General features: G+C 50.6%; 7 protein-coding genes across 11 annotated transcripts; 4 read left to right on the top strand and 3 right to left on the bottom strand.

The window, feature by feature from the left end:
- The first annotated feature begins 11,212 nt into the window (after positions 1–11,212).
- Ripk3 (receptor interacting serine/threonine kinase 3) lies at positions 11,213–14,891 on the top strand. Its single transcript, XM_052191396.1, has 10 exons — positions 11,213–11,437; positions 11,660–11,803; positions 11,910–12,219; positions 12,604–12,758; positions 12,865–12,911; positions 13,121–13,288; positions 13,395–13,462; positions 13,687–14,028; positions 14,121–14,181; positions 14,662–14,891. Exons 1-10 carry the CDS (start codon positions 11,418–11,420, stop codon positions 14,805–14,807), a joined length of 1,461 nt encoding a protein of 486 aa, XP_052047356.1. The 5' UTR covers positions 11,213–11,417; the 3' UTR covers positions 14,808–14,891.
- A 960-nt stretch (positions 14,892–15,851) lies between these two features.
- Adcy4 (adenylate cyclase 4) lies at positions 15,852–30,859 on the top strand. The gene is made up of 26 exons (XM_052191393.1): positions 15,852–15,986; positions 16,231–16,421; positions 17,868–18,065; positions 18,165–18,326; positions 18,900–19,049; positions 19,854–20,002; positions 20,080–20,191; positions 20,834–20,961; positions 21,096–21,254; positions 21,484–21,616; positions 21,801–21,974; positions 24,506–24,540; positions 24,653–24,739; positions 24,915–24,984; positions 25,448–25,545; positions 26,341–26,425; positions 26,539–26,676; positions 27,361–27,471; positions 27,702–27,886; positions 28,090–28,174; positions 28,529–28,687; positions 29,495–29,641; positions 29,850–29,957; positions 30,076–30,190; positions 30,445–30,569; positions 30,658–30,859. The coding sequence occupies exons 2-26, from the start codon at positions 16,263–16,265 to the stop codon at positions 30,802–30,804; spliced, it is 3,219 nt and encodes a 1,072-aa protein (XP_052047353.1). The 5' UTR covers positions 15,852–15,986; positions 16,231–16,262; the 3' UTR covers positions 30,805–30,859.
- Positions 30,860–31,389: 530 nt separating this feature from the next.
- Ltb4r (leukotriene B4 receptor) lies at positions 31,390–39,976 on the bottom strand. Of its 2 annotated transcripts, none has more exons than XM_052191402.1 (2): positions 39,909–39,976; positions 31,390–32,649 (listed from the first exon to the last, which is right to left on the bottom strand). In XM_052191402.1, exons 1-2 carry the CDS (start codon positions 39,927–39,929, stop codon positions 31,585–31,587), a joined length of 1,086 nt encoding a protein of 361 aa, XP_052047362.1. In that variant the 5' UTR covers positions 39,930–39,976; the 3' UTR covers positions 31,390–31,584. The 2 variants fall into 2 exon arrangements, with proteins under 2 accessions (XP_052047362.1, XP_052047361.1); XM_052191401.1 differs by lacking the exon at positions 39,909–39,976 and adding an exon at positions 33,334–35,478.
- Positions 34,035–39,976, bottom strand: Ltb4r2 (leukotriene B4 receptor 2). Of its 4 annotated transcripts, none has more exons than XM_052191398.1 (3): positions 39,909–39,974; positions 37,722–37,823; positions 34,035–37,368 (listed from the first exon to the last, which is right to left on the bottom strand). In XM_052191398.1, exon 3 carries the CDS (start codon positions 37,351–37,353, stop codon positions 36,277–36,279), a length of 1,077 nt encoding a protein of 358 aa, XP_052047358.1. In that variant the 5' UTR covers positions 37,354–37,368; positions 37,722–37,823; positions 39,909–39,974; the 3' UTR covers positions 34,035–36,276. The 4 variants fall into 4 exon arrangements, with proteins under 4 accessions (XP_052047358.1, XP_052047359.1, XP_052047360.1 ...); XM_052191399.1 differs by having other exon boundaries at positions 37,722–37,973; positions 39,909–39,962; XM_052191400.1 differs by lacking the exon at positions 39,909–39,974 and adding an exon at positions 39,161–39,255.
- Cideb (cell death inducing DFFA like effector b) lies at positions 39,340–43,845 on the top strand. Its single transcript, XM_052191405.1, has 5 exons — positions 39,340–39,700; positions 39,933–40,077; positions 42,636–42,782; positions 43,003–43,193; positions 43,347–43,845. The coding sequence occupies exons 1-5, from the start codon at positions 39,660–39,662 to the stop codon at positions 43,480–43,482; spliced, it is 660 nt and encodes a 219-aa protein (XP_052047365.1). The 5' UTR covers positions 39,340–39,659; the 3' UTR covers positions 43,483–43,845.
- Nop9 (NOP9 nucleolar protein) lies at positions 43,846–51,146 on the bottom strand. Its single transcript, XM_052191394.1, has 10 exons — positions 50,831–51,146; positions 50,235–50,678; positions 48,317–48,427; positions 47,635–47,776; positions 46,596–46,788; positions 45,696–45,836; positions 45,220–45,345; positions 44,834–45,070; positions 44,545–44,650; positions 43,846–44,250 (listed from the first exon to the last, which is right to left on the bottom strand). Exons 1-10 carry the CDS (start codon positions 51,075–51,077, stop codon positions 44,093–44,095), a joined length of 1,905 nt encoding a protein of 634 aa, XP_052047354.1. The 5' UTR covers positions 51,078–51,146; the 3' UTR covers positions 43,846–44,092.
- Positions 51,147–51,207: 61 nt separating this feature from the next.
- Dhrs1 (dehydrogenase/reductase 1) lies at positions 51,208–58,346 on the top strand. The gene is made up of 9 exons (XM_052191403.1): positions 51,208–51,399; positions 51,752–51,922; positions 53,565–53,708; positions 53,876–53,955; positions 56,117–56,249; positions 56,540–56,686; positions 57,388–57,457; positions 57,756–57,836; positions 57,953–58,346. The coding sequence occupies exons 2-9, from the start codon at positions 51,773–51,775 to the stop codon at positions 58,087–58,089; spliced, it is 942 nt and encodes a 313-aa protein (XP_052047363.1). The 5' UTR covers positions 51,208–51,399; positions 51,752–51,772; the 3' UTR covers positions 58,090–58,346.
- Positions 58,347–60,932: the final 2,586 nt, after the last annotated feature.

A 60,932-nucleotide genomic window follows, 5' to 3' on the forward strand; every position in this document is an offset into this window, starting at 1 on the left:
GCAAATGTGTGTTTATTTAAAGTTCACCAATTTAGATATTAATCTCATCAACAAAAAAATCTTTCCATGTCGATGTGTAAAGTTAGCCATCACAAGGGCCATAGCGCCATTGGTAGAACTTAGTTGCCCAGAAAGCTTGAAACACCAAGGTTGATCCCCAGGCTGCATTAACTGGTGACAGGGGCCTACGCTCCCAGCAGATCAGAAAGTTGAGCTCATCCTCGGGCGATGCAGTGAGTTTGAAGCCAGCCTGGGATAAAAGAGCACTGCCTCAGAATGAAACAGGGTTGTGTGCCCACAGGAACAGCTTGCCCACCTACTGCTGGGACACCCAGAAAATACAGGGAAGTCGTTGCCCACCATAGGTGTGATCACCAACCAATAAAATTCGAGGACCGGTCAGCTTCCCATTCTTTGTGTGTGCATTTCCGGGGCACTATCTAAACCTGATGTGGCAGGCAATATTTAAAAGTGCAATCCACGCGTAGCTGGCAGGCCCCACACTGGCGGGCATGGCCGGCCTGTTCTTGTCTCATGGAGACTCTTTGACTCAGAGCTCGGAAATCTCTCCACCCAGATTCTAAGTTCCCACTGCGGGTCACTGCCGTGCAAGCCCCACACTTCCAATCTCCTGTGGCTGGCTGGGGTGCCAAATGGATCCACCACCTAAAATGGGGTCTCTGCTATCTACATCTTCGCCTCCATCTCCCACCCAATTTCCTCTCCTCCCTCTCCTTCTACCTGTCCCACCTGGAAGTCCCGCCTACTCACCCAGTGATTGGTTTCTTTATTCATTAGAAGCTGAATTAGCATCAAAATATAAACAGCACCAGGGCTATCCTTGGCAACTTGAGCCGAAAGCTGCTACTAGAATAGCACAAGGCAGGCAGTCTTGGCAATCTCAACAAAACACCTAGCACGGGGCTTTTCCTCCTTCCTGGGTTGCAATCTCTGCTCCCTCGCTCTCTTTTTCTGAAACACTGCATGGGTTCATGTCCTGGCTCAGTTTCTCCTTTTTCAAAATCCAAGTAAGGCAGCTGCCCTCTCAGTAGCTGCGACTCCACAACTCCTTCCCGCTTCAGTACCAACGTTCTGGTTCTCTGACCTCAGTCTACTAGTCTGTAGGTATGAGGGAGGGAGGATGGGTGTTTGCTTGCTTTAGACTTGGTTTGGTTTTGCTTGTTTTCTTTAGTTCTGACACTGCTGGAGATAGAACCTGGAGCATCCTGAGTTCTAATCCATACTCTACCTCTAAACTCTGTCTCCCACCATGCCCTTTTAAATGTTCTTGGGATACATTGCCGAGTATTTACAATCCTTGCCCTGGCCCCCTCAGTAGCTGGGATTACATCTGCGCACCACCATGCCTGGCTCACCGTGTTCATTTCAAGTAGGCTTCCATCAGTCCCCGCGTCCTGGTCCCATGCTTCCTCCTGCCCGCTCAGCTCAGATCCCTTGAGGCTGCGGCATGTAGTTTGCCACATCCATAAATGATGTTTCCACAATTGTGTCCCTTCTACATCCCATATCTGACTTTATGGGACCGTTATGTCAATGTCACAATATAGAAGCTTAAAGATTCTGACTTTCTCATGCCCCAGATCTTTCTATTAACACCCCAGAAATAACTCTAGGCTGGGGTTCTTCTTCTCCAGTCCTACTGCGCTAATTCCATTCTCAACACACCTTGACTTTGCTTTAACTACAGACTTTGGCTTCCCTTGTCTTCCGTTTCAATACACATTCCACACAGCTACCACCTTGGTCTTTATAAATCATAGATCGATCTGACCCTGTAACAACATAGTCTTTCCAGTTTCCAATATTCAAGAAAATAACAAACCCTGCATGCCTTTGGCAGAGAATTCTGGAAGGGGCGTCTTCAGCCAAAGCAGCGGGTGTGCGGCATCCTCCGTGCACATTTGAGGCATTTCCCCACTGTCCTCCAGGGAGGCAGCTATGGTTCCGGGCAGGGTATCTTATTCCACTACAGCTGACTCGAGGTATATACATTTCCTGTTCATAGCTCTCCCATGAAAACAACAACAAAGTCACTCAACTTGTCACTTTCCAAAGGGACTTCCTTAAAAACTAAAGGAAATTTTTAAAGAAAATCCATGATGTACACACCAAAGTATGGTCCATAAAAAAGAAACAAATAAATAGAAAGATGAGTTGGGTTGGATTTTATCAAAAGTAGAACTTTTGCCCCTCACATTGGGTAGGTATAATCTTGGGAGGGAGGCAGAGGCAGGGGATCTCTATGAGTTCAAGGCTAGCCTGGCCTACTTAGAGAGATCCAGGAAAGCCAAGCCTACATAGCGAGAGCCTGTCTAGAAAATAAAAACAAGGGCTGGAGAGATGGCTCAGTGGTTAAGAGCACTGGCTGTTCTTCCAGAGGATCTGAATTCAATTCTCAGTAGTTACATGGTGGCTTACAACCATCTGTAAAGGGATCTGATGCCCTCTTCTGGCATGCAGGTATACATACAGACACAACACTCTTTTAAAAATAATGAATAAATAACAAAATAAAAAAATAGTTTTTGCCCTTCAAAAACTACCTGAAGAGAAGACATATTGGTGTGTATAATAATCACAGCAATGAAGTGGCTGAGAGGAGAGTACTGTTCATTTTAGGCTAGCCTGGGGTGCCTAATGAAAGAAAGGAAGAAAGAAAGAAAGAAAGAAAGAAAGAAAGAAAGAAAGAAAGAAAGAAAGAAAGAAAAGCAAAGAAAGAAAGAGAAGCAAAGAAAGAAAGAAACAAACAAACAAAAAAACAAAAAAACAAAGAAAGGAGCAAAGAAAAGAAAGGAAGAAGGAGGGAAGGAGGAGGGTAAGTCAGAAAGAGTTTTAACTGACATCTATAAAAGGCTTGTATCCAGAGTATATAAATGACTTTTAAAACTTAAATATGAAATGTCCTTAAAAAGTGGGGGTTGGGGGGCTGGAGAGATGGTTCAGCGGTTAAAAGCACTGACTGCTCTTCCAAAGGTCCTGAGTTCAAATCCCAGAAACCACATGGTGGCTCACAACCATCTTTAATGAGATCTGATGCCCTCTTCTGGTGTGTCTGAAGACATACAGTGTACTCATGCATTAAATAAATAAATCTTAAAAAAAAAAAAAAAAGAGCAGGGTTGAGGGTGCAGTTCAGTGCTGAGTGCTGAGTGCTGAGTGCTTGCCTATCATGCTCAGTCCCTGGGCTCATTCACAGAACTGAAAACAGCAAACCCACCAAACAGCGAAACCTCAGCAATAAGACAGCAAACAATCCAGTAAAGCACAAGCAGGCCGCAGGGACGGGGTGGGCCTTTAGTCCCAGCACTCAGGAGGCAGTGGATCTTTACGAGTTGGGATCAGCCTGGACTATGTAGTGAGCTCCAGGCCAGCTGAGGCTACATAACAAAACCCAGTCTCAAAACAATCTTTGAAAAGTAAGATGTGAGCACATTTTCTCAAAAGGATAGGTTGTAAGCGCTACTGCTGTCCTCATCGTCGTTGTTGTTGTTTGCCTCTTTTGTTTTTTGAGACGAGGTCTCTTTCCATGTGGTGTGCCCCCCCCCCCAAGCTCATAAGCAGATCAGACTGTCCTTAAACTCAGAGATCCTTTTTCTCTGCCTCCTGAGGTCTAGGCACCATTACGCCCCAAGTATCTTTCATGTCTGCTATGTAATCCAGGCTGGTCTCCAACACAATCCTTCTGACACTTGACAATTTCCCAAAAAGTTGAATATTACCTATCTACCAGATGGCTGCGCCATTCCATTCCCAGATAATTATTCACAACTGAAAGTCTATGCCACATTGGGAGTGGGGCTCAGTGGTAAAAACCCACCTGGTCTGCATGAGGCCCCAAGTCTCATTCCTCAGCGCCACAGGGGAAATGATATCCGTAAAATAAACAGAGGCATGTGCCACCTGTACAGTGGAATGCCACCAGCCAACAAAGGTGTGATCTGCCGGCACACACAACAGCACGGAGGCATGTGATCTTGCCAGTCAGATGTACGACCTGCCGGCACACATAACACGGAGGAATAATAACCACACGCCACGAAAGAGGTCAAGACAAAAGAGAACACACACTGTATGATTCCGTTTATATAAAACAAAAGCTGCCAGCCAATCTAAGGGCAGCAGGCTGTGGCCATCGGGGCAGAACAGGGGACTGAGAGGGACAGAGCAGGGGCTGAGAGGGACAGAGGGGTGGGAAACTGAGAGGAACTTGAGAAAACTCTGGGGGGGTGAATATGCTCTCCCGCTGTGGTGCTGGTCTTAGTACAAACATAACTCTGATCAAATGCTGAACATTTTAGTTCAATGAAGCTGAGCTGTCTCAAAAGAAACTAATAGCTCTGCTTAAAGAACATCCCTCTTCAGGTTTCCCGATTAAAATTCACCCCCAAGACACAGAGAACAAATCTGGGTTCAAACCTTCATCTGACTGTCTCTGTATGGATTTGACCTGGTTGCTTAACCCCATGTCCTCTCTCTCAGTCCACCGCTCTGACATCCTTGCTCTGCAGACCAGGCTAGCCTGGAATTCGCTGTGCGGCTCAAGCTGACACACTCACAGTGATCCTCTAGTTCCCACCTGCCAAGCACCACAATGACAGCATACAGTGCCTTGTTCAGCTTCCTTAAAATAATGTTAATATAGGTTTGAGAGGTGACTCAGCATAAAGAGCTCTGGCTACTCTTCTAGAGAGCCTGGGTTCAATCCTAGCACACACAGGGTAGCTAACTGTCTGTCCCTGGGAATCCAATGCTCTCTCTGGTCTCTGTGGGCACTGCACACATGTGGTGCACAGACAGACGTGTAGACAAAACACCCATGTACATAAACATTTTAAATAGGGCTGATTCTATGGACAAGAGTCTCTAACGTGTCCCCCCAGGTGCCAGTGCACACTAGGCCTCAGCTCTGAGGTGGTTGGATTTGGCTCTGTTTATTTTTTTCTGTCTTTCCTTGAAGACAGCAGCTCTGGTCACGGAGACCATCCTGAGGAAACAGTGAGGACAAAACGGAGAAGACAGATCCTGGATTGTGCTCCTCTGAGAACAGGGCCTAAGACCTAGAATGAAGCCTTCATAAAGGTGGGTGGGGCTTCCAGAAGGAAGAGAGGAGAAACCAAACACACACACACACACACACACACACACGTGTTGCTTGCCTCTCTCTGGTCAGGATTCAGTCCCTCCAGAGACCATCTTAGTGGTATATCTAATAAGACTATATCACAAACCTGGGGAGGAGCCGAGAGCCGGAAGCCACCTCAGAGCATCCAGTCTCCTGTCTTCTCCCCACACTTCTATCAGCTGCTGGAGAGATGGGCCTCTTACCCTAGGCCCTGTCAAGATCAGCGAAAGACCCACCACAGCTACAGCTCGAACCAGAGGCCACCCGAGAGCTTGCTTACAAAGCACCCTGACTGCTGCCCCAGGCACAGAGCCCATCCCCAGTCAGACCTTGTAAAGGCAGGCAAAGCGAAAGGGACTTTCTGCTTTGACTCTGCCCTTGTCCTGATTAGGATGGCAAGCCAGAGTTACTAACTTCCTTAGTAACTCCCTCAGGACAGGTGTCTGGGGGTGAGAGACTGTGGGAAGAGTGAGTCACTAAAGGGGCGCTGAGAGGAAAGGGTGGAGCTGGACGCTTATCAGAAGGAAGTGCTAGCCATTCGGAGCAGTCCTTAAATCAGCTCTCTCTGTTCCACAAGGAAAGTTGAGTCTAAACACATCTCGTACTGGAAATTCAGGAATGCTTGTTGCAGTGGTGATTAGGGCCTACCAAGCACCTGTTATGTGCCTTATTTCATTCCAACTTTATCATAACCTAGCCTAGCCTAGCCTAGCCTAGCAGGTACTATAATTAATCAAAAGACAGAGAGATTAATCAAACAGTTGCTAATTAACAGAGCAGAATTTTATTACTGGCACCAGAGCTTATCCCTTGACCACTAGACAATACTCTATTTCCTCTGTGTGTGGGGGGGGGGGGGGTGCATTTTAAAATGTGTTTATCACCAGGCTGATCTACATAGTAAGTTACAGGACAGCCAGTGCTACAAGACCCTGTCCAGAAATAAATAAATGCAGGCCTAGCTTTATGCCTTGGCATTAGCTGGGCACAGCTGGCAAACAGAAGGGCTCTAAACTACTGGGTATATTGTAAGTACCCATACAGCCGCACCAGTTACAACTGCCCAACTGTAAGATTTTATTGTCTTTACTTTAGATGTATGAGTGTTTGGCTGTATGCATACAAGTACACCCCATGCACTGTGTCCACAGGACGCAAGAGGAAGGTGTTGGATACCAGAACTGGAATTCTAGGCAGTTGTAAGCTTCTATGTGGGTGCTGGGAATCAAACTCAGGTCCTCTGAAAGAGCAGTCAGTGCTCTGAACCACTGAGCCATCTCTCCAGCCCCTCTAAAATCCTTTTAGTCTATCCACAATAATAAAGAATTGAGGTAAGTCCCCTTGCCTTAAGGGTTCAGAAAAGGAACTTAGGTTCTGTGAGTAGAATTTGCTAGAACACACTCTACATCCTTTCTGTGAGGGAAGGGGGTGGGGTTACTTTCCTGAGCAGGAAGCATGCGTGGCTTTGTGAAGGCATCTCAGCTTTGATGCAGAAAAGCAAGAGGGGTTCTGCCTTGCCTGGAATCCTGCAGGAGAAGACCTTCAGCACTGGAGGGGCTTCCAAAAGAAAGCTGCCAGGAGAAGGGCACAGTGGGGCCTAGCAGCCACCAAGGGCCCTCCTTTTAGGCAGAAACTTACTCGGTAGCTCTTTTCTGCCCAAATCCTGGGACTTGTTTTGTGACTTCTCCAAGCATAGCAGGTCCCTGAAGTGGCAGATTGTTGTTGCTGCTGTCGTTGTTTTGTTTTGTTTTGTTTTTTGTTTGTTTTAGTTTGGTTTGGTTTGATTTTTGGTTTTGGTTTTTGTGGTGTTTTGTTTTCCCCCTGGGATATTTCTCCCTTTCTGGTGAGGTCTGTTTCCCAGCAGTTAAGGCAGAGACAAGGGACCTGCACTGCCACCTTAAAAAAAAAGTCTGTGACGTGTCCAACCTCAGTCTGTGGCGACTTGCTGACAGTGCTTTATGAATATTATCTAGGAGAAAGGCCAGCTCTTGTTACCATTGGCCCTGATGACACTATGATGTCTAGGCAGAAAAGAAAACAGAAAGTAAGCTTGTCCTGAGAACTTCCTTGTTGGATCACAACAGCCCTCCTGAACTGGACACACACACACACACACACATCTCCAAGTTTGTCCCTGTCAGAATCTTACCCTAAGCAAACTCCATGGCCTAGTAGTTTCAGTTAGGAACAAAAGTTGGACAGCAAGGAGAGACAGGAGGCTGTAATTCAGTGCATACCTCACAAATTCACCTCGGAAAAATTAAAATATCAAGTTTTAAATAAGGATATAGAGGGCTGGGGAGATGACTTTTCTGTAGGATCCAAGTTAAGTTCTCAGTGACCGAGGCAAGTGGCCCCCAACAGCTTCTAACTCCGATTCCCGGGGATCTGACACCCTCTTCTGCCCTCGGCTAAATAAGTAACATAAAATACAAGAAAATAAAAACCCATGAACCCCCTATCTGGGAACAACTCCTTGGAACATATTCCTACTTGATCACTCAGTTTTGTTTGAGACAGAATCTTACTATGTAGACCAGGCTAGCTTCAAATTCACCATTCTCCTGCCTCAGCCTCCCCTGTGCTGGGCCAATATATCTATCTCTTATTCAGATATTTTTCTTAAAAGGTTTGTACACACTTCTTCTTTTCCTTTATTGTTTCTTTTCATTTCTGTTGTTAGGGATGGGCCCTCTCTGACCCTGTAGCTCAGGCTGGCCTCGAATTTGGGAATTATCAGATGACCTTGAATTTCTCATCTTCTTGCCTAGACCTGCAAAGTGTTGTGATTACAGGCACACGTTATTATTCCAAGTTGTATATGTTTCTTTTATTCACCAATAATATTTAATGTCTACACCCAGCTAAAATGCTTATTAATACAAATCGTTAAATATCCATTCATTTATTAAATATTCATTAATCTATCTTCATATACCACATACATCCCTTTTTTGAGGCAAGGTCTCATGTAGCCCAGGTTGGCCTTAAACTCACTATGTAACTAATAATAACCTTAAACTTCTGGTCCCCCTGCCACCACCCGCAGAGGACTGGGGATATAGGATTCCAGCCTGCAGCATGCTCCAGATTTACACACACCTGGATCCGACTCAGGGCTTCTAGAAAGAGAGAAAGCACTGCACCAAATGGGTCACATTCCCCAGTCCCTGGATCTTTTTTCTGATACATGAAATCTTACCTTTAGCAGATCCTTTTTACTTGTAAAGTATGTGTAACTTAAAATGCATCATTTTACATATTTGAAATATACAATTTGGTGGCATTTGGTACGTCCACACTGTTGTTGTTGTTACCGTCCCATTACTAGAACATATTAAAAATTTTAAAAAAAACAAGAAAATAATTTTTAAAGTCCCAGATAGTTTGGGGGGGGAGGACCATCAGCCAAAAATTCCTGTCACTACTAAAATGGCAAAACTGGAGTCACAGGTGAGCATATTGGTCCCCTGAAAAAGAGCCCCCTTTAAATTTGGCAAAGACGGCAAGACTACTGTAAAGCTTAGAGTAAGGATTGAGGAGGTTTAGCCCACCTAAGCTTGGAATCGCACAGAAGAGGGGAAAATGTAAGCACAGATCATACGTCCTGCTGACGTAATTTTTTCAAGGAGTAAAAAGACAACAGTTCTAAAATAATGAACATGTATTTCCCCTCCACGGACGACATTCCTAATGATGGACACTGAGAGTTCATGAACTCTGAGGTGCAGTAAGGAGAGGAAGGTTTCCAACACATTCAGCCCAAACCGCTGAGCATCCTTCCAAACCCACGCTGCCGAGAGGGGCGACTCCTTCCAAACAGCATCTGCCCTGAGAGCTTCCACCGCCAAAAAGAACTAGAAGCTGGGATTCAGATAGCTTCTCTACGATAATGTTCACAACACTGTCATCACAACGTTCGAAAGGAGAAAGCCTTTCTGTGTCTGAATGAAGTAGACCAGTCACAGAGGATGGCATATGGTTTTGGTTTGGTTTTGAGACAGGGTTTCTCTGTGTAGCCCTGGCTGTAGACCAGGCTGGCCTAACTCTGCCTCTGGAGTATTGGGACTAATGGCATGTCTCTTTTATAAGGCATCTGAAGTGTTCTTCAGTGGAGAGTGGGGGAACTGGGGCTTACTGAGCCTGGGAGGAAGGAACAGGGAGCAGTGAAATTGCTCCAGCGTGTGAGCTTGAGGCTGGATCTTCCTATTAAGGACTGAACGCTACGGCTGAATCCAGTTACGTCTACCTCCAGCCTCCGTGCCACGGAGCGATAAAGTATCTGTGGTCTACTTTTAAATTCTTTTCAGATTTAATTTGATTTTTTTGTTTTATCTGCATGTAGTCTGTGACCACATGTATGCCTAGTACCCACAGAGGACGCAAGAAGGTGGCAGATCCCCCTGGAATTGTAGTTATATGCAATTGTGCACCACCATGTATGTAGTGGGAATCAAGCCTGGGTCCTCTGGAAGACCAACCACTGCTCTCCACTGGTGAGCCATCTCTCCAGCCCCTACCTTAAATTTGTTTTTACTTATTTATTTTGAGACAAGGTTTTGCTATGCAGCCTTAGCTGACCTTGAACTCCTTTCGACCAGGCTGGTCCTAGAGGTCTGCTTGCCTCTGCTTCCCGAGGCCTGGGATGATGGGATTAGAGGTGTACACCACCAGTGCTGTTACCCAACACTCTGACACTCCGGAGTCTTGAAAAGCCTTCATCAAGAGCACCTGCTACGCTTGCCCGAAGCACAAATCAGACTATTTACTTGCCAAAGGTGCCACACAAGGGAAAGGGTAGAAGCCCGGAGTCGGAGTTGCTAAGGTAGACATCACAAAGGCAGGAGCTCTATTGTAGGGCCAGCACGCCTACCCAGATTACAATGCCCTGGGATCGATCCTGGAACTTCCCTACTTAGCAGCTGCTCGTGCTGCGTGCTGGGCAGGAATTCAGAGACAGGCCCTTTAATGCACTGCTGCATGTCTCATGCCTGGGGCTGCCGCCTACACTACTGGTATACTTATATAGCCCAGAGGCATTTGCAAAAATAAGCTAACTTGAGCTGGAGGGGATAAAGGGGGGAACAGCTTAGTAGGCAAAGCTCTTGTCGTGCAAGCATGAAGACCTGAACTCATATCCCCATAACTCAAGTGACACGGGGGACAGTAGCCCACGTCTGCCCTCCCAGTGTTTCCACAATAAGATAAGAGACAGGAGAATACTGGGACATTCACAGGCTAGATAGCATTATGCACACAGCAGAGAACCTATCTCAAACAAGGGAGGAAGATTAGGTCCAACACTTGAGGTTGTTTTCTGACGCGCACGTACACACACACCTGTGTGTGCTATGATATCCACCCCTCCCCACATACATGGACGTGCACACACATAAATAAATTTAAAGATAAATAAGCCAAGCATGGTAGCGTACACCTTTAATCCCAGCATTTAGTCCACTTAGTCCGGAGGCAGAGGCAAATGACTCTCTGGGAGTGTGAGTCAATCTGGTCTGTATAATCGAGTTCCAAACCAACTAGGGCCACATAGAGAGACTCTGTCTCAAAAATAAATAAATAAATAAATAAATAAATAAATAAATAAATAAATAAGGGCTAGCTTGGTGGAGCAGAACTCAGTTCTAAACTATTCCCATACTTACTTGGCCAAGCTATTTAAACTATAAGTACTTGGGTTTCCTATAGAAAAGAAAATACGGTTGAGCTAAGATTTAAAAAGCCAGGCCCAAGACAAACCTTACTAGGAGCACCTTGCTCCGTGATCTCAGGAAAGCTGAGCCTAAGACCATAAACTCCTCCTGATCTCCATCCTCCCTTCAGCAAAATGTGGTTGGCAAGCGGTGGAGCTCAAGGGTCCAAGAGAAACTGGTTGCCCTGGGGAGTCTATGGTTCCTGGATGGTGAGGACTCCTTTTGTGGCACGCCCAGTGCCCAGTTACTCCCCAGGTGGAAGCCGTTTCGAGGCAAGTGCACAGGAAACAGCCCCAAGGTTTTGCCTGCCCCACCCCAGGGGGGCGGGATCGCACCCTCCGGCTTTAAAAAGGAAGTTGTTCAGTCACTCATTCAAAGTCCGGGGGAGCGACCTGGGAAGCGGAATCGGGGCCTGAACCTCTGTGACTTGACCAACTGGTTGTTCCCCTTTGCAGACCCTGCCTTCCTCTCAGTCCAAACTCTCTCAGCCGTAGACGTCGTGGTTCCAGCTCCATCTGTGCACACTTAACACACTTAACTGTGCAGGAAGCCGCTAGCTCCCGATGTCTTCTGCCAAGTTATGGTGAGTGGGGAGTGAGCTGTGCCTCTGGCACACCCACACAAGTTGCCCGGGGACGCGCTCAAAGGACGCCTTTGCTGAGGCAGGGGACAAAGCTGGGGGTGAGGCGGGCAGCAGTGGGGAGGCTAGACACAGCAGTCACGGAATCAGAATCGCGGAGCTTGGGAGACAGAGGATGAGCTGACTTGGAGATGGGCCCCCTACTGGACGAGAACCTTCTCTCAGGCCTATTGGGGCGTCATTGGTCCCTCCGGTGAGCTGCGAAGAACTGAAGAACCCGGAGTTTGTGGGCAAAGGCGGGTTCGGAGTCGTGTTCCGGGCACACCACAGCACATGGAACTATGATGTAGCAGTCAAGATCGTGAACTCGTGAGTGACCCCAGCTGTAGGCAGAGTGTGGTCAAGAAGCCCGAATGGGGCAAGGCTGGGATCTTCCAGAGCGCAATCCAACGTCGGCCCCCTTTTTGACGCGTAGGAAGAAGATATCCAGGGAGGTGAAGGCGATGGTGAATCTCCGGCATGATAACATTCTGCTCTTGCTGGGGGTCACTGAGGACCTCCAGTGGGACTACGTGTGCGGACAGGCTCTGGTGACAAGATACATGGAGAACGGCTCTCTTTCAGGGCTGTTGCAGCCCGCATGCCCTCGGCCCTGGCCTCTCCTCTGTCGCCTGCTTGAGGAAGTCGTGCTGGGGATGTGCTATCTACACAGCCTGAACCCTTTGCTCCTGCACCGGGACCTCAAGCCCTCCAATGTTCTGCTGGACCCAGAACTCCACGCCAAGGTTAGTCTATCTACAACCCACTGCAGACTTGGGGCTGTGTTAAGTACCCTTAGCCTGTTCCTCTGAATACAAGACTACACACCAGGAGTTTTATCTCTAGTCATACCAGGTGACCCTCCCCCCACCCAGGTCAGTTCCACAGGCCTAACATCCCCCACCCAGCCACTCATGGACCCAGGCTGAATTATCTCAGGCCTGCCCATCGTAACTCAGATCTCCCGCTATGGTCTCAATGACTCTATACTTCCTCTTGTCCTCCATACCACCTTCCAAAAAGCTGAGGTTGCATCTTCTGGGGGGGAGGGGGGTGGAGCAAGAGAGGGAAAATCTCTGGCTCCCTTCATCTAATACCTTTCCTTCCCTTTCCTTCCCTTTCCTTTCCAGCTAGCAGATTTTGGCCTGTCTACATTTCAGGGAGGGTCACAGTCGGGGTCAGGATCAGGAGAATCCAGGGACTCGGGGGGTACCCTAGCTTACTTGGCCCCAGAGCTGTTGGAAAATGTCAACACGAAGGCTTCTGAAGCAAGTGATGTGTACAGGTAAACACACTTGAAACTTCTATACCTGTTTGGGCCCTTCTAGAGGGTATGATATGGGAAAGAAGTCTCACCAGAGACCATCTAAGCCTCCACTTTGTCTGCACAGCTTTGGGATCCTCATGTGGTCAGTGCTGGCTGGAAGAGAAGCTGAGTGTAAGACTCCAAATGGATTCTCTTAGCTCAGGTGCCCAAAGCTCCCCGAGCACCTAAGCCCCCCGCCCCGGGCCCTCCCGTTTACGCCGACCTCCTAAGACTACCCTCTTCCCACCTCACCTCCTTCGTTGATGACTCCCTGCCCCTGTCCGTGTTAGAATGGGGTGTCTCCTCATTTCATGAATTCCTTTTGTTATCCTTAACTCCAGTGGTAGACAAGACTTCACTAGTCCGTGGAGCAGTGTGTGACAGGCAGATTCGTCCTCTGCTGACAGAGCTGCCTCCAGACAGCCCAGAGACTCCTGGCTTGGAAAGACTGAAGGAGTTAATGACGCACTGCTGGAGTTCCAAGGCCAAAGACAGGCCATCCTTCCAGGGTGAGTTAGCCATGTCCCTGGCCGCTAGGATAGGCTGGGGTCTTCAGCAGGGAGCTTTTCCAAGGAAAGAAGTTCGACTCAAATGCAGCTCGCTGTTGTCTTTCAGACTGCGAACCAAAAACCAATGAAGTTTACACCCTGGTAAAGGACAAGGTAGATGCTGCTGTCTCTGAGGTGAGTCTAACACTGCCTTCCACCCAGGAACTGTTCGGGGATGGCACAAGTGCTCCCTTAGCCAGCCAGTCTCTCTCCACTGGCCATCATTATTTAATCCTTGACCGACCGTCATCCCCATCCAGCCCAACCTACTCCTTAGTCTCCAGAGACCAAGGAACTATCCCCTGGGGCTTACTCTGGCTGCCCCAGCTCCTGACAACAAGGCCTTCCTGTCCATGCAGGTAAAGCAGTATCTGTCTCAGCATAGAAACAGTGACAGAAAGTTGTCTGCCAGAGAGTCAAGCCAAAGAGGTGCAGAAATGGATTGCCCAAGGAAAGCCTCAGTCTCTGAGATGCTGGACCACCTGCACTTGGAGGAGCCCTCCGGACCAGCTTCCGAAAACTGCAGAAGCCTCTCTGAGAGGAGAACACAGGGAGCACCAACTGAGCATGCTCCACCAGCAAGGGCATCTTCTGACACGGTGGCCGGTACTCCCCAAATTCCACAGACTGTACCCTCCAGAGGCACAACATCTAGGCCGGTCTTTACTGAGACTCCAGATCCCGACCCCCAAAGGAATCAGGTAAGACTGGCAAGACTAGAGCATCCTCTCTTACCATGGTGATGAGATTAGCCTCTTGAACAGAAAGCCTGAGAACACTGTGTTGTTTGCAGGGAGATGGAAGACATGACACTCCTTGGTACCCCCGGACCCCAGAGCCAAATCCAATGACAGGTACCCAGTCTCCATCCTCTGTCACTCTCCCGGCTCTCCCATCACCTGCTTCCTCAGCACCTGTCTATAGACTCGAGCTACTCTGGAGGTGGGAAGGAAGGCTTAGAGATCAATCTGCCTCGTTTAATATACGAGGATCCCACTGAGGTCACCCAACAAGAGTCGGGGTCGGCTGACTTTTCCCGGCGCCAAGCCTGTGATCCCCCACAGTTCCTTTCTTGCTAAGGCAGTCTAGACAGTCTCCCATCAAAGACACCCACACAGCAGGCACTATGTATGCCCTTGAGCTTCTACAAGACTAATTCTGAAGAAGCACAGCTCATACAGGGACACTGTGGCTGGCAGGTGAAGACCCTGCGTCTGCATTTCCCAGGGTGAACACAAGGTGTCGCTGCCCCTCGCCCCAAAGTGCTTGTTCACCTCGCCGCCGATCTAACCTCTGAACCCTCTCACCGCCTCCACCTCCTTTTCCTCTTAAAGGGACACAGTCTGTCATCTTCAACAACTGTTCTGGAGTGCAGTTTGGAAACTACAACTACTTGGCAGTACAACCAAGAACTGCCTTTCCCAAGAGGGACCCAGAACAGTTCGGCAGGGGCAGGGGCTGGCAGCCCTTCCACAAGTAGACTTCAGAGAATACCTGCAAGAGCCTGAAGCAAGAAATGTACCATTCTGGTTAACGTGGGAATAAAAGCACTTTCTAAGCAAAACCTGGACTGGCTAAGACAATCTTTGTCACTTTCTGCAGCTCACAACATTCTTGGAGGAAAAGTCAGTAAACATAAAGTGCTAACTACGTGTGAGTCTAAGGTGTCAACCCAGGGCATCAGGGATAAACAGCCAGGAGCTGCCCGCCCTGGGGGTGCGGGGAGAAGGAGATGGTGCTACAGGAAAAGGGATCTGGGGACTAGACGTGGGCAACCTCCAGGCTCATAAGGCCCAGCTGGTGGCAGAAAGGAATCAAAGGCTCGACTCTCTGATGCTCCCTCCAGGGTGGGGCTCTTCCTTCAGAGCTCAGGGCTGATACCACCTTAAGCCTAGCCTGACAGGATAGAAGTTGGAGCCACGCCACTGCCCCTTTTCTCCTTGATTTTGAGCGCTGGGCTTTGGGCCCTGGTGAAGGAATGTGTCTCAGGAAATTCGAAGGCTCTCTAGAACGCCATAGTCCTGCTGCACAGACTTCACGCACATTGCATTCTGGGGGGTGTTGTTTGTTTTGACTTGATTCTCCATATCCAAGAATTGATAAGTAGATCCAGCAAAGAGGAGCACCAACCCAAGAAGCTGGAAATGGCTGGGTAGTTCACACTTGGCCACACCAGAAGGACCAAGAGTGAACGGGAAATAACATTCCTGCCCTCCCTCGCCCCACCCCAGCCCAGCTGGTACCAGAACCCCCCCGCTCCCCGCACCTTTCACCCAGTCTTTCCTTGGCCTCTCCAGTTCCAAATGTCGTGTCCTTATCTGGACACAACCCTTTGTCCCCCCCACCCCACCCCCATTACCTCGTGTTTCTCCCACGGTCCACATGCTCTTCATTAAAGAAAGAGGGAAGGTGATGATTAAGGGAACGCAATCTAGGCATGGGAAGCAGCCAGGGGAGTCAGACTCCAGAACGGGAAGGGGCTGGACTGTATCTCGGGGAAGTGGGAGGGGGCCTTGGCGCCAAGAGGGAAGTGCCAGTCGCCCTGCAGGCCCTGAGCCACTTAGCAAAGGGCGGGCGAGGGTGAACGGTAACTAGCCCACCCAGGTTCCCTCCTGGAGCCTAGCTTTGCTGCGAGAGCTTCAGGAGCTTAGGACAAAGCGTGAGTTGATGGTAGAGGGGAAGTCTGGGGCCTCTTCAGCTCCAGCCAGGACACTAGCACGGGATGGCTTGTGGGAAGGATAAAGAGGTCCTGCCTGTCACAGCTGGGAGCTATGAGAGAGCACCTAGCAGGGAGCCCAGCTGCTGTTGAAAGCTTAGAGGCATGGGTGAGAGTGACTTCGGGACGGGTGGGAAAGCGCAGTGGGATGGGACGGGTGATTAACTCAGCGCCCTGTGATCCCCAGGGTAGGGGCTCCGGGCTGGGGCGGGGGAGACCATGGCCCGCCTCTTCAGTCCCCGGCCTCCTCCCAGTGAAGATCTCTTCTACGAGACTTACTACAGCCTGAGTCAACAGTACCCACTGCTGATACTGCTTCTGGTCATTGTGCTCTGCGCGCTCGTGGCACTGCCCGCCGTCGCCTGGGCCAGCGGCAGGGTAAGATGGGCTAGGCGGGAGAGCCCGCCCTACCTAGGCAGGGGGCTGCCTCGGGCTGGGGACATTTGAAGATCTGAGATTTGCGAGGTCTTTTAGTTAATATGTCTTTGCTGGGAACCGAAAAGGAAGAGCTGAACCCGGTCATGAACTAGGATTCTGGGGACATGTGGTGGGGCTCCCCACCTTCTAAGCTCAGTCTCTGGGTCTGTACTAGGAGGTGAGTGAGTCCCGAATGCTTCTTGCTGCGTTCTATTGGTTCTAGAGTAAATCCAACACCGGATTTTCCATTTTTCCAGAGAGGAAACTCTACTCATGCCCCTGGGGAGATTCATTTCCTGACTTTTTCTCTCCAGATTTGGGGCTGTGGGGCTGCTAGCTGTGCCCATAGGCTTCCAAAAGATAATTTTTTGCCTTCCTCCACCATTTTTTTTTCATTTTGGGTAAGAACGGGGAAATATTCTCCTCTGGGTTTCCCTTTCAGTCCTTGGAGGCAAGGTGGGGCAAATAACTGGGCACAGCTACCCCTCTACCCCAAGTCCCGAAAGAGGAGGGACGAACGGTAGGTAGGGTAGTACTGGGACTTAAGGCTAGAGGAAAGGCAGCTGCTTGGAACTCAATGTTGCGTTGGCGAGGGGCTGCAGAAACTCGGGCTCTCCTGGGAGACATTTGTGAAGTTTAGCGGCTTGGCTTCAGGAGAAAGGTTTGTTGCTGTTGTTGTTGTTGTTGTTGTTGTTGTTTCTCCCAAGCTAATCAGCCATTTGGATGACATTCAATCTTAAAGCCAAGCAGATGCTACCATTCTTCTTTAACTGTGGGAATAGCCAGAGAAGTCTAGAATCCCAGCATGTCAGAGATAGAGACGGGAGGGCCAGGAGTTCAAATCCCTCAGCTGCAGTGAGTTGGAGGCCAACCCAAGTTACATGAGCCCTTGCCTCAAAACTAAACAAAAACAAACAAACAACAAACAAAGACACCTGAGATGCAGAAGAGCGGGTCTTCTGGGTAGCTCTCCCTGGTCCCACTGCAAATGTTTGAGATATATTAGGTGGAGCCAAGTGAGACTGCTGACCTCTGTGGGGTTCTAGAAATTTCCTTTGGTTCAATCTAATGTGAAAAGCACGTGTCAGTGGTCCCTGTTTTCTTGTGTGTGTTTTTTCCCATTCATTTATCTAGTTTTGTGTGTGCGTGTGTGTGTGTGAAAAGACAACTCAAAGTCGTGAGTTCTCATCTTTCACTACGTGGGCTCTGGGCGTTAAACCAGAGCATCAGGTTGGAGCAAGCACCCTTACCCGCTGGACCATCTCACCAGCCCTATAGTCTTTGTGCACGTGTGTTTCAGACACTTTGCCGAGCTGCTTTGAAAGACACCTAACTTGATCCTTCTCATCTTGAGAGAACTTCAAAGTATCTCCTGCCAGCCTGGCTTCAGACATCTTTTCTCCACAGGAGCTGACCTCAGACCCGAGCTTCCTGACAGCTGTGCTCTGTGCCTTGGGTGGCTTCTCTCTGCTGCTGGGGCTCGCTTCCCGGGAGCAGCAACTGCAGCGATGGACGCGACCTCTTTCTGTCCTCATATGGGCTGCATTGCTGGCTCTGGGCTATGGCTTCCTGTTCACTGGGGGTGTGGTGAGCGCCTGGGACCAGGTAAGGAGAATCACAGCCCAGGGCTTGGGGGAAGGTGGATCTCAAACTTAGACCCTGGGCTGCACAACCCGGGCCTTCAGCTCCCCACACCCTCTGCAGGTGTCTTTTTTCCTCTTCATCATCTTCACCGTGTACGCCATGCTGCCCTTGGGCATGCGGGACGCCACTGCTGCGGGGGCCATCTCATCCCTCTCCCACCTGCTGGTCCTTGGACTGTACCTTGGGTGGCAGCCTGAGTCACAGAGGGCTCTGCTACCACAGGTAAAATGCAAGCGGTGCAGGTAGTGTGCCCAGAGCTGGCCTAGCTGCTTGATGATGCTGTGAGCTGAGAATCCAAGGCCCCTATAGCGACCTCTAGTGTCACTGCGACATCAGTGCACCATGCCTGCCTTTGCCAGAAGAGGGCACTATAGCCCTGGGGAAATCAATCAAGATTCTCTCGCAGGTACAGAAGTAAAACGTGGAGCATTCACGGAAACCATGAATCAGAACTGGAGTAGTTTCTTGCAGCTGGAATGGGTGCGGGAGATGAATATAGTGGAATATCATTCTAGGCAGAGGAAATATACATGCAAGATAGCGAGGCCTCCGCGGCCAGGTTGACCCCACAGCCAAGTCTACAGCAGAGAGCAGAGGAGGAAAGCGACTAACTCTCCCGGATGGATGTCATAGAGAGGCTCCGATTGTTCTGAGATACCTCGGCCCTTGACCCCTTGACCTTAGAGCCAGGCTCTACGCATCCTGTTTTTGGAACCAACTCCAACTACACAGATAGACTACAACCCTAGTGGGTTGGGGAACGGTACACTTTCTAAGCCTGGCCTTTGCCCCCAGTTGGCAGCAAACGCGGTGTTGTTCCTGTGTGGGAACGTGGTGGGAGCATACCACAAGGCCCTGATGGAGCGAGCATTGCGAGCCACGTTCCGGGAGGCTCTCAGCTCTCTGCACTCACGCCGGAGGCTGGACACTGAGAAAAAGCACCAGGTCAGTGGGACCTAAGAGGCAGGGAGGGACAGCAGCTCGGAAAGAACAGCTTTTAGCACCTTCATTCTGGGTGGCTCTGGGTAGCTCATTTGCATTCCTCGAGTATTTTCCTCTTTTTTACAAACTGTGACTGTGACTGTTGCCCGCCCATGGAAAATTGTTGCTAGGTACAGATTGAAACCCAGTGGAATAGCACGGGGGGGGGGGGGGGGGTGCTGCACAAGCCCACGAGGTGAGTTCAGTTCCTAGAGCCTAGGTAAAGGTAGACGGAGACAAGGGACTCCGCAAAGCTGACCTCTGATCTCTACCCATACACTGTGACACATGTGCCCACATATACATATACCATTCAATAATGATAAAATTAAATCTTAGCCAGATGTAATGGTGCGCACCTTTGTTATCAGCTCTTGGGAGGCAAAGGCAGACATATCTCTGTGAGTCTGAGGCCACCCTGGTTTAGATAGTGAATTCTAGGCCATCCAGAGATACATAGTAAGATATGTCTCAAAATGATGATGATGATGATGATGACGATGAAAGTTATTATATTAAAGGAAGATTTCAAATTTAGGTGTTGGTTTTAGTCCCTAAAAGTGACCAGGACAGATTGGGGTTGCTGGAGTCCTGCTGAGTGGACTGGAAGGGTCGGGAAGCTACTAGTAGATAGCATATAATATGTGGGAACCTGGGTGATTGATGGGCTAAGGTTCTTGGTTATAGGGCACAGCAGGGGAGGAGGGGTGTCATGCGCAGGGGTGGGGGGGAAGGGACTTCTCCAGGAGCACCTCCTCCATTCTCCAGGAGCACCTCCTCTTGTCCATCCTTCCTGCCTATCTGGCCCGAGAGATGAAAGCAGAGATCATGGCACGACTGCAGGCTGGAAAGAGCTCACGGCCAGAGAACACAAACAACTTCCACAGCCTGTATGTTAAGAGGCACCAAGGAGTGAGGTACGAGGAAAACCGGCTGGAGGGGAGGGGCCCTGGGCTGCCGCCCTGGCCCCATTAACTGAGCTCACCCTGTCCAGTGTGCTGTATGCGGACATCGTGGGCTTCACACGGCTGGCCAGCGAGTGCTCCCCCAAGGAACTGGTCCTCATGCTTAATGAGCTCTTCGGCAAGTTCGACCAAATTGCCAAGGTCAGGGGGTTTCCCTCTCTACCCAGGGGCCCTCAAATACCATGTGCTGGGGAGCCTCATGCAAGGAAAGCACACATCTTCTAAGAAGTCTTACCCTGGAACCAGGCCAAACTCCCAAATAATGCAGTAGAAGTAGGGACCACTCACAAACAGTCCCACTCAGGAAACTGTCACCATCCCCGAGAGACCTCTCCACATCTGGCATCCTAAGCTCAACACCTCCACATCTGTGCAGAGATTTCCAGACATTCTTACCTTGGGAGACCTTTCTAGGAGAAATTTCTGATCCCAACACCACAGCTTAGCACCTAATCAGACATGGTGGATGGATACATCCTAGCTTGGGGTTTGCCTCTAGGCCCCTCATCCTGATACCATGTGCTGACCTAAATGTACCGTACATATACCCAAACTGGGGAGGACCCCAGAGACTCCAGCCTTTGCTTATTCCTTCTGAAGAAGAGATTGCCTGAGAGACCTCAGTCAGTCCCATATCGAGGAACGCCACAGATCTGACCTTTGACATTCCAAACCTCAGAAGTTCTTCAGGAATGCCACAGTTGCTCCCCAATTTCCCCAACTCCCTCCTACCCCTCTGGCCTCTAACCAGGTTCCTCTACACACCCACACACATACTCCCAGGAGCACGAATGCATGCGGATCAAGATTCTGGGAGACTGTTACTACTGTGTCTCCGGGCTGCCCCTCTCGCTGCCTGACCACGCTATCAACTGCGTGCGCATGGGACTGGACATGTGCCAGGCCATCAGGTGAGCTCGGGTGTGTGAGCAGGAGAGGCTGAGAGCAGTGGGTGCTGTCGGGCAGGTGTGGGAGGCAGGGCAGTAGTCCTCCCTGAGAAGAGGAGAATCCTGGGAACACTCAGCTTGGCCCACACTCTGCTCAGGAAACTTCGGGTAGCCACCGGCGTGGATATCAACATGCGAGTGGGCGTGCACTCCGGCAGCGTTCTCTGTGGAGTCATTGGGCTACAGAAGTGGCAGTATGATGTCTGGTCCCATGATGTCACATTGGCCAACCATATGGAAGCAGGCGGTGTCCCGGGGTAAGTCTTGGAGCCCAGAACAGCTACAGCAAATGGCCAGTTGAGTCTCTCACAGCTGCTGTCCTGTTCACAGCCTCTTAAGACAAGTGCAGGGAAATTCTGAGAGGCTGGCAAGCATGTCCTGTAACATGGGTCCCTGCTTGAGGACACAGCTCTGGGAATGGTCTTTGAAAGAGACTAAAGGTTTAGGAGGCCTTTCCTCCTGACTCTCACTGTTCCTTCCTTCCAGACGAGTGCACATCACTGGGGCCACGCTGGCCCTGCTGGCAGGAGCTTATGCCGTGGAGAGGGCGGACACGGAACACCGAGACCCATACCTTCGGGAGCTAGGCGAACCTACCTACCTGGTCATTGATCCTCGGGTAAAAGCCCAGCTTGGACCTCACAGATCAGAGCAAGAAAACCACCTAGTCAACAAAACCAGTCTTTTCTTTGGTGGATGCCAGAGACTGAATTGCTATGTTGTGATATGGGTGGAGCCAGCCTATAAGGATGTGGGAGACTGGGGAATATCTCCTTCTGACTCAGACTTCTCATGTCCGCCAGGCTGAAGAGGAAGACGAGAAGGGCACCGCAAAAGGGTTGCTGTCTTCTCTGGAGGGGCACACCATGCGTCCATCACTACTGATGACTCGTTATCTGGAGTCTTGGGGTGCAGCCAAGCCTTTCGCCCACCTAAGCCACGTTGACAGTCCTGTCTCCACCTCCACTCCACTTCCGGTGTGTATGGCTCCATTCTAAGCCCCACACTTAGGGGAAGACAACCTCCACTGTCCAGAGGCTCCATTCCCAGCCTCCCCTCACCCACAGCGAATCACTTGGTAATGTGTGGCATTCCTGAACTGCCTGGTTGCCCCCAGCCAGTGGTTCAGGCTTTCCCCTGCCTTCTCTTCCAGTTCACCTCAGAGAAATGCAAGCTCCCGTAGACACCATGCCCACGGCACCTCAACCTCCCCTCCCCTGTCACGAAAGGAAGTAGTTACCTATGCCCCACTTCCTTCTGATTCAACGTTCCCATCCCACCAGCAAACGCCTCTGTCAAGGGCCACAGCTACACTTTCCTATTCTCTTTAATCCTTCCCAAAGTTAAGTCTGTGGGCCACCTGGGTTGTGCCTCTACTCCTTGTCACTTACACATGAGGCAAAGGAGGTGACAGAAAAGAATTGCTCCTGGCCTTGAAGAAGAAAGGCACCGTGAGCACAGGATGCAGTGGCTGAGAAAAGGAGCCGGCTTCAGCTTATCTGGATGAAGCCAGGCCCGGGCCTCTTGCTGCGGGGCCTGTTTATAGGACTTGGAGGTAACCCGTGACCCGCCCACAGTGGAAGCTGTTGAATCTCTCCCAGCTACAACTTCTGGGACTTGGTGCTCAGTACAGGGCCAGGTCATGTTTTTAAAAGCATATCACTAGGCATACTCTCCCCTGTTCTTTCTCCTCCCAAACCTGCTCCATACTCCAGCCACCTTCTGAAGCTCTTGCAGAGCATTCTCTCCCAGAACAGCCTGGTTGGGTTTTTGAGGCACCTTGAGAGACTTCAGCACTGCACCCCCTCTCCTTCCTCTCCCACCCAGCAGAAACAATTCTCAGTATCAGTAGAGAGCGGATTCGGGGGGCACCGGCAGCAGTCGCTCTGGGAAGCACTTACTCTAAACATCAGCCTAGTGAAAGAAGAGGTCACAGGGGTTAAACAAGCAGGAGGAAGAGGAAGGAAGACTCCAGGAGCCCACACCCTGTTGCAGAATGAGGCCTCCGAGGTGCAAAGGGAGTCGTGTGTGGAGTTAGTCACAAGCCCATGGTCCACGAGACAACCTTGCATGCAATCCCAGCAATAAAAGGCTCATCAGAGTGGTGCTGTGGATGCTAAGAAGTGGCAGAGGTGTGGGACAAGCACAGCTTGTTTGAGCACATCTCTTGATTGAACCAGGGCCTCATCAACCCAGAAATTAGCCTCTGAAGATTCAGGAAGTCAGTCAAATATTAGCAGTTCCAAAAATGACCCTTCTGTCTCGTTCCCTCCCCATCTCATGTCTCCTAAGCTGGCTTTGAACTCACTATGTAGCCAAGGGTATCCTTGGAGTTTCTGATCTTCCTACCTCTGCCTCTCAAGTGCAGCGATTGCAGGTGTGGTCCACTACACCTGGTTTTATGTGCTGCTGAGGATCAAATGCGGGGCCACATGTACTCTAGGCAAACACCTGCTTACTGCTAGCAGCATGTGTCTTTGGAGGTAGAGTGGCATTTGTGCTGAAATGTTCCTTCTAAACACTGTTCCTGTTGCTGGTTGTTTGAGACAAGACCTCCCTGTGTAGCCCAAATGAAAGCGACTGTCCTGCCTCGGGCCTCCTGGTGCTGGAATTACAGGACACCGCACCAGCCTGTTCCTCACATTTTTTGAATGCTTGAATGTCAGACACTAGTATACTTCTTTCGAAGACAGAAATGAATAGATGTTTTTCCTACTTTCATATAACTTATAGGCATAAAGGAATGGGTTCACAAAAGCTAAGCCTGGGTGGATATGCATACCTAGGCCCCATATTGATCATCCACCATCCTTCCTCGGTGGAGGGTAGGAAAGGATAGTTAGCATCTTCTTGTACTAGTCTGAGGCACACAGACCATCCCTTTCTCCCTCAGTGGATGCTCTTTTATGCCTGGCTATTTTTAATATCTTTGCGTGTATTGTATGTTCCTTTTGGCAAAGAAAAGAATGGCTATCTGTCCATAATCAAGCTGTTTTCCTTTCATGTCCTTCTCTATACAACGCCATCTACCTTGACCAGATGTCAGCTCAACATAGCTGACCTCATGAAAGGTCAGAGAGGAGTCGATATTTTCTGTATAGTCATTTCAATTCAAGCCGATGAATGTTTTAGCATTCAAGGATAATGGGAAAGTCCCTGCCTTTAGAATCTGCCTTTAGTCTTCAAGGAGACACAGAACTAACAGCCCCCCCCCCACCAAATCTAGAGAAGAGATAAAGGGTTTTCTCATTAAGTGTTGTTCTCCAAGAGGAAACAAAGGCTTTAAAGATGCTGGAAGTCTATAGAGTTATGAAGAAATCAAGTTTGAAATGCTCCTTGCTGGATACAGTGGGATTTAATACAGGATGGGATGGAGGCCATTAGGAGCAGGACAGACATTCAGATCAAATGCATGCCGTCAAACACATGTAGAAATGGGATCAGGTTCACAATCTGTCTTGAGGAAGAGGGAATGCTCACCATACCCCATCATGTGTTCTTTCCACAGGAGAAAGCCTTCAGCCCCCAGTGGAGCCTGGACCGGTGAGGAGCCCTCATCTTTGACAGCGGGGCACACTGAGTGAGTCCTCCCTAGAGGACTATTTTGCTCTGTCTGGGCACTTTTGAGGTAACAGGCTTGGCTGTCACTGTACAGGAGCCGCACCCCCCGTGGGCTAGATGATGAGCTGGACACTGGTGACGCCAAGTTCTTCCAGGTCATCGAACAACTCAACTCCCAAAAGTATGAAAGACAGAGGGCTGGAAGCCCAACGGTGGTGCGGTGGAGGAGGGTGGGTGCTCCCCTGAGGATTTATAGGGAGGCAAGGAGCTGTGCTAGAGAAAGACCTTCTCAGGGACCTCCACCTGCCCTGCCCTGCTCCGTCTGCCTGATGCTCACACACCCTTCCTCACACCAGACAGTGGAAGCAATCGAAGGACTTCAACCTCCTGACGCTGTACTTCAGAGAGAAGGAGATGGAGAAACAGGTGGGCTGGAGAGAGGAGCACCAAAAGACTTCCCAGCCTTGGCCTTGCCCCCTGGGAAGGTGTAGGACTTCTATCCCTACCTGCCTTCCCCAGGTCTGCATAGTTTTTGACCCTAGGATGAGGGGATCGTGCCTCTCGTAGGAAAGTCATGCCAGCTGTGGTGGTACAGACCCGTACTTAGATGGCAAGGGTAGAAAGATCAGGAGTTCAGGGTCATCCTGAACAACACAAGGTGTCTCAGGCCAACCCAGGATACATGACCAAAAAAAAAAAAAAAAAAAAAAAAAGTCATCTGTAGAATGAGTTATTTGGGTAGGTAGTAAAGGGAGTGGGGACATCTTGAAAATTGGCGGGGGCTACATAGATGAAATGGAAGGGCAGGGAGTGGAGCTGGAGACCCACCCTTTGCCTGAGGTGAAAACCTTCCCAGCCATGCTCAACACCAATACCCCTTTGCCTCCAGTATCGGCTCTCTGCACTTCCTGCCTTCAAATACTATGCAGCCTGCACCTTCCTGGTTTTTCTGTCCAACTTCACTATCCAAATGCTGGTGACAACCAGGTGAGACAACTTCAGGCAGCGGTGGCGCTGCCTCTTCTGTATAGAACCCTTCACCCTTCCTGACCCATGACCCACACTTTCTTCCTTTGGTACCTTCCCCTGCACTTCAGACACTCACCCACATCCTCTGGAGAATAGGTAACAATCACAGTCCTCATCTTAAAGCACACCCTGGGGCTGGGGCTGGGGCTGGGGCTGGGGCTGGGGCTGGGGCTGGGGCTGGGGCTGGGGCTGGGGCTGGGGCTGGGGTTGGGGCTGGGGCTGGGGCTGAGTGTCAGAGAGTCTGCATCCATTTCATGAGGCCTTGGGTTCAGTCCTTGAACAACAACAAGCACATCCTTACTGCTTTCAGTCCCTTATATCTTTATAACAGTAACAGCATCTCCGTGACATTGCGTTCTTATCGAGAAGCCCAAATCTCACAGCAAATAACTGAGATCTAAGATAAGGCCGCAAGCCTAAGCCACTACTTTCAAGAATGAGGTCTTGTTCAACATTCAGAGGGTTAAAGGGCTTCAGCCCAGAAGCTGATCTGATTCAGTAATGGCTGCTCGTGTGAACCCTCTGCCTCCTTCAATGTTGCCCAGACTTTATTAGTTCCTATTCCACTGAAATACTGCTCTAGACTGTTCAGTTCCCAGAACATTACAGCCTATCTTGGACCTCACCAGTGGCTACTCTGGACACCTGAGACTACTTCCTCCCCTGAACCCTATCTCCCAGCCAGATGGCGGCAGAGCCCCTCACAGCAGAGCTCACTCCAGCACTTCAAAGCCTTCCTCTGTCTTCTCTTAGGCCCCCAGCTCTGGGCATCACCTACAGCATCACCTTCCTTCTCTTCCTCCTCCTCCTCTTCATCTGCTTCTCAGAGCACCTGACGGTAAAGAGGTCTGGGGGGAAGGGGTGGCAAGCTGGAGCCCTAGCCTTAACCTGGCCTGAAGAAGGAACCCAGGCCCTGGCCCAGCAGCCATGACACCTCTTCTCCTTCCACAGAAGTGTGTCCAGAAAGGTCCCAAGATGTTGCACTGGCTGCCCACACTGTCTGTCCTGGTGGCCACGCGGCCAGGATTGCGAGTGGCCCTGGGCACGGCCACCATCCTCCTGGTGTTCACTATGGCCATTGCCAGCCTGGTGAGGGCAACAGGGGTTCATTCTATCCATCGGGACAAACTGGACCTGCTGGGGTTGGAAGGGAATCCCTAGATATGGAATGGCAGCTGATCTAAGACCAAAGGATGCTGGGAAGTGTGTGTGTATGTGTGTGTGTGTGTGTGTGTGTGTGTGTGTGTGTGTGTGTTCTGCCCTCCAGGGATAATTACTGTTACCGCTTAGTTAAATGTCCTTTCTATCTTTCCTGCCTCTGTAGGCATATACCATTCTTAACTTACTTAGCTAAATTTACAGAATTTATAACTGTTCCTAGAATTTAATAAGAATCATCCCCCAGCCAAATCAAAGAAAGAAAGAAAGAAAGAAAGAAAGAAAGAAAGAAAGAAAGAAAGAAAGAAAGAAAGAAAGAAAGAAAGAAAGAAAGGAAGGAAGGAAGGAAGGAAGGAAGGAAGGAAGGAAGGAAGAAGGAAGGTGTCCCAGAGTGATTAAATAGCTGGCAAGAGCAGACAGTGGTTTGATGACTAGTAGTCATGACGATTCTCACAATACCTCCTGCCAGTAAGGACCCATCTGAAGTTCTCTTTACCGGTCAGGAGCAGCAGACTATGTCCCCCTTTTAGGAGGCTTGCTCTAACCTATCCCTCGCCCAGGTGCATCCCAGCTGAAGCCTTCTCTGTGCCCAAGTTCATCCCCTTCCTTCCATAGATCTTCTTACCAGTGTCATCAGACTGCCCTTTCCTGGCTTCCAATGTGTCGAGCGCGGCGTTCAATGCTTCCTGGGAGCTGCCTGGACCCACACCTCTCATCAGCATCCCAGTGAGTACAGCCCCAGGTCCCCTTCACCACGCCCTTCCTCATCGGTCCCAAACTCATAAGCTAAAGAACTCCATCCAAGAGACATTAGTCATATCTAGTGTCTGTTTCTGTGACTGACAGCCCTGTGTGCCCATAAGCCCTGTGCCCTGAGAACGGGGACCCTAGGCATTCTCCCAGCTCGTCAAAGGACTGTGCCTACTCCTGACCCCCTTCCCCTCCTGGCCCCACAGTACTCCATGCACTGCTGCGTGCTGGGTTCCCTCTCCTGCTCCCTCTTTCTGCACATGAGCTTTGAACTGAAGCTGCTTCTGCTTCTGCTGTGGCTGGTGGCATCTTGTTCCCTATTTCTGCATTCCCACGCCTGGCTGTCCGACTGCCTCATCGCCCACCTCTATCAAAGCCCTTTGGACCCCAGGTATGTACAGCCTCAGGACACACATGCTCTAGCCCTCGGGAGTGGGGCTAAGATGGGACAGCAGACGGTCCTTACCCCACAGACCTGAACCACCCACAAGCTGAAGGGGAGGGGGGTGCTGAGGGCTCTGTGGACCCTGGGAACAGGAAGGAGGCCATCAGGAAGGGACAGAGCAAGTGACAAACCCGACTCCGATCTCTCAGGCCAGGGGTCCTGAAGGAACCCAAACTGATGGGAGCTATCTACTTCTTCACCTTCTTCTTCACGCTCCTTGTCCTGGCTCGGCAGGTACATCTTTCAACTCAGTCTTCCAGGATCTCTCTGTGAATGGCTGGGGCTGGGGCCCCATTTTGGTAATTTGTCTTCCTCAGCTCAAGGTTGAGCCCAAGTAATATATCCAATGAAAACGTCCAAGAGAGTTCCAACTCCATTTCTTACCTCTCCACTCTAAATACCTCAAGTTCTTACCATCATTCCCTCCTCTCTCCTCCCCCCAGATCTAAGAAAAACCATAGTTATCCCCCCAAAATCTGCTGCCTGTTCTGTCTCTCTCAGGACAGTTGTGCCTTGAGCCTTATTTCTAAGTGTGTGTGTGGCGGCGGTGGTGGTGGGGTTACTGGGGCCACTTCTCCATCGCCCTAGAATGAGTATTACTGCCGCCTGGACTTCCTGTGGAAGAAGAAGCTGAGGCAGGAGCGTGAGGAGACTGAGACGATGGAGAACCTGACCAGGCTCCTCCTGGAGAACGTCCTCCCTGCACACGTGGCCCCCCAGTTCATCGGCCAGAACCGGCGCAATGAGGTCACTCCCAGCCCCAGACGCCACTGGCACTGAGCTCGGATGAAACTCTTGGGTCTTACTCATCTTCCCGGGGACCCCAAAGGGTGGGTCAGGTAGTCCCCAAGGCCCTGTCTTGTCGGAGCATAGTCTTGGACTTCGTCTTTGGTGACCACAAAATCTGTGCTTCAAGTTTGTGTTTAGAAGGAACTTCTTTTGGACTAATATCTCAGTGGTAGAGCTTGCCTACTGCGCAGGAGGCCCATGGCGGGGAAAGGGGGCGGGGCGCGGGGAGAGGAAGAGGAGGAGGAGGAGGAGGAAGAGGAGAAGGAGGAGGAGGAAAGCAAACTCGCACCTTTCCAGGTCACCACCATGGCAGAAGCCTAGTCAGTCAGTGATGGGATTGTCTGAAGAACAGTTCACCCAGCCCTCCAGCTCTGCGCTACTCAATGTGGTAGCTGTTAGCAGTATGTGGCCATTTGGACTTAAATTTTAATTAAAATAAAAATTCAGTTCTCTAGGCTTAATGGGTAAACCCGGCAATGTGGAACGCACGTAAAGGTGGGAGGGGAGAATTAACTCCTGAAAGTTGTCCTCTGAGCTCTACACACAAGCTGTGGCATTCAGACAGACAGACAGACACACACACACAATTAACTTAATTAATTTAAAAAATCATTCCAAAATAAGTGAGGCTGTTTCGCTACCTCCTCTTCCCAGCCTGAGTCCTGCCCTAGCTCCTCTCCGGCTCAGCCCCCTTCACACAGACCCGCTGGGTGCGGCATGAGGCTGCGGCCCAGGAGCTGAGTCTCCCCCTCCTCCTGGCTGTAGGACCTCTACCACCAGTCGTACGAATGTGTTTGTGTCCTCTTCGCATCGGTCCCAGACTTTAAGGAATTCTACTCTGAATCCAACATCAACCACGAGGGGCTGGAGTGTCTGCGACTGCTCAATGAAATCATTGCTGACTTTGATGAGGTCTGCCCTCCCCTCCCCTCTTCATCTCACTCCCTCTCCTGACATGAGGCCTAGCCCACTCCCCGACATCTCTGATGCCCTGTCCCCTGGGACAGACTCTATCCCCCCATTGCTCATTACCAGCCATCTCCTTCCCACCACCATCTCCAGCCCTTTAGCCTGGCACTTTAGCAAGAGAGACCGGAAACTCAGCCTCTTTTCTCTACAGCTGCTCTCCAAACCAAAGTTCAGTGGAGTAGAGAAGATCAAAACTATTGGCAGCACCTACATGGCGGCCACAGGCTTAAATGCCACGTCTGGACAGGATACGCAGCAGGTACAGTAACCCTTTCCAATTAACTCTATCATGGGCCTCCATTGGCGGGCTTATTCATAAGTTGGCCCTTTTTCTGCGCCTCCATTGGCCCATCATGGTGGGTGGACCCAATGACCAGGATGCTGAGAAAAGCTGCAGCCATCTGGGCACCATGGTGGAATTTGCGGTGGCCCTGGGGTCTAAGCTAGGCGTCATCAACAAGCACTCGTTCAACGACTTCCGCCTGCGCGTGGGTAAGGGACCTCCTCTGCCTCCTCCCCCTCTCCCTGCCCTTCATTACCTGTTCTCCAGCTCATCCCTGGACACCCCCTCTTCAGACTTAGTCCCCTGACTGAAGCATAAAGCTGCTAGTCCAAGAGAGAAGAGAGTCACCCTTCCCTTCCCTAATCCACTCTCGTCCAACCCCAGAGTCTCTCTCTTATAAAACCAGTTCCCCTAATCTTCTTCCCCAGTGTGCCTCCCCATCAAAGCTCACATTTCTTATCAGGGTTGAACCACGGGCCAGTGGTAGCAGGGGTGATTGGGGCACAGAAGCCACAATACGACATCTGGGGAAACACGGTGAATGTGGCCAGTCGCATGGAGAGCACGGGAGTTCTCGGCAAGATCCAAGTGAGCACCATGTTGGAGTGGGGTGGGGGGGGGGGGGGGGACAAGGGTAAGGCCATTCCACACTCCCCTGCCTCCCTTCCAACTGCAGGTGACTGAGGAGACGGCGAGGGCCCTGCAGTCCTTGGGTTACACATGCTACAGCAGAGGCATCATCAAGGTCAAAGGCAAGGGACAACTCTGTACCTACTTCCTGAACACAGACCTGACGCGAACCGGCTCTCCCTCAGCATCCTAGACACCCGGGCTGCCCTCTCCTCAGAGCCTCAATAAAATGTCTCTGAGCCTCGGAAGCCTGTGGATACGGCGCCGTTTCTTCCCAAGCTGTCGTCCTAGGCCTCTCTTTCTGGGGCATCTTATTTTACTGGGATTTGCTTCCGAGAGATGGCAAATACGGATGTCCAGGGTTCTGATGACCAGTCCCTGTTGAGTCTTGCTTGGGAGGTCTCCCAGGACTCTGCTGAGAGGAAGGAGATCACTGGCAGGAAGTTAGGTTTGAACAATCAAGGATACCATGAACGTCAGCAAAGACATTTCGCAAGAGCTGGTTCTCAGAAGGTCCCTGAGTCATGGCTCTGGAGTGATGATCTCACACAGCGAGTTCTTGGAACAAACTCCTTTAGGAGTCGGCATTGTGTGGGATGTAGGTAACCTATTTCAGAATTAGGAACATAAGGCTAAATCTGCCCATGTGCCCCTTCCAAAATTGTAAGTCACGGGGAACTAAGGAACTGTTGAGAGGGACTCCACCAGAGTGGTCTCTCTCTGTGGAAACAATACCCCTCCACCCAGTACTCCCACAATACACACCTCACTCACAGGCTTAACCGATTTCAGACTTTAGTTTTAATCGTAAAGCTGCCTGCAAAAGCCAGGCCAGAGCACGCTAGCTCTCTGCCCTGGCTTGCCCCGCCCCTCCCTCTTTTCCGCTTAAGCCCAGTCCCCAACGTTCTCCTCCAGGTACAGAAGTGGGTCAGGCCAGAGTTAGGAGCTGTGTCACAACCCAGCCTAGTGCAGTTCACTTCGAAGACTCAGGAAGGGTGGAGGAAGTCATGAAGCTGTCGGTGGGGCCGGGGCCGGGCTCAGGACAGGCAGGTGTGTCCTTCGGGGCCTGGACCAGAGTGCCCCCGCGGCGGGTGCTGGACATCTCGGAGCCAGTGCCCTCCAACAGCTTGACGACGAAGCCCACGCCCGCCGACCGCAGCAGGCCGCCGCCCGCGCACGCGTACAGCACCGGGTTCACGCTGCTGCTCAGGAAAGCCAGCGCGATGAGCACGTGGCGGGCCTGTTTCAGACGCCTCCCGGCAGCGTTGTCCTTGCCCCCGCCGGCCAGCGTGCGGCCGGCCTCCACCAGGTTCACCAGGTGGTAAGGCAGCCAGAAGGCGGCGAAGGCCAGGATGATGAGCACCACCAGGCGACCGGTGCGGCGACTGCGGCGGAAGCGCCGAGCCTGCAGCCTGCGCCCGATGTCAGAGTAGCTGGCCACCACCGCCAGGAAGGGCAGCAGGAAGCCCGTGATGGCTTCGAAGAGCAGATGGAAGGCCTTATGCCCATCGCTGGAATAACTCGAGTCGCAGATCAGAGTCCTGTTGTTCCATATTACTGTACGGTACACAAGGACCGGTATGGCCAGCAGGAAAGACGCCACCCAGATGCCTGCCAACACCCATCGGGCAAAGGCCTTAGTACGAACCTTCTGGGACACAAAGGGGCGGGCCACTGCCAGTGAGCGGTCCAGACTCATGATGGTGATAAGCAGGACGCTGGCGTACATGCTTACACCACAGACATAGTGGCACAGGCGACAACCGGTCACTTTAAAACTCCAGGTGCCTCGAGCCAGGAAGTGTAGGAAAAAGGGAGCGGTGAGCAGCACGGCCAGGTCGGCCAGGGCCAAGTTCAGCACCAGCAGGGCGGTGACAGAACGTTTCTGCATCCTTTTCAGGATGCTCCACACCACGAAGCTATTGCCAGGAAGGCCCACAGCCAGGGCCACAGACAGCAGGACAATGGGCAAGGGAGGCGGGGACATGCCACCAGGGGAAGAAGGTGCTGCAGGAGATGTAGTGTTTGCAGCCATTGCCTAGAGAGTGAAAGCGGACACACCCATGAGGGGGAAAATGAGTACCCCGGTCTCCAAAGTCAGAAGTTTCCAAGGCACCTTCAAAATATATCACCCCATCACTGCCAACCTCATTGTCTTAAAGGCACCTGGTTGACTAGAAAGGCTAATTTCCTAACCAGGCTGTGGGGCCCCTTTTTAGCCACAGGCCCAGTTGTAAAATGTGTGGCAACAGCAGTATTTCCAAAACCCTTCACACTCGCTCCCTTAAGAGACCCCGGAACCCAACACCAGGCTGTGCACACCTTGAAAGGCTAACTCCTCTGTCTCCCAAGAAGCCACCATCCACTTTCCCCAGTCACCTACCCACTCTCTCTAGAGCTGACCACAGGGCACCAGGAAGAACAGGGCAGGGAAGAGTTAATGGGTGAGCCCTGAAAACCGCACGTTCACAGTGGTCAGGCTTTCTTTGGGGATTCTGTCTCACCATCTCTCCGAGTATTACTTCACACACACATGTGCACACACACACACACCGTACTGACATATACTCATGCATACACTCACATACATACATGCACGCATAAAACACACTGACATACTCACATATACAATCAAAGACATATACAAACACCATACTCACATACACTCACACACACTCATACACACACACACACACACCATTCCCATTCCTAGGATACTTACAGGGTTTTCCAGATGCTGATCAGAAGGTAATGCCATGTCTAATTGCTGGATATACAATCCTTGAATCCTTGAATCTGTCTTAGTACTAGGGTCTTGGTCCCACTTCTAGGTCTATCGGCTAAGTCAGCCGGAGAGGAAGTACCACAGAGCAGAGCAAAGGGGGGGGAGGCATCTTCCTGAGGGTGAGGCTGAGAACCCCCACACCTCCTGCACTGTTGGGGAGGGACAGTCTGTTTCTGAGCAGTCCAGAAGGGAGGAAGACTCCTTGGGCGGGGCTAAGTGAGTGGTACCCAGGAAGAGGCAGTGAGGTAGGAAAGAGGGCTGCCAGGAGTGACTTGGCTTGGGGTGTGGTCTAAAAGTGCAGGTCTAGACTGGAGGAGTAAACAAAATTATGGATTGTATCCTAGGAGAAGGAAGCAAGGGAGAAGGCTCAGATTGAGACTTCTGATTTAAAAATATTATCTTTGTCCTCCACATTAACAACGTGCACGTGGTGTGGTTTTTCGATTAATGGGTTTTTAGATTACGCAGACCGCCTATGTTCTATGTTTTGTCGTGAGTTAGGGTAATATCACGATAAAAAAAACAGCATATGGGGGGGTCAAGGCTACCCTAGGCTATTGAGATTGAGAGACAGACAGACACGTAGACACGGGAGGGGAGGACGTACAAAGAGAAAAAATATCAATGAGAATGTGAAAAAAAAAAAAAAATGAACAGCGGGAACCACAACGTAATCTTGACTTCGGGTCAGACCATGACCGTGATGTGACAACAGGAGACAAGCCACATCCAGCCCTGCCCATTACAAGTTAACAGCCTCTCTATTCTTTCTGAGAGACACCAACGTCTGAGTGATCTCCTTCATGACACAAGATACCAATGTCTTCCCCTTACCCTACCCACTTGACCATTTAGCAGCCCCGGTGGACTTTCTTACTGGGATCTAGGCACGACTCCACACTTCTCTCCTACACCCCTACAGCCCTGTACCCTCTGCTCTCAACTCCGATAGAGAGAATGTGGGCTGAGCTAGGAGACGCCGCCAAGAAGCCGAGAACGAAGAAGAGACAGGATGGCCCAGGGCCAGCAGCACCTCCCTCCAGCCCTGCCACAGGAGCATCTGGGACTTTGGAAAGCCACCGCAGCCTTCTACTCCCCTCAGCAAAAGAAAGGATGCTGGCTTTCTTTGAAGTGTCCTGTAGCACCAAGAGCACGCTCCTTCAGTCTGCCATGGGCCTTTCTGTCTGTGTTTCACTCTGTCACTTCTTGGGAGAGGTAAGAAGCAGCGTAATGGTGACCACTGATGTCCCTTATGTCTCCGGGGCCCTCACTTGTTGAATGTTGAGAAAAGCCAGATCAGCGTTGGCCCAGTAACTGTCGAGCAGAGGATATGATGAAAAGGGAGGCTGAAACCACAGCCAGAACAGAGGGCAGAGTTGAGGAAGGATCTCTCTGACCACATGGGGTGTGTAAGGTGAAGAACATACAGCAGGGGAAGTTCAGGAACCTCTGCTCCAGAGCACCAGGACAGGAAGGATTCTGTGTTTCAGAACGAAGCTTCAGGCCAGAGCTCCAGGGTCATCCACAGCCCTCCATGGCAGACGGGGTTGTCTTTGCACTTTCTCCTGGGTTACTCCTCACTCCATCTTCCTCGGGATGCAGTCTTTCCCCCTCCTCCAGAGCCCAGGCATGCTAAGCACACTTCCTCCCTGGTTCAGAAGTCACGTCAAGCCTGGTGTTGGTGTTTGTAGCATGACCCCGCAGACTGGGTTTCCTTTTGTGTGTGTGTTGGCCTCTGCCTGAAGGGTGAGAGACCTCATTGAGGTAGAGTCCAGAGTAGCTGCTTGGGAGGTCAGCTGTCTCAGTTTGCTGGGGACTGATGGGTGTGGGAACAAGGAATTCTGAGGGCTAGTAAGAATGCTCTGAGCCAACTAGGCTGGACTGGTCATGTGCCCATGATGCTCCCTAAAGGAAACCCCTTGCATTCTACTGACACCCCCTCCCCCTCAAATCAAAAGGGTCATTCAGGTTTTAGAGCTGATAATAAGGAGATTCCAAAAGATGGAGGCTGGAAGTAATGGAGAAGGGTTAGGAACATCTCACACACACCTTGGGCACAGGGAAGGCAACAAGGAGAGGAGACAGGGAAAGGAAAGGTGCCCCCCCCCCCAGCATGTCTTTCCAGATACCCCTGCCATTCCCCACACCTCCTCATCAATCTTCACACTCCCTCTTGTAAAGCAAGCACTGGCTCTGGGCTTCTTCCTGGGCCTGGTGGCTTTTAGGGGGCATGCAGGGGTGAGCCCAGGGTCAGAGGAAAAGGTTAAGTCTTGGGATGCCAGGTTCCTGCCCCCCCATGCCCCCCATCCAGCCATTTGTATTTGTCTCACTGCCAACCACCAGTCAAGCAGGAGCCCTTTCCCTTCACAGATGTCCTTCCCAGCTCTTAGGCCAGTTTCTTCCTCCTAAATGCTAAGAATTTATCCACCCCCAACCAAATTCTAGAGGGGTTCTCCAGGTAAGCCTGGGGAAGCAGGTAACCTGGATGGGGAGGCAGGACAGAGAGTCGCTGAAGGCTGACACCATCCAGTCCTGACCTGTCTCGGCAGAGAATGAGGTGGCTTCAGTACAATCCAGGAGCACACTCGAGCTACCAGCGAATGGCTTCCCAGTGTATTTCACAAGAAGAGCTACTGGCAACGTGTAAGCAGTGTTGGCACACCGATCCAGGCTCTAACTGCAAGCTCAAATTTTGGACTTAGGCCACAGTCACCCTCACAATCTCATGGTTTGGAGGAATCAGGTCCAGACAGAGAAATCCTTAGTCAGTCAAACCCAAACTGCAATCAGAGAAGGATCCCCAAGTACTCCAGAGCTCTGGGAACAATGAAAAGTAGTAGTCCCCCCACCCCCACCCCGAGGTGGGGTTTAGGGTCTTGTCTACCATTCCTGACTGTCTTTCTCCATCCTGCTCCCACCTCCGGGGTCTCCATTGCTCCTACCCAGCCCCACTACTTTCAGCCTAGGAGTAGTTTGGAGCTCCATGGTACCCTCTCTGGAGCGGCTGCCCCCTCGGGCCTCCCCAGAGCCATCGAAAAGTCGAGTAAGGAACCGAGGCCCCGCCCGCGGCAGCAAATCCCCGGCAGTGAAGACGTAGAGCACCGGGTTAACGCTGGAACTGAAGAAAGCCAAGGCTGTAGTTCCAGCGCGCGCCGCCTGCCCCGCCCCGCCGAGCCTGGCCAGGGTTCCTTCGGGGGGAGCGAGCGCGGCCACTGCCTGTAGGAGATTGACCACGTGGTAGGGAGCCCAGAGCAGGCCAAAGGCCAGCACGATGGCGCTCACCAGACGACCCACCCGCGTGCCTTGTCGCCCCGAGCCCCAGCGCGCTCCCCGCAACCGCGCCAGCGTCACGCCGTAGCAGATGAGCACGGTCCCAAAAGGCAGGACGAAGGCAGTCAAGGTCTCCAGGCTCAGATGAGCAGCGGCGTGCACCGCCGATGGGTGGCACAGCTGACACACGCGATCGCCCCAGAGGTGGCGGTAGACCGCGGCCGGGACGGCGAGCACCAGGGCGGCCAGCCAGACCCCCAGCAGCAAGCGACGGGCCAGGACCGGGCTGCGCAGTCGAGGAGCCAGGAAGGGCCGAGTGACGGCCAGGCAGCGCTGCAGGCTGAGCAGGCCAGTGAGCAGCACGCTGGCGTACATGCTGAGCGCGCACACGTAGTACACCACCTTGCAGCCCACCTGGCCCAGGGGCCATGACTGTCGGCTCAGGAAGGCCACAAAGAGTGGCGTGAGCAGCAGCACCGCGCCGTCGGCCAGCGCCAGGTGCAGCACAAGTGTGGCCGCCAGTGGCCGCCCGGCGGTGGGCCGCCAGCCCGCCAAGCTCCACACTACGAAGCCATTGCCTGGCAGTCCCAGCAGCGCCGCCAGCAGTAGAAAGGCAGTGCCCGTGGCCCGCGAGCCCTTCCAGCTCAGCAGCGTCTCATTCCCAGGCGGACGGTAGCAGACAGACATCCTTCTAGAGGGGAGCTGTAAGAATCCACGGAATGGGACATTCAGGACTAGGGCAAAGGCCCACGCTACCTCTGATGCTAGATGAGAAGGCACCGTGCTCCCCCCCGCCCCCCAAGCCTGCCTCTCCTCTCCAACAAACCAATTCAATCCGCTCCTTAGAATTTGTGGCTTCTGTTCTCAGACAGCTAATCTTCCCTGCTCTTGATGTGTTCCCAGAGGCCGCTGGGACCAAGGCACTGGTGTTCCCCAGTTCTACTGTCGACAGTCACTGTCTCCACTTCTGGCCTTCTGCATACCTTCCTTTGTATCCACTCTGTCTTTATATCTGTGCTGGTAGGAAGTACAGGAGAAAGGGCAGATCTACTTACCCAGCTGGGAAAGAACAGCGTTGGGAGGTGCAGAGAGATTTAGGAAGGTGACAGGTGAAGCCGGCCGGCTGCGGGGGATGAAGTACCTAATCCTGCCCGTGCCTGTCACATTTGCGGAGAGAACGAGTGAAGAATGGAGAGGGACAAGATGGTGCTCACCCTGGGCCCTCCTTCATCCTCCTCCTACCCATCACTGACAGGCCCAGGCACGCGGAGGCCAGCCTTCCCAGGAAGCAGGATAAAGCTGAAGAGCTGCAGAGAAGGTGCTCGCTCAGCCAGCCGAGAAGAGCAGGAGTACCTGCCTACGGCTGAGCCCACTACGGCTGCGCCCCCCACTACTGCCCCGTCTCCCTCACCTCTGCCCCAGTCCTTCCAGCCCACCTTCTGCAATGTTTACGTTCTCTAGAGTCCAGGGCTTGCAGGCAACAGAGAAGCAACCCAAACAAGGCGCTCTCCTGGCTGCTCTCCCTTTGCTTGTTTCAACCTTCTGCTCCTGAGGACCGCCCTCCTCTGCTTCAGTCTCTTTGGGGGCCTGTCAGAGTCCCTCCACCCTGCAGCTATCACTCAGTTGCTGGTGACAACTTTTCAGTGTAAGATGTGACGACGTGATGCTCAGTCCTGAGGCTGTGCGTGTAGGCAGAAAGAGCTTACGACCTGGTTTGGGGGTGGATATCGTAACACTCAGGAGGGAAGGAGCATATTAAGATCAGGAAGAGGGGGACTGGTGAGATGGCTCAGTGGTTAAGAGTACTCAGTGGTTAAGAGGCGACTCAGCTTCAGTTCTTCTGAAGATCCTGAGTTCAATTCCCAGCAACCACCACCACATGGTGGCTCACAACCATCTGTAATGAGATCTGGTGTGTCTAAAGACAGCTGCAGTGTATTTACATATAGTAAATAAATCTTCAGTTAAAAAAAAATCAGGAAGAAGGATTGGCAAGATGTCTCAGTGGTTAAGAACACTTGCTGCTCGGCCAGAGGACCTGGCTTTGTTTGCTAGCACCCGTGTTAGGCAGCTCACAACTATTTGGAATTCTAGCTCCATGGATTCTAACACTGTCTCTATCCTCCAAACATCTCTCTCTCTCTCTCTCTCTCTCACACACACACACACACACAGAGAGAGAGAGAGAGAGAGAGACACACAGACACACACACAGCTAAAGTCCTGACACTCCTCTGATTAGTGTAGTGGGGATCATAGCTGGAGATACATTACTAATTAGCAAACCAAAAAAAAAAAAAATGAGAATGGTGTCAGCTCATAGACACTGAAGCAGGCATTTCTAGAGAATAAAGCCAGAAAGAAACAATGTTTAGTTTAAATCTAAAGGAGGGGATAAGCAGGAAGGCTGGAGTCCCAGAAAGGACCCTGGTGATGCTGGTTCTGTAGATCAGAATCCAGCCTTTCCTCTCATCATTCCCAGACACTGGTCCACCTTTCATTGTCTCCAGGTCTTTTCCTCAGGTTTAGCACAAAGACTGCAGTTTATAAATTTCCAGTAGGTGGCAGCAGTCAGCAGGGCTCCCATGGAATCCCCTGTCGTCTCTGGGAATGTGGGCCAGGAACTGTTCTACCACGGTTCAAAAACGAGGATCAGTTCAAGGTGGCCAATCTGGACTACAAAGTAAAACTGTATTTGGATAAGGGACTGGGGGATCAAATATCTAACTTCCTTTGCATCTCTAAAAAGACACAAACTGCTGTGACTTTGTCTACCTCTACCACTCCACACAGGCTCCTCCTCCTTCCCTTCTCTTAGACTTTGCCCCTCTTACTGACCAGGCAGGGCGGGCAGAGTCCACGCTTGACTCATCTCTCACTTTACCAGGGCTAAGACCTCAGCTTTAAAAAACCAAGACATTAGCCTCCGAACAACAGAGACGACCCAGCCCCAAAGCAACAGGGAGGCGACTCAGCTTCTCCATCCCTCTGCCATGGAGTACCTTTCAGCCTTGAACCCCAATGGCCTGCTAAGGTGATTTCTAACCCTTGCCTCTATTCTTCAATCCTAGGGATATGGGCAGACAAGGCAAAACAGCCTGCCCGGAAGATTCGCTTCCCTGCCTCTACAGATCTCTCTGACTCTTAGTCCTCCAAGTCTCTCCTTTGGATCTGTGACCCTAGGCCCTCTAGCCACCCAACCCCCATCATTATCACCAGGTTTGCCAAGCCCCTCCTTATACCTTCTGGTGTTTTGTTCCCATCAGGTCAGTATCCACTGTGAGCTCTGAGTTAAGCCGTAGGGTCTGGACCTCAGCTCCGCCCCCTCAGCGACCCTTCCGTGTCTGCGATCATAAAAGGACAGTCCGGAAGGGACTAACAGCTGCCACCCGCCAGGAACTGCTAGATAAGGTAAGTGGTCAGTCAGTCATGGGACTCAGTGATAGTGGGATTGGGGAGCAGGAAGTGTGTAGGCTATGATTACCACCCCTCAGCAGTGACCTATGCTGCATTTGAGTAAATTTTTTAGTCTCCGAGTAGTAGGCTTTCTTTGGCAGAGAAACAGAAGGTAAGAAGGGCTGGAGAAATGGGTTCAGAAATCATAGTGACTTGTATGTTTTTTCGTAGTGCTAGGAATCAAAACTCTAAGCAAGGCGGTGGTGGTGCACGCCTATAATCCCAGCACTCTGGAGGCAGAGGCAGGGGGATTTCTGAGTTCGAGGCCAACCTGGTCTACAGAGTGAGTTCCAGGACAGCCAGGGCTACACAGAGAAACCCTGTCTTGAAAAAACCAAATCCAAAAAACCAAAAGGAATCAAAACTCTAGGCAAGGGCTCTGCCACCGACTTAAGCTCCCAGCCCGTGATTTCTATGAAAAGGCCAATTTCAAATCCTGATTTTGTTACTTTTTAACTGTCAAACATTGGGAAATTATTCAACCTATCAAAACCTGTTGTTTTTGAAACAGGCTGACTTTCTAGCTCAGGCTGACCTTGAACTCAGAATCCTCTTGCTTCAGGCTTCTAAACACTGAGATTAAAGATGCATGCCACAAAACCTAAAAAAACATTTTCAATGTTGGGCATTAAACCAGGTCTTTCAGCATACTAGGCAATTTACTTCTAAAGCATACCTCCAGCCTTCAGTTTGTCTACACAAGGGAATAACAAACCATCTTTTATGAGTACTGAATAAATGGAAAGTCCTTATTTGACAGACACTGAAGAGGGGATGCATCTTGGCTCTTAATGAAGTCAGTCAACAGACAACTTGAGCAGATGTTTATTTAACAATCTAGTTAGTAAAGCTAAGCAGAATCGGAGTGGGCTGCCCTAAGATGGGAAGCAGCCTGAGTTGTGTTGTGCTAGCTGGTATAGTCTTGCGGGTGGACTGGGCCTTCCTTGTGGAGTATTTTCTCATGTGGTCCCCTCAAGAAGGTGTGGGAGTGGAGAGAGCTCCGCAGTGAAGAGCACACACTGCTCTTACCGAGGACCCGGGTCGAGTGCCCAACACCCACTTGGTTGCTCACACCATGTAGCTTCAGCTCCTGATAATCCAACGCCCTCTTCTCTGTGCACTCACACATACATACCTCACACACACAACTTAAAAATAAAAATTTAAAGGAAACTTTGTCAACCCACAAGGCAAGTGATATAAGGTCATGTGTGTCTAAGATTCACACCCTTTTAGTGTTTACACGTTGGTCAAAACCCTGATGCCTTCATTTCTGATGCAGGGGAATGACTTAGGTGCAGCTTCAACGATGTTTAGTCACGAGTTCTATCAGAAGGCACAGCTGCTAAGATGCAGCTGTAGCTTCCCCTGGTTGCCTCATGTCCAGCTCCCTCTCTACAGGGTGGTCAAGGGTATCTGAGTCCCAGGAGAGGTGGAGGCTGTTAAATCACCCTTGAAACTGAAGTAGAGCGGCACGCCAATCAGATGTTTTAGACCAGCACACCTTGTATTTGTTCCTCAAGAGGGCCACTGTGACTGTTTACGCCCAGCCAACGCCTTTTCTCACCCTATTGCTCCTAGCCTCACTACCTTAACCCTATCGTTCCTTCTATGGCTCATAAGTCTGCACTTGGCAAATAGTTTCACTTGGTCCCAGGAAGGTTAAACGGTGCTAACTTTGAAAACAGTTGTAGAGAACAGGTAAGCGTAAGAAGATGCTGTAGATGAGACAGGTTTCTTCTGGACAGATTTGGAGTCAGGGTCCGAACTCTTTTTTTTTTTTTTTTTTTTTTTTGGTTTTTCGAGACAGGGTTTCTCTGTGTAGCACTGGCTGTCCTGGAGCTCACTCTGTAGACCAGGCTGGCCTCGAACTCAGAAATAAGCCTGCCTCTGCCTCCCAAGCGCTGGGATTTAAAGGCATGTGCCACCACTGCCAGGCTAGGTCCAAAACTCTTGAAGTCTGGTTTTAAACTTCTGGACTCCAGTGATCCCCCTGCCTCTGCCTCCTGGGCGGCCAGGACCACACCTGGTTATGACTGATTTGTCATTCAGTTCCAGCAGGAGTGGCTCAGACAGGAGCAGGAGTAGGTAAACAGAGTCAAAAGGTCTGCTCTGTGAGCGTCCATCAACCCCTGCCATTTCTGCTGGGTGGCGATGGTGGCACACACCTTTAATCCCAGCACATGAAGACAGAGTCGAGTAAACTCGAGTTTGAGGCCAGCTTGGTCTACAGAGCAAGTTCCAGACCAGCCAGGACTACACAAAGAAAGAACTACCACTTTTAGAAAGGATGAGATGAAGTGCTCATATCTGCAACCCCAGGACCCAGCAAACTAACACAGAATTGCTAAGTTTGGGAACAAACTGTACTATACCAATACCCTGTCTCACCACCACCACCACCACCCCCACAAAAGAGGGAAGGTGGCAAAATGCCTGGAAATAGAGCTGAGTATGTGTACTGATGGGCATAGCTAAGGCCTGAGCGCGCCTCCTACCACTGCCACTGACAGGCACTGGAGACCCTGCTGCTAAGTGGAGTGCTAACGCTGGTCCTGGAGGAGGACGGGACAGATGTGGACAGCGAGGACTTCTTCCAGCTGCTGGAGGATGACACGTGCTTGATGGTGCTGGAGCAGGGCCAGAGTTGGAGCCCCAAGGTGAGAGGCCCACAGTGGGGCTGCTTAGATCCCCCTCCTTTCCGGTCCTCCCAGGCTTCTTCCCTAGCCTATCACTGGCCTTGGGGGCAGAGGCACTGGGGAACTGCGAAGGACATCAGTTATTAGACGATATTGGGAAGACAGATCCAGCCCTGGCAGGATTAGTGGTAGATGTCAGGGTATGAGGGCAGATCCACTTCAATGATGGGATGTCCCACAGAGTGGGATGTTGTCATACGGCCTAGGACGGGAGAAGCCAAAACACAGCAAGGACATCGCCCGCATCACCTTCGATGTGTACAAGCAGAATCCTCGAGACCTCTTTGGCAGCCTCAACGTGAAAGCTACATTCTATGGGCTCTACTCCATGAGCTGTGATTTTCAAGGAGTTGGCCCTAAAAGAGTACTCAGGTCAGAGACCAACATGTTATACAACCCTAGAGTTCAGTTCAACCCCTCGGACCCACATCCAATGAGCTCTCCCCTATGAACCCCCAACCCAAAGCGCCCAAGCCCTGGCCTCCTCAGCTTCCCTTAACTATCTCTCTCATCTCTGGCCTGCAGGGAGCTCCTTCGTTGGACTTCCTCCCTGCTGCAAGGCCTGGGCCATGTGCTGCTGGGCATCTCATCCACCCTTCGCCACGCGGTGGAGGGGGCCGACCGATGGCAGTGGCACCGGCAGGGTCACCTCCACTCCTAATGAGATGGTGCTTTGAGCCCATGCTGAAAGACTGCTTCCATGTGAGGGTATTACAGGGCATCATCAGGTTTGGGGGTCTGCAGTGTACCCTAGGCAACCAAGTTGACTCCATCTTAACACGTCAGCACACTGCCTTGATCCTCTAGCCTGTACATCTTCCCGAAGAACACTAACTATCTTCCCTCCATTCCTGCCTTCCGCTTATCCTGCTGAGCCACAACCTTGTCCCCGAGGAACCCCCATCCTGCCGTCACTGCTGCTTCATCCAGGTTCTTAGTGACGCCTATCCCTAAAATCCTGCAAACCAATGGCAACAGTCCCTAGCTTTACCTCAAGATGCCTTTCCCCTAAAAAATAAAAATATTTCCAAGAAAAATACAAAAGTCTTTACCAGTATGCCTTGGGGGAGGGGAGAGAATGACAGATGGACAGATGGATTAACAGGATCTCGCTGGCACAGTCCAGGCTGGCCTTCAATTCTTGATATTGTTTTACCCTCCGGAATAGTAGGCTCACAGTTCTGTGTACGTTGCTCCATCTGGCTCCGCTCTAACCCAGGAAGGACAGGCATGCCCCATCCCCATCAATACCTATTCCCAGCTGCAAGGCCTCAGTCTTCAAGTATAGCATTCAGTGCCCGCCTCCGCTTGGCTACAGCACTTTGCTGTTGTTCCCAAGCCCCTCGCCTCTTCAGGAAGGTAGTCAGAGCCACATTTCGAGCAACATGGTGGCCAAAAGGATCTTGAATCAACTCCTGGTTCTTCTCTCCTGCAAAGAGAACCACTCATATTTAGCAACATCCATGCTCAAAGACAAACTCTACTTGAGGTAAAGGGCCCTCCATTTTCCCTCGATGCTGGCCCCAAACAGGAATAACAACATCTCACCCACTAAAGCACAAAAGCCAGATAAAGGGGAGGAGTAAGAGACTGCACTACATCTCTGCAGAGTGCAGAAGCAGGCCTCTGAGAACTCAGAAGCAGATCACATTTTTGAAGTCTGCTGAACCAATCAGCTACGGGCGCAGGAGCCTGGAAACTACCCAAGGGCAGTGGCGCTCACCCAATTCAGCAGCGATTTCCTTCCGAGCCCCCAAAGCTGCTCCACTCCAGATGGCGTCTAATACACGGCTGCCATGGCGGCTACAGGCAAGAGCCACGTACTGTCCCTGAATTGAGAAAGTAAGGTAAAGTCCCTCCAGGGAAGTACTCAGGTGTGTTCTGGGAATGGAGAAATGACTTCAGAAGCCCTGAGAGGCACAGTTTAAACATGGGAACTATGCATCCTGCCTCCAGCTCAGGTCCAATCCTGAGATTGGCAGCGCATTTCTCTAAAGTAGCAGAGGTCTAACCTTTAGGGTCTTCAGCACACGACGACGCTGCTTGTGCGTCACTGAGGGGCTAGTCAGGATGGCATCAAATACGTGAGAGCCAGCAGGACTTTGGGCCAGAGACACAAGTTGTGGTCCGGTCAAGGCACTCAGACTTCGAAGTACAAGTCCAGGGTTAGAAAAATACAGCAGATGCTGGAGCAGTAGAGACCCAAGTACGGTCACTTCCCTCAGAGCTCTGCTTGCGGCCATTTCTACCTGGGAGCACAGTAACAGGGAATTAGGAAGCAGGTGAAGGACCTCATCCCTAGGCTACTGCACCCTTTTCAAAGGGGTCAGAAGTCTCATCATAACCCAAGGGGTTTCCCAAGCCCTAAGAAGCCTGGCCCCCAAACAGAACATCTTACCTGATGTTCTGCAGGCTCCGCCCCCTCCTCCTCCATTAGTTCATAGTATACCTCATAAGCCAACAGAGAAGCAAAGAGAGGCACACAGGCTACTTGCCGGGACGGGGGCTCTGCACAGTGAAATGCCTGGATAGGAAGGCAGAGCACAATGACTCTTGGGATGGATCCCACCCAACACCATGATCCTCTAGACAGAGATCTGACTCAACAAGAAAGGACGCCCATGGCTGCAGAGCCTCGCCTGTCTTGTTCTCGCTCCCAGCCTCTGCACTCATAACAGGGATGAAATTCATTTATCCCTCAAAGTCCTCTAAGTTCTGGAGGATAAGTTTCATTTCAGGGCTGTTCTTAGACTCATCAGTCTCTGTATCTGTAACCCCCTCAACATGAACCCTCCCACATCCAGATTAGCCGGATCCCAACTAGAGAGTTAGGTCAGGAGGGCAGGGATGGGCTGCGAAGTAACACCCACTCACCTCAAATAACAGCTGCAAGACCTGGGCTTGGTGAGTCCCAACCCTGCGGCAGGCTTCCACCAGGGCGACAACCACCCCTGGGTGGCCCCGGGCCAGCACCGCTTCCAAGGCAGGGCTCAGCTCCTCAAATACAAGGGACAGCTGAGAGGAGACATGGATTGAAGAATAGTTGACAATCAATTAGTGGTTTCCTATAAAGTTAATCAAAAAAAACTTCCTACTAAAAAACAAAAATCTAGAGAAGACATAAAAAACACTGTCAACATTGGATCATTCACTGTGCTGTGTAAAACCCAGCAGATGACAGCCATGGAGGTACCATCCTACCAGGAAAAGTCGAACGGCTCCTTCTGTAGAAGACAGGGAGAACCAAGGGTAGGGTGGGCCAGGAACTAAACCCGCCCTTCTACCCCATGTGCCAAGCCAGTGGCCACAGGGAAAGCTATGGCCTCCGCTTCAGTGCTCCTGCAGATTCATAGACAGGAAGCAAGCCACAGAACTTTCTAAATGCAAACTTGAACTTAGCCGACTGGCAGTCAGATCTGAGAAGCTAAAACCTAGCTCTAGAAGGGTACCTCCACCCTAATTTCTGGAAAACACCAAAGAATAACTTCTCATGGGTACTAGGTAGTAAACTGTCACAGAAGTACAGAGACAAGCACACAATAAAATAAGGCCCCAAAGCAGGGCGCTGGTGGTGAACCTTTAATCCCAGCACTTGGGATACAGATATAGGTGGCTCTTGTTGAGTTCAAGGCCAGCCTGGTTTACAGAGCAAGTTCTAGGGCTACAGAGAAACCCTGTCTCAAAAAACCAAATAGCAATAATAATAATAATGATAATAATAATAGTAACATGAATAAGTAAGAGACCCAGGCCACGGCCACGTTTCCAACTCACCAGCTCAGGGGAAGTGACTGCATCCAGTAAACGCTGCAAAGGGAAGTTAGCAATGGGGTGCTCGGCCAAGGAGTCCAGCTGACCCTGGAAGTGATCCTTGAAGAGACGCTGGAGCCTCTCCGGTTCTAACACCAGCAGCACCTGCTCCAAGAGTCTAGAGCTCGTCTGATCCCGAAGAAACAGGAGCAGAGGGCTAGAGGTAAGAAGAAGAGACGAGGGCTCAAGAGCGGCTCTGTGGTTAATAGTCCTCACTGTTCCTGCAGAGGATCTAGCTTCACAGGCCCCTCCTGCCCTCCACTGCCCTCCTCCACAAACAGTGTGCATACACAGACACAGGCCAAAGACTCATACAAGTGAGGTGAAAATAAATAAGGTCTTTTTTTAAAGAGCTGGGTTTGGTGGTGCACACCTTTAAGCCCAACATTTAAGAGGCAGAAGCCAGTGAGTTCAAGGCCAGCCTGGTTTATATAGTGAGTTCTAGGCCAGCCAGTGCTGCATAGTGAGACCCTGATTCACTCAGATGAAGGATGAGACTGGGGCTTAAGAGATGGCTCAGTGGTTAAGAGCATGTACTTACTGCTCTTGCAGAGGACCCAAGACATTCAGTTCCTAGCACCCACAAGGCAGCTGACAACTATCTGCAACTCCAGTTCCAGGGGTTCTGACACCCTCTCTGGCCTCTATTGGCATTGTGCACATGTGGTATATACATCATACATATAAGCACAACTTTCATAAACATAAAATAGAAATAAATCTTAAAATAAAATTAAGTGAGGCATGGCTGGCTTTATTCCCAGCACCCAGGAGGCAGAGGCAGGAGGATCTTTGTGAGTCTGAGACTGGCCAGAGCTATACAATGAGACTGTACCTCCCAAGTTGTGACAGGGTTAAAGGTGTGTGCCACCGCCGGGCGACAAATATTTTTGGGGAAAAGATCAAAGAGTGTAAACTTCACCAGGAAATAGCTACCCCACATTATCTCACTCATCTCAGACAATACCCCTAACTGTGGTAACCCCTGAAGACATGATCACACCTGCCACCTGCTGAAGAATTCCGAGAACTCAAGTAATCAATGACTGCATCGCAGAGGTGGGCACAGTGCTGAGGTAATTTGTGATGGAGGACTTGTAAGGCCACTTGAAGACAAAAGCTGGAGATCTTGTCGGTGATAAATACTGTAGGAAAAGGCAGAAAATAATTTAATACTCTGTCCCAAACCCAGATTACCTGTCTAACCTCAAAGCTCAGCCAACAAGGAAGACTACATACACAAACTGTCAACAAAGAATGTCTTATAGCATTAACCCTGACAGGTGTTAAGATAGGGATGGCCTGATATGAGGGACCCGCTTGGTGGAAATCCCCAGAGAAGACCCTAGACCCTTTTCCTACTTCCCTTCTGCCATGGATCCTCCTGACTGCCCACTTGATGGGATTTACAGTCACTATGGAAACTAACTTCTGTGCATTTCTGTGAGTCTCTATAGTAGGTCAATGCAGGTGGGCAGACCCACCCAAATGTGGGCAGTACTGTCCCATGAGCACAACATTTATCTACCTGTTTCCTGACTATACAGTGTAGCTTCTGCCATGATAATCTCCCTGACATAACAGACTGTTCCCTCCAGCTGTGAGTCTAACTTTTTCTTCCTTAGGTCACTTTGGTCCGGGATTTGCCTTCGCAATACCTAAAGTAATTAATACATCTTTTTTACCAGCAATGTCCTTCAGAAAGCAGGCACTCAGGTCCTGAAGGCAATTCAAGAAAGTTTTAGGAACCTCAAATTCAGTTGGCTTACATTCCCGAGCTGGGGTCCTCTGTGTTTCTAAAGAAAGACAGAGAATGTGAACAACAGTGAGCTTACAGACAGCCAAGTAGGAGAGAGCTCCACAGAAGGACAAGGGCTCAGCCTGGAGACGCAGGACAGATGTGTCCCCAGTGGAGGAGCTAAAAAGGGATCTTTAACTCCCTTCCCTAAGGTCCAGGGCTCATAGTTCTCAGCCAGGATTTATAGTGTACTAAACCAGACTTTACGTATACTCTCTAACCTCATTTTCCAGTGTTTTTAAATGTAGGTTGCATGCTATGACTATAACATGAGACAAAGTCAGTGGTCTCAATTAGCATTTTTTACTTTAATTTTTTATATACATTACATCTTACTGGTTTCCCTTATCTCTACTCCCACCCAGTTCCCACCTCCCCACCTCCCCTCCCCCAGATCTACTCCTTCTGTTTCTCTTCAAAAAAACAAAACAAACAGGCCTCCCAGGGATCTTAATCAAACATGCATAACAAATTACTGAAAGACTAGGCACAGATCAAGGTTGGCTGAGGTGACCCAGTAGGAATAAAAGGGTTCTAAGTGTAGGCAAGAGTTAGAGATATCCCCCACTGTTAGGAGTTCCACAAGAACTCAAAGCTATACAACCATAATGTATATGCAGAGGGCCCAGCTCAGATCTATACAGGGTCAGTGATTATTACTTCAGTCTCTGTGAGTTCCTACGAGCCAGCTGAGTAGTTGATCTGTGGGTCATGTTCTTGTGGTGTCCTCAATCTCTCTGTCTCCTAGAATCCTTTCCCCTCTTCTGAGGGATTCTCCTGCCTTTGACTGTGGGTCTCTGCACCTTCTCCCATTAGTAATAAGCATTTTTTTAAATAGAGAATAAAATTTAAAGGGAAAGAAAATATCAGAAAAAGAGGTAGCATGGAAAGGGTATCTCTTTCTGGATTTTGCTTGGATCCAACATTCACACACAAGTCACATCAGAGTTAAAAACAAACTTCCCAGTCAGGTGTAAAGGTGCACACCATAATTTCAGTATTAGAGAGGCTGAGGCAGAAAGTCAATAAATTTGACACCAGCATGAGCTTACATAGTAAGTTCAGACCAACATGTGTTGCACTGTAAGACCTTGTCTAAAAAAAAAAAAGCAGCTGGGCAGTTGTGGCACACACCTTCAGAGTTGTGGCAGCACTTCAGAGGCAGAGGCAGGCGGATCTCTGAGTACAAGGCCAGCTCAGGCATGGTAGCACAAACCTGCGATCCCAGCACTCAGAAGGCAGGAACAAGCAGGAGCATCAAGGCCAGCCTGTGCTACATCACAAGTCAAAAGCCAGCTGGGCTATACGAGAGACTCTGTCTCAAAAGAAAATATCAGGGCCAGGATATGGGCCAGGGCCAGAAGGTTATGACAAGGGTGATTGCCACCAAGCCCGACAACCTGAGTTCAATACACAGAACCCACACAGTGGAAGGAGAGAACCAACTCCCACAAGTTGTCTTCTCCCCTCTACACAAACACTGCAGAAGGCACATACATTCGAGTGTGTACACGTGCCCAGGCATTTGTTTAAGTTAAAGAAATGAATTTCTTACTGTAAGTTGTGGAAATAAAAATGTGAAATGCATTGCTCCCTGTGCCTATGCTAGTAGCTGTTCCTGGAATGTAAGTACATCCAGCCTTACTAGGCGCGCTGTTCTTTGACCTTCCTGGTTCTGTCCCAAGATTCTGCTAATTCTTCATGATCAAGCTCCACCATGAAGATTAACTCTTCTGTTTACTGGCTTCTGAACTTCCTAAACGCTCCTGCTCAACAAGCCCTCTTCCCTTTGTTACAAAACTTACCAGACGACTGGGAGCCACGGGGTTTGACTCTCTCAGACTCCAGAAGAGTACCTCCCAACACCTGCAGCAGAGTTCGGACCAAGAAGCTGCCATGTGTGTCTCCACAGAAGAAAAGAAAATCATCACACACTTCAACGGCTAGTCCCAGGACTAGCTCCTCCAGAGTCTGTGAAGGACCATCCTCCTCCTCTTCCTCCTCCTCTGCCCCTGCAGGTCTCCTCAGCAATCGAGGTAGCTGCAGCAAAGCACTCTGTAATACGTGAACCCCACACCGATGACAGGCCACGAAGCGCAAGTTGGGGCGCAGAGCGGTCCACACTCGACACAGGGGTTTCAAAGGACTGAACCCCAAAAGCTCCTGCAGCATTTCACTTCCAGTCCTGTTCGTGGCCAAGGCTAGAGCCTGAGCCTCTACTTCCTTCAAAATATTGCGCGCCATCAACTCTGAAAAAAAAAAAAAAAACGAGGACATAAATAAACCGTTAGACTGAGAGGAGGGTAAGACTTACCCATCACTTAGCCAAGAACTCCCGGGGATCCCTCTGAAAGTTCCGTGTGTGGGTTTTACACTTATCCCACGGCGTAGCTGATCCTACCTCGTTCTTCGGGGGCGTCGGGAGCCACTTTCAACGCTGACAGCGCCCGTCGGAAATATCCGAGGGCCTCCGGGCTCAGGTGCGGGAGAGCCTCGGGGACCTGCTCCGCACGCGCGGCTGCCGGCAGCCGGTCACAACCATCGCGGCCGGGAGGGGGGCGCCCCGAACCCCGGGCCGCGCGTCCCCGCCGGCCTGCACCTGAGAACTGGCGCCGCGCTTTGTGAGCAGAACGCGGACCCAACCCCATGCGTGCTTCGGGACCTGGCGTTTACGCTTCCCGGTTGCAGCTCCTACAACCGCCGGCGCGCTCCTGACGCACGCAGACGTCACGAGTCTGCGACGCGCAGGGCGGGCTTGATGGGCGTGGCTGCAGTTCGCCCTTCCCCCCTTGCGGGTTCCACCCCCGGGTCTGAACTCCAGGGCTAGACTCCTCGACTCTTTCTATATCATCCTCGCCTGCACCTGGACTTCCATCCAGGCACGTACTCCGACGGGGCAAGAATCAAAGTTCTCGAACTTTGGTCTGGCGATCTGGGCAGAAAGAAACTCAGAAGCTACGTCTGCATCAGGTAAGGCTCTGTCCACTTACGGTTCGGGGATTCGCTGGTCACCGTGGGACTAGGCAAGCAACTAGAACAAAGAGCCCTGGACTCTTCGTGGGAATGCCGTTAGACTGCCTTGCCAGATTCCCCACCAAGTTAGCCCCACTCAGAGGTTCGCAGGAGCGCTGGAGAGTCTCCACCCAGTCCTGCGCCTCCTAAAAGGCCAGCCTGGCCTGAGACTTTGACTCAAGTTACCCTTCTGTGAAATTTCTCTCCCTTCAAAGTAGTCCAAGCTTAGCAGCCCCTTCTAGCCCTCAGAGAGATCTGCCTCAGCACACAATCTACAGGATTCCCTCAAAGTGACTCTTTACCTCCACAGATATCACCTTTGATGTGAGTCATGGTAGCACCTATGAAGGGCCAAGTGTGTGTGGTAACTGGGGCCTCCAGGGGTATTGGCCGTGGCATTGCCTTACAGCTATGCCAAGCAGGTGCTACAGTTTACATCACCGGCCGCAATCTGGACACTCTTAGAGCTGCTGCCCAGGAGGTAAGTGACCACCAGAGTTAATCACTCTGATTACTATATCCCCCACCCCCGGCCCCCAGCTAAGCGTTAAGGTTTACTGAGTACCATAAACAAACAATGTAGGATTGAATTTTTCTACCAAGTGAGTATAATGGGAAGAAAAATCTTTCTGCTTGAAAGTTTCAGGTTTTGCAAAGAAAAACATTTGGACTGGTGGCTTCCTCTAATTTAAGCAAGACTTGTTGAACTGTATGTGTTTACTTTTTTGTCGTTTGTTTGTTTTTGCTTTTTGTTACAGAGTCTCTCTACATCTCTAAATGGCCCTTGTTGCCCTAGAACTCACCGTGTAGACTCAGGCTGCCCTCAAATTCCCAGAGATCCTACTGCCTCTGTCTGCCGAGTTCTGGAATTAAAAGTGTGTGTCTCCACTTAGGGTGGTTTTTATTTTTGCATGCATTGAGGTTTTGCCTTCATGTATAACTGTGAGGGTTTTAGATCCTCTGGAAGAGCAGCCAGTGCTTTAACCAATGGGCATATCTTCAGCCCTCTTGAGGCGATCTTAAACAAGTCTTGAATAGAAATTAGGTAAGGAGGTTATGAAAACCACTCCCAGCTACCTAAGCAAAGGGCAAAAGCCAGAGAGGGAGCAGTATAGTTCTTAGAGGCCTTCAGGAGGGGCTGAGGCGCAGGTTAGAGGATGTGCAGACCTAGGTGTGGTCCTGAGCACTGAAAAACAAACAAACAAACAAAACACACAAAAACAAAACCCACTCTGGCAAGAGGGTCGGGCTTCACACACCTTTAATCACAGCACTCAGGAGGCAGAACCTCTCTGAGATTTCAAGGCCTACATAGTGAGTTCCAAACCAGCCAGTGCTACAGAGTGAGACCCTGCATGCCTATATAACCCAGCACTGGAGCGGTTGTGCCAGGAGGATTTCAAGCTGAAGGCCAGCTTGAGCTATGTAATAAGACCCTATCAAAAAGCTTCTAGGCTTTAGTTGGCTTAGATTGGTGATACAGTTAGATGGTTTAAAACGTGTGTGTTTTAGATAGGTCACACTGACTAGACTGAAGAAGTGACTTAAGGGAGAACCCATGAGGTCAGGTGAGCACTTGGAGGCATTGCTGCGGTTTGAGCAAAACAGGAGCAGGACCCGGAGCTCGCCTCTGGAAAATAGCTACTCTCCCCCTCTGAAGCGGGTGGGAGGGTCCCAGTTTTCAGAAGCGAGGCAGGATAGATGGTGGCGGTGGTTTATGCCTAATAGCTCGGTTTTTCACTATGGAGCCAGAGCATTGGTTGAGTGAGGGAAAGAGCTGAGGCTGAGTAAGAAGAGAGTCGGAAAGGACAAAGAGGGCAGTCACTGCTTTCTGAGAGTGGACGCCACGCCTCAGCTCTTGTCTGGGACTTGCAGAATAATTACTAAGTAAGGCCTTGCATATGGTAGCCCTCAGTAAATGCTGGTGTTAAACCTGAATTCCAATCTACCTTACTCTGTTGTGGAAGGTCCCACTACGGTGAGATTCCTAAAAACAGACACCAGAGGGCGCCATTGCATGCCGTGTCCCAGCTGTTGGCTGAGTCCTGAGCTCTCAGTTCCTAAACTCACATGTGTTAGGGAAGTAACACTACTGTGAACTCACACTCGCTGTTCCTCTCCAGGCACAGTCCCTTGGGGGCCGGTGTGTACCAGTGGTGTGTGATTCGAGCCAGGAGAGTGAAGTGAAAAGCCTGTTTGAGCAGGTAGCTCGGGAGCAGAAAGGGCGGCTCGACGTCCTGGTCAACAATGCCTATGCTGGTGTCCAGGTAACCTTTTAACTCAGTCCAACTCCACATTCCAAACCCACCCCCCGAAACCCACCCCCCAAACCCACCCCCCAAACCCACCCTTGAGTCTTTATCTCCATTTGCAGTCCCATTAAGCAGCTCTTTATACCTTCGTGCCAACCAATCACCTTCCTTATGTCTTCTAGGCGATCCTGGACACCAGCAACAAGTCATTCTGGGAAGTCCCCGCCTCCATTTGGGATGATATAAACAATGTTGGACTCAGGTGCGAGCTGCACTGCTAGAGCCTGGGCTCCTCCTGTTCAGTAGCCCCAGAGCCTGCCTGCGCCTTTCCCTAAAAGGACTTTCCTCTCTGTTTTCTTTCATCTCCCTTCCACTCTGTTTATTGCATTTAATTCTGGAGAAGTCCCATGCCTGTGGGTTTGCACCTAAGAATATCACCTCTCTCTCTCTCTCTCTCTCTCTCTCTCTCTCTCTCTCTCTCTCTCTCTCTCTCTCTCTCTTTCTCTGTGTGTGTGTGTGTGTGGGGGGGGGTTTCTGTGCCCACCATGGTGCGTGCAGAGATCTGAAGATAACTCCAGAGAGTCAGTTCTCCTTCCTCACATCTTTCTGTGAGTCTCAGGCTTGAGCTCAGCTTCCAGGCTTGCACAGGAAGCAGCCTTTGCCTCCTGAGCCACCTCAGACCACCTGCGAATGGCAATTTTTGCTTTGTCTCAATGTGTCTTTTTGGTTTGATTTGGTTTGGTTTAGTTTGGTTTGGTTTTTGAGACAGGGTTTCTCCATGTAGCTTTGGCTATCCTGGAGTTCTGTCTGTAGACCAGGCTGACCTTGAACTCAGAGGTTCACCTGCCTCTGCCTCTCGAGTGCTGAGATTAAAGGTGTGCACTGCCTCCCAACTCAGGTTTTTCTAACAAGATGGCAGCCTTGTTAGTCCCAGAAGGAAGGATTCTCTCAGTGTGGCACACAGCCCATGGGCTATGTTTTAAAAAATGGTTAGAAGAAAAGCTCAAATGATTAAAAGGCTAGACCAGCATGTGCTCCTGTCCGTTCTGATCTCTCCACACGTGCCATTATCCTTCCTTCTCACGCATTCTCAGCCCCACTGCCCTCTCCATCTCTCACCCTCTCAGCGAGTTCTCTCTTCCCCAGTTAGTCCGGTCACTTGTTTCCTGTTACCCTCTCCATTTCCCTCCTTCCTCAGAGCACTTCCTCCCTGTATAATTTTAAACCTAGGAGCCACATGTGAGAGATAACGTGGACTTTGCTTTTCTGAGTCCAGCTTCCTTTGCTTAATGGTTTCCAGTGCCAGATGTGGCGGTGAACAACTTTAATCTCAGGAGGCAGAGGCAGGCAGATCTCTGAGTTTGCGGCCAGCCTGGTCCACTAGTATCAGGGTACCCAGGGCTATGTAGAAAGACCCCTGTTTCAAAAATAGTAACCACAATAATAATTGTTTTTTCAGTTATATCCATTCTCCTGAAAATGACATGGTTTCATTTTTCTTATTTTCCCATTAAGTTACTTATTCACTTCACATCCCAGTTGTTCCCCCACCCCTGTTTCGTTTTTCTCTACAGCTGTATAAAATTCCATCTTGTATCTGTACCACCTTCTCCACTCCATTTATTCACTCATTAGTAGATGGACATATAAGTTGGTTCCAGCTCTAGACTATTGTGAATAGGTCAGCTGTAGAAATGCAAATCTCTGTGCGGTTTGTTGGCTTAGAGCCCTACCCAAGAGTAGGGTGGCGGGGTCATATTCTATTTGTTTTTGAGACATCTCCATCTTGGCGCCCATCCGTCCATCCGTGTGCAGCAAGCCTTTACATTTTCAGCAGCAGTGAAGGGACTCCTCTTTTCCCCACACCATCACTGGCGCTTGTGAACTGTTTTCTTGGTAAAAGGCACTCTGACTAGGAGGAAATGGAATTTGAAAGTAGTTTTAATTTACATTTCCCTCATGGCTGTGGTTAATGACCATTTTCTGGGGATTTATTTGCATCTCTTCTTTCCAGAACTTTCTATTCAGCTCATCTGCTTATTTTGTTACAGTCTTATCTAGCCCAGGCTGGCCTCAAACTCACTGTGTAGCCAAATATTCCTGATTCTCCTGCCTTTACCTCCACGGTGCTAAGGTTATAGGTTTATCCCATGAACTCAGCTGACCAGATACATGACTTAACACACCCCTGAACATCTCATGTTTACAGGGCAAGAACCCCTCATTATACGTCATGCATACTCTCTCTTGTCTGCCATTAATCATATCAGGTTTTCCCTTGGAATGGCCGATGCCTGAGTCCCCAGGTCTTCGGTTATTGCTGTGCAGCCTCTGTGCTGACCATGGATTCTGAGGTCTTGGGAAGCAACTGAACCAGCATTTACACAATTCCTTCCTTCTTCTTCTCCCCTGGTCCCTTCTAGAGGCCACTACTTCTGCTCTGTGTATGGGGCGAGGCTGATGGTACCAGCTGGCAAAGGACTCATTGTGATTGTCTCCTCCCCTGGAGGGCTGCAGCATATGTTCAATGTCCCATATGGTGTGGGCAAAGCAGCGGTAAGGACCGGGGCGCAGGAGCTGGGGAGGTATTCCATGGTGTAGACGACTAGTACAGTGCACAATTGTCAGAGTAGTAAGACTGGTGACCTTCCTCTCTCTCTCTGTCCCACACACTGGTCATTTCTTTATGTGGGCCTCCCTGCATCTGCCCGAGTAGGTATCAAATGTGGGAAGATGGTGGCAGAAACATCAGGGTTCTTGAGAAGGATGTGGGCCTGAGGTATCTCAGAGGATGGGCAGGTGGGCAGGTGTCCAGGTTCTCAGTTCTGCCTCCTCTCCCCCCACAGTGTGACAGACTGGCTGCTGACTGTGCCCATGAGCTACGGCGTCATGGAGTCAGTTACGTATCTCTGTGGCCAGGGCTGGTGCAAACAGAAACAGTGAAGGAGTTTATGGCAAAGGAGGAGCAGCCTGAGGACTCTCTGTTTAAGAAGGTTGGTGAGGGCAGGGGAGGGGAGACAGAGAGGAAAGGCCTCTCTGCACTCGCAGGGCCTGGGGTGGCAGTCTGTCTGGAATCCAGCACTCACAAGGCAGGGGATCTGTGTGACTTCAAGGCCAACCTGACTGAGGTCAGGGCCAGCAGGGCTGCATAGTGAGACTACTAACGTGAGGAAGAGTGGTTGTTCCCACCACCAGGTACTTCCTAGGGCAGACAGGGGCTAAGCACACAGCACATTACTTCTTTTAATCCTGTAAAGCAGTTAGTAACTCCATTTTCTAGATAGTGAAACAGAAACCCAGAGAGATTAAGAAACTTGATCCAGGACTGGAAGAGTGGCTCCAGGGGTAGAGCATTTGCTTAGGTGTGCTGACAGACAGAGGCTCAGTCCCTCGCAATGAGAAATGACAGGAAGGAGGAAAATGTGTTCCGTGGTATGTGTCATAACAGGACAGACTGTCTGACACCAAAGCCCACGGTGACCTCCCCCTGATTCATCCTAGAAGGTTCTGACACTAGCTGGGACCCTCTGACCCTTCCATTTATGCATGGGAAAGGGAGCACTAATGCTTTCTAAGACATGGCTGTGCAGGCCCTGCTTGGGGTTTGTGTCTGTCAGGGACAGAAGATGAGAGTGGGGAAGGCACAGGCAGTGCTCTTGGAAATAACCCCTAACTTCTCAACCTATTTTTTTAGATGAAACAAGATTTCTCATCTGCCGAAAGTACAGAAATGAGTGGCAAGTGTGTGGTGGCCTTGGCAACAGGTGATGGCACTGGGTGACAGTGCATCTTTGGGGCGCTCACAGCCAGTTCCTAAATTTGGTTTAGGAGATCACTAGACATTGTTGTCTTTCCTGTCTGTTGGAGCCCAGAGGGTCAGGATTCCTGGTTGGGGTCTGCTCTGAACTGCTGCAGAGTAGTGTGGTCAAGAACCTTTATGTGGACACAGGGAATTCCCGTTCAGGGCTGCAGGGCGTGGCTCAGCCACACCTGTCCCAGTCAAACGTGGTCACTCCGCACCACTCCCAATGCCCACTGTTTTAAGCACACGTGTGCCCACAGACCCCAATATCCTGAGCTTGAGTGGGAAAGTGCTGCCGTCCTGTGACCTTGCCCGGCGCTATGGCCTTAAGGATGTCGATGGTAAGTGCTTACTTTAACCGTTCCCCTGCTCCTTTCCTCAACTTTTCAGCCAGAGTTGGGGTGTCCAAGAAGAAGGAAATAAGGCTCTACTGGCCCTTCTGTAATTCAATTCCCAGGCCGCCCTGTCCGAGACTATTTTTCTTTGGGCTACGCCCTCTCACAAGTCTCCAGCCTGGGATGGCTGAGCTCCTACTTGCCTGGCTTTCTCCGTGTGCCCAAGTGGATGGTCACCCTCTACACCAGCAAATTCTAACTCCTCACCTGCTATCCCAGTCCCTCCACAACCTTGCTCATTGAGGCTCAGGTGGGTGAGGCTGAACAAACCCGCTTTCCCACACACCCGTGTCCTCACCATGAAGAGAAGGTGGCTAGTGGGCATCTAGTGCATTCTGGGGGCTCTGGTAGGTTCTTTGTGCCTTGGTTTTCCCTGTCCCTACATCTTAATATTTTGCTTAAGTATTTACAAGTGCTTATAAATAGAAGTTAATAAAGGTCTCATCTCCCCTTCAATGTGTAAGTTCTCATTCTGCATTAAACTGGTAAATGGTTGAGAAAAAGATTTGATGATGTAAAATTATGTAGGTTCTCAGGCTGAGATGGTTCAGTGGATATACTCGAAGCTGTATGCAGAGCAAACTTGAAGACCAGATTCACATCCCAGAAACCTTGTAAAACTGGATGCAGTAGCAGCCTGTATGTAATTCCACCAAGCCTGTGCACAATAGGAGATGTAAGTGGGGGAATCCCTCAGGCTCTCCTGCCAGCCAGCCTGGTGCACACAGTGATGTGTACACAGTTATGGTGAACAGCTAAAGACTCTGCCAAAACAAGGTAGAGGTGAGTGCCAACAGCCAGGATTGTCATGTGACCAGCACATCTGTATTCACATGCACATGTGAGCACACACCACATAATTACATTAGCTAGGTATATAGTGGTACATGCCTTTAATCCCAGCACTGGAAAGGCAGAGCCAGGAGGACCTCTGAATTCCAGGATAGCCTGGTCTACATAGTGAGTTCCAGGACAAACAGAGCTACACAGTGAAACTCTGTCTCAAAAATTAATTAATTAAAAAATTAAAAGTAGGCCCAGACACACACTTTTAATCCCAGAACTCAAGCAGCAGAAACAGGTAAGTCTGAGGCCAGCCCCCCCCCCTTTTTTTTTGGTTTATTCGAGACAGGGTTTCTCTGTATAGCTCTGGCTGTCCTGGAACTCACTCTGTAGACCAAGCTAGCCTCGAACTCAGAAATCCACCTGCCTCTGCCTCCCTGAGTGCTGGGATTACAGTCGTGTGCCACCACCAGCCCGGCGGGCCAGCCCATTCTACATAGAAAGGTCCAGGCTAGCCAGGGATAGGGAGTGAGATCCTGTCTCAAAACTGAAATGAGAGGGCTGGAGAGATGTTCAGCAGTTAAGAGCACTGACGGCTCTTCCAGAGGTCCTGGGTTCAATTCCCAGCAACCACATGGTGGCTCATAACCATCCGTAATGGGGTCTGGTGCCCTCTAATGGTGTGTCTGAAGAGAGCAATGGGCTACTCATATACATAAAATAGATAAATCTTTATAAATAAATAAATAAATAAAATGAGAATCGGATGTCTGGGTTCTGAAGGGCTCCAGTCTATTGTGAGGCTCTCCTTCAGAGCTGCTCCTGCTCTTCCTCACAAGACCCCTCTCTCCTGCCAGGGGCCAGGGTCTCTCCTACTTACTCTCTGCTTTCACCATCTTTCCAATAATACCTGCTGCCTCTGGGCTTCCAACTCAGGCAGATCCTATGGTGTGTTTAGCTTCCTGGGACTGTCTGATGCCAAGTAGGACTGGAGTAGCCGGTGGTGCTGGCGCCCTCACCCTTCCTCAAGGGACTGTATCACCTGAATGAGTCGTCTTCCGCAGAACTAAGTGCACGAACACTGCAGGGCTGCTTCCCAGAGCAAGGCGCTTCTAAGAAGCCAAGGGCCTTTCTGCAAGGGTGACAGACTGAAGATGTTATCAGGCCCCAAAATAGAAATGCTTCCACGAGAGGTGGGCAGCCATTGTCAGCTGCAGGAAGATTGGCATGATCAGACTTGTAGTAGAGGAAGCTCCCAGGAGCTGAGGTGTGGGCAGAGGGAGAATAGCTTGTAGTCATGAGAGGCTGGCCTCATATCAGTGTCACCAGGAATATGATGATCGTAGGTGTGGGCTGAGGGGAGATTGCAGGAAGCAGTGTCTACAGAGGGGAGCTGAGCCAGAGCAGACTGCTACTGTCCCTGGCAGGGGGACAGTATGCCAGCAGCAGGAACAGAGAATTTTTGAGAAGCCAGCTTGCCTGCGGGCTTAGTCATGACAGGATACCGAGGCGTTAGTTGAGATGTGGCCTACCCTTACCAGAGCAAAACATTTGCCTGTTCCTAGATGACGGAGTCCAAGGAGGGATGGTAGTTGTCAGAGGTAATATAGCCTGGACTTCCAAAGCTTTTGAAAAGCATACAGTGGAAAGTGTCCTATCCCTGTCTCCTAAGTACCCCAAGCCCAGCCCCGAGGTAACCATGGGGAGAACCCTTCTCTACAGATAGATACATTCAAAGTAGAGAGTTGAAATTGGCACTTTCTCTGGCTGAATGATGGGTGGCATTTTCCAGTGGCGGAGTCCAGGTCTGGCTTTGTACTCCACCCCTTCTGGGTCTTTAGGCAAAAACCTCTGTCATCAGAAACACCCCTGCCCTACCAGCAGGGGGTGACGAGAGGGAGGGCTTGAGAAAGGGTGGGGGGTGGGGGTGGGCGTGGGCTCTGAGAGCCTCGTCTGCACTCCTCACCGGTCACTCACAACATGGATATGAGCAGTGGGCCACACCTCAAGTGACCTTCCTTCTTCTAGACCAATAAATAAGGGGGTACCAAAAATTAGGAATGCCCCAGCCATTAAGAGCACTTGCAGGTCTTGCAGAGAACTGGGTCCAGTTCCCAGCACTCGCATGGCATTGCGGTTCACAGCCATCTGTGAGCCCAGTCCTAGGGGATCTGGTGCCCTTTCCAACCTCCTCATCCATCAGCCATGCAAATAGCACACATACATACATTCAGACAAAACATTCATATGTCTGCATAA

Source organism: Apodemus sylvaticus, chromosome 8 (genome assembly GCF_947179515.1).
Source record: "Apodemus sylvaticus chromosome 8, mApoSyl1.1, whole genome shotgun sequence".
In the NCBI taxonomy this organism is placed as follows: Eukaryota; Metazoa; Chordata; class Mammalia; order Rodentia; family Muridae; genus Apodemus; species Apodemus sylvaticus.

Bases quoted from the DNA above. Each gene is read 5' to 3' on its own strand.
- Ripk3 (XM_052191396.1), top strand. From the start codon at position 11,418: ATGTCTTCTGCCAAGTTATG. The intron at 12,912-13,120 runs GTAAGACTCCAA...CCTTAACTCCAG, and splicing joins GGCTGGAAGAGAAGCTGAGT to TGGTAGACAAGACTTCACTA. The intron at 13,463-13,686 runs GTGAGTCTAACA...CTGTCCATGCAG, and splicing joins TAGATGCTGCTGTCTCTGAG to GTAAAGCAGTATCTGTCTCA.
- Adcy4 (XM_052191393.1), top strand. From the start codon at position 16,263: ATGGCCCGCCTCTTCAGTCCCCGGCCTCCTCCCAGTGAAGATCTCTTC. The intron at 20,003-20,079 runs GTACGAGGAAAA...CACCCTGTCCAG, and splicing joins AAGAGGCACCAAGGAGTGAG to TGTGCTGTATGCGGACATCG. The intron at 30,570-30,657 runs GTGAGCACCATG...TTCCAACTGCAG, and splicing joins GAGTTCTCGGCAAGATCCAA to GTGACTGAGGAGACGGCGAG.
- Ltb4r (XM_052191401.1), bottom strand. From the start codon at position 33,369: ATGGCATTACCTTCTGATCAGCATCTGGAAAACCCT. The intron at 32,650-33,333 runs GTAAGTATCCTA...TTCACTCTCTAG, and splicing joins ATCAGCATCTGGAAAACCCT to GCAATGGCTGCAAACACTAC.
- Cideb (XM_052191405.1), top strand. From the start codon at position 39,660: ATGGAGTACCTTTCAGCCTTGAACCCCAATGGCCTGCTAAG. The intron at 40,078-42,635 runs GTAAGTGGTCAG...TGCCACTGACAG, and splicing joins GCCAGGAACTGCTAGATAAG to GCACTGGAGACCCTGCTGCT. The intron at 42,783-43,002 runs GTGAGAGGCCCA...GATGTCCCACAG, and splicing joins GCCAGAGTTGGAGCCCCAAG to AGTGGGATGTTGTCATACGG.
- Ltb4r2 (XM_052191397.1), bottom strand. From the start codon at position 39,929: ATGGGAACAAAACACCAGAAG. The intron at 37,369-39,908 runs GTATAAGGAGGG...GGATTCTTACAG, and splicing joins TGGGAACAAAACACCAGAAG to CTCCCCTCTAGAAGGATGTC.
- Nop9 (XM_052191394.1), bottom strand. From the start codon at position 51,077: ATGGGGTTGGGTCCGCGTTCTGCTCACAAAGCGCGGCGCCAGTTCTCA. The intron at 45,837-46,595 runs GTGAGTTGGAAA...GTCTCCTCTCAG, and splicing joins CAGTCACTTCCCCTGAGCTG to CTGTCCCTTGTATTTGAGGA. The intron at 44,651-44,833 runs GTTAGACCTCTG...TTCTCAATTCAG, and splicing joins GTGTGCTGAAGACCCTAAAG to GGACAGTACGTGGCTCTTGC.
- Dhrs1 (XM_052191403.1), top strand. From the start codon at position 51,773: ATGGTAGCACCTATGAAGGGCCAAGTGTGTGTGGTAACTGGGGCCTCC. The intron at 56,250-56,539 runs GTAAGGACCGGG...CTCCCCCCACAG, and splicing joins ATGGTGTGGGCAAAGCAGCG to TGTGACAGACTGGCTGCTGA. The intron at 57,837-57,952 runs GTAAGTGCTTAC...TTCAATTCCCAG, and splicing joins TGGCCTTAAGGATGTCGATG to GCCGCCCTGTCCGAGACTAT.